The 68,109-nt window shown below is 33.9% G+C and overlaps 5 protein-coding genes across 6 annotated transcripts; 2 read left to right on the forward strand and 3 right to left on the reverse strand.

Annotated features, from left to right (window-relative positions):
• Positions 1-3,376: 3,376 nt before the first annotated feature.
• Positions 3,377-6,755, forward strand: LOC141684007 (ylmG homolog protein 2, chloroplastic). Its single transcript, XM_074488839.1, has 3 exons — positions 3,377-3,832; positions 4,845-5,044; positions 6,253-6,755. Exons 1-3 carry the CDS (start codon positions 3,482-3,484, stop codon positions 6,518-6,520), a joined length of 819 nt encoding a protein of 272 aa, XP_074344940.1. The 5' UTR covers positions 3,377-3,481; the 3' UTR covers positions 6,521-6,755.
• A 222-nt stretch (positions 6,756-6,977) lies between these two features.
• Positions 6,978-7,743, forward strand: LOC141684008 (uncharacterized). Its single transcript, XM_074488840.1, has one exon. It carries the CDS (start codon positions 7,283-7,285, stop codon positions 7,634-7,636), a length of 354 nt encoding a protein of 117 aa, XP_074344941.1. The 5' UTR covers positions 6,978-7,282; the 3' UTR covers positions 7,637-7,743.
• Positions 7,744-8,362: 619 nt separating this feature from the next.
• On the reverse strand, positions 8,363-21,884 carry LOC141684205 (uncharacterized). Of its 2 annotated transcripts, XM_074489066.1 has the most exons (6): positions 19,336-21,881; positions 18,023-18,456; positions 17,780-17,941; positions 16,922-16,997; positions 9,640-9,795; positions 8,363-8,801 (listed from the first exon to the last, which is right to left on the reverse strand). In XM_074489066.1, exons 1-6 carry the CDS (start codon positions 21,376-21,378, stop codon positions 8,628-8,630), a joined length of 3,045 nt encoding a protein of 1,014 aa, XP_074345167.1. In that variant the 5' UTR covers positions 21,379-21,881; the 3' UTR covers positions 8,363-8,627. The 2 variants fall into 2 exon arrangements, with proteins under 2 accessions (XP_074345167.1, XP_074345168.1); XM_074489067.1 differs by lacking the exons at positions 8,363-8,801; positions 9,640-9,795 and adding an exon at positions 16,699-16,819 and having other exon boundaries at positions 19,336-21,884.
• A 1,310-nt stretch (positions 21,885-23,194) lies between these two features.
• Positions 23,195-25,851, reverse strand: LOC141687390 (uncharacterized). Its single transcript, XM_074492643.1, has 2 exons — positions 25,654-25,851; positions 23,195-23,951 (listed from the first exon to the last, which is right to left on the reverse strand). Exons 1-2 carry the CDS (start codon positions 25,727-25,729, stop codon positions 23,344-23,346), a joined length of 684 nt encoding a protein of 227 aa, XP_074348744.1. The 5' UTR covers positions 25,730-25,851; the 3' UTR covers positions 23,195-23,343.
• Positions 25,852-27,091: 1,240 nt separating this feature from the next.
• Positions 27,092-37,386, reverse strand: LOC141683978 (F-box/LRR-repeat protein 15-like). Its single transcript, XM_074488793.1, has 18 exons — positions 37,228-37,386; positions 36,552-36,876; positions 34,675-34,915; positions 34,420-34,552; positions 33,943-34,042; positions 33,662-33,859; positions 33,312-33,582; positions 33,105-33,203; positions 32,927-33,015; positions 32,729-32,828; positions 32,470-32,640; positions 31,786-31,938; positions 30,683-30,843; positions 30,358-30,556; positions 28,600-29,033; positions 28,457-28,520; positions 27,510-27,596; positions 27,092-27,376 (listed from the first exon to the last, which is right to left on the reverse strand). Exons 2-18 carry the CDS (start codon positions 36,839-36,841, stop codon positions 27,296-27,298), a joined length of 2,871 nt encoding a protein of 956 aa, XP_074344894.1. The 5' UTR covers positions 36,842-36,876; positions 37,228-37,386; the 3' UTR covers positions 27,092-27,295.
• Between the last annotated feature and the right edge of the window lie 30,723 nt (positions 37,387-68,109).

Genomic DNA, 68,109 nt, shown 5'->3' on the forward strand with positions numbered 1-68,109 from the left:
ATATTCAAATACTAAAAAAAATATTCATTATTCAAGTTCTCATGTTCGAATTCCGCCAATAACAAATATTTATATTATTATTTATACACTACCTAAGTTCTCGGGTTCGAATCCCGCTAATAACAGATTTTATGTTATTATTTATAAACAATACTACAACGTTAAATGATCCAAATCTAATCAATCATGTATTATTTAAGTTTAAATAGAAATTATACACATTCAAATTAAAATTCTCACTATAAGATCAAAATTATATATTAAATAATTTAAATATTGTATTACTTATATAAAAAAATTATTAAAATTATAATTAATAAAATATAAATTATAAAATATTAATGAAGACCGATGCATCGCACGGGTTGTAAAGCTAATATTTTTTAAAACACATTATTTAAAATGATTAAATTAGGATACATAAATTAGTATTGCATTCACATATTTTTTAAATTAAATTCATAATTTATATATTTTTTATGAATTAGTTTATTTTAATTTGAATGAACCTATTATTGCTTCAAAATAATATTGCTTCAAAATAATAGATAATCACCAAAATCTCCATTTTTAAGCTGATAGGCTCTAAATACTATATAAATATGTTTTTATACTCAATCAATACGTTAAATCGTCTACCTTGATTTATTTAAAAAATGATTGTTGCGCATTTTCATTTGACATAACAGCCCTAATACATAATATATAACTAATATAATAACCGTGCGAGTCGCAGGTCATTTTTTAGAATTTTTTTATGTATGTAATTATAATGTTTTTAGTATTTTTTTTTGAAACCATAATATTTTTAGTTATATTCTTATTTGTAAATGTTGTATAATGTCTAACGTATTTATCTGTGTATCATTTTCATACAAGATATTACTAAATTACACAACGTTTCGAATATAGTTTATTAAGAAAAATATATGTATTCTTTGTTTGTTTTGTATTCTTGTTTGTTTTGACCAAAAATTTTGAATTTCATTTAAATAAACAATATAGCTGGTCTATATTATTACTGAGTTCTCTACTAACTTACAGTTAACTTACTCAATTTAAAAAAAAAATAATGAATAACTGAATTCAGAATTACTTACAATCATTATATAAAATAATATAAAATTTACACTACTGTTAATATAAAAGTCGATTTTAATGAAAAATGTTAGTTTTTTTACATTATTTTTAACAAAATAAGATTAAGTTATATATGTCTATATTAGAATGTGAATTATCGTATTTTACATTTTTTAGAAAATTACGACGGTTTCAATTATTTATATGCTAAATATCTGATTTATGTACATGTATAATCATTATTAATATCTAGTGAGACAATTGATTACTTAAATAACATGTATATATAATTATTCAAAAATTAAAATTATATAATAAATAAATTGCAATAATTTATATATGGTATTCACATTATCACTCACAAACAATCCATATCTGTTTTTTACGCTACCGAGTATCAATCATGTAACATAAAAATAAATTATATATTGTAAGACTTATCATTGAAGTTCATGATTTTTTTCAAGAATTTGAAGGAAAAAATTGTAATTATATTGTTATTTAAACTATTTTTAAGTTTCTTTCATTACAAATCTAATATTTCTTCATATAATAATTTGATAATATTGTATACTATTTTCCTAAAATTAAATATTTTTCAATTCGATAAAATTTTATAAATATTAGTTGAACTTGTTAATTCCTTCAAATTATTGAACAATATATATTTTTTAAATAGTATAAAATGTATTGAATCAAATGATACAATATAGTATAAATATAAATTTTATTTCAATAATTCAAAATATTAAAATAATTCAAAATATATGTACAATATTATCTTGATCAATAAATATTGTTTATCTAAAAGAATACTTTTTAAAATGCTAGTTTTTTTAAAGTGAAAAATGAAAAATAAATCGATTTAATATATCATCGTAGTTTTAACAAATCTCGTGAGATCTCATATCAAATTTCAAATATTTTTAAAATCGGGATAAGTTCTTATTGCAAGTTAGTAATTTTAATACAAATAATCAATTGACTTAATCTTATAAATACCTCAAATAAATTAATTTATATTAATATAAGATAACAAAAAAATTCACATTATTGGTAAGATATATTCTCTTCGAACTTGTAATTTAAATTTACTAAACGTAGAATGTGACAATGTTTTTCGGTTAGTCATGTAGTCAAATTTTGAGTATTTTTTGAACAATGGGCCAAATTTTGATTTCAAATTCAAAATAAACTAAAATTTATTAACTAATTATAATTCGAACTTAGCTAAATATTTAATACCAATCTAGATTATTTATATATAGGCGATTCTATTTTCAATATTTTCTTTAAAAATTATATATACGCATTTTAATTACTTTTTATAATTAAAAATTGTTAAAAATATATGAGATATATTTTCAAACTAAAAAATAATAAAAAATAAAAAATAATCCATTTATGTATTATGTCTAACTTTATATCTGGAATTCAGTTCTTTAAAATTAATTGTACAAATATTCAAGTAACTATCATTTTTTTTGCGAAATTCAAGCAGCTATCTTTAAAGTTAAATAAAATATTTCTTTATCACACTTACATATTATGTGTATGATAAAAAACACATGTGACAATATGGTGTGGTGGTACGAGGTTGTACAGAATAATGAAGCAACCCGAGTTTGATTCCCACAAAACACAACCCGAGTTCGATTCCCACAAAACACAACTTGTGGATCATATTGATCCAACAGATGAATTGACATTTTAAGTAAATATTTTGAAAATTATAGAATGCCTTCATTTTAATTGGTGGAGATTTTGTGATACGACATATGAAATGGCATTTTAAGTAAATATTTTGGTTCAAAATTAGTGAATACATTCATTTTAATTGGTAGAGTTTTGTGTATGCTGACATTCACCATTATTAAGTAATAGGAGTCAAATTGAGTTAAATTTATGAAATTTAGTATTTAGTGTGTGATTTTGGACACATTACAGAAATAGCTGTCACAAAAATTTATGAAATTTAGTATTTAGGACGTCCATTTCAATTGTTTACATTTCAAAATTTTTCAAAAATAGTAAATTTTTTATAATTTTTAAAATAACTACATCAACTATTTCTCTCCACTATACCAATTTATACATATAATATTAATCGGTCTCACCACTTTACTTACATTTTTAACTTTTCTCCATTACTTTATCATTTTTTTTAAACTCCGTGTCCAATCAAAATATAAATATTTGGGAGGAATAGAGGGAATAACAGTTATAAAAGAAATACATGAAAATTAATAAAATATTTAAATAGTTACATTTATTAAGAATTTATAATCTTATCCCCAAGCTAAAATAACTCCATCTCCTCCTTCCAAATTGGGAAAAGAGGGGGAGTACTATTACCATCATCTTCTTATCCTCCATTAAAATATCCATACAAACACACCCAATGGAGATTCCACCGAAAGATGAATCTTTACACAAAGAAACCCAAAAATGTATGTCAAATAACATGATTTCTAACTGTTTGGTAGTGTTACCACTCACTGTTCCACAGTTTATTCACAACCCAGTTGTGTCTCATTCATCAAGTGTGTCAAAACAGCCTAATATGACAATCAAGAACTTAAAGATTCAATCTTTAGTGGAAGAAACAACAACCCATGTGGTTGATTGTTTGCAGAGGTCTATTGTGTCTACTGCTGATAAATGTAGTAAGTTTTTTGAGGTTATTGCTTGTCAGAACCCCTTTTTTGGTAAAGTGGTGTCTCTCTCCAATGAGTTTCAAAATTTCTGCCAGGTACCCTCCAGCTAGTTTTTGTGTGCTAAATTGCTAATTGTGTGGGTGAGAGAGAGAGTGAGAGAAGGAGAGGGGGGAGAGAGTTAAAGAGGAGGGGAGGGAGGGAGGGGAGGGAGGGTGGGGGGAGGGAGGGAGAGGGAGGGAGGGAGGGAGGGAGGGAGGGAGGGGGGAGAGAGAGAGGGGGGGTGGGGTCTTTAATTGCCTTGTTTATGCATAAATATCAAGTTGACTTATTAAAATGTACTAAATTACTGATATTTATGTGCAATGGTACTGATCTTATTAAAGTTGGGATCTTATTACTTGTAGGGATAGCTGTTGTTACTCCCTAATTTGATTGGTGTGTTGTGACAATTATCCTAGAATAAGATACTTGGTTTACGTTTAACGGTTATGCTGTTGAAATGTGTAGTTATTGTTTCTGTTTGGCTCGAACATGTTAGAAAAACTGAAGTGTTTTGTATTCTAAGGCTAGCTTTGATCTAGTGGATAGAAACATTGATTAGTTAGAATAACAATAAGGGAGAATAATTCTTATCAACGCCTTGTATCCACCAAATTATGGTGCTTATTTTTTTTTCTTTGACCAGTCTATGGTTATAAATGTATTCTATTTGTGTATTTGTAGAATAGGAAATGAGGAACGACGACGAAGAGAGATGTTAGTTTAGTAAAACGTGTGCAGCATATGCATGTGGTTAGTGCTGAGATACGTTGCTGATGTTTAATTCAATTTTAAAAGATTGTTGATGGCAGTTTAAATCATCAGTTTAAAAACAAATACTTATAAAGGTAAATCTGTCTGGAGGGGGCTTCTAAGACTTTAAATTTAGCAACCTATCTATTACTAGTACATTGCATCTGTGGGTTGTGTTTAAAGTCTTGATGTTTGCTTACCTTTGTCGTCACATTATTTTTTCTTCCGAATGCATTTGAGTAGTTGAGCTTTGCAAGGAACTAACTTTCTATTCACAATTATGACATGAAATTTTGTTTTCAACGTATTTTTCAGATTCATCGCAGAAACTACAGTAGTTTGAAAACTCTGCCCAATCACAATTTTGCAGCCATTTTGCCTGGAGATTCAGTAGCTGGACTTGTGGCAGCTAATGGAATTCTTAATTTTTTGAACATTTATAATACTCTTCTAGTTTGCAGGCTCGTTCTTACCTGGTTCCCAAATTCTCCTCCTGTCATAGTAAATCCTCTCAGGTATTCCTATGAAAAGTTAATTTTACATGACTCCTCACCCTAAAGTATCTGTGTTTGACACTCAGACAATACTGTCAATGTTCGAATACTTAATTAAGGCTCTGTTTGGGATTGCTGTTAAAACTTGTTGTGCTGTTAGAAAAAGTGCTGCTGAAAAAAGTGTTGTTGTAAAAATCAGATGACTGTTTGGTAATTTTTTTGATACGTATATATTTTGATGCAAAAAATTAAAAATAATGATGTTTTTGGTAAGGTTTGATGGTGAAATCAACATTTGTTTCCCGTAACAGCTGAAAAACAGTTTTTTCTAAAAGCATGGCGGGACTAACTTTTTCTAACAGCAGCTTTTAGGCTAAAAACACTTTTCCGAAAAGCAGCTTTTATATTTTACCAAACAGTTTTTTAACTGTTTTTCAGCTTTTCGCTGCTGTTGCTGTCTGCAACAGCAATACCAAACACACCCTAAGTTATACATTTGTTTAAGTTGAGGACTATCTGCGCCAAGCTCTTCTATATTTATGGTCGTGTAGTTGTATACCTAGTTCTAACAATAGCCTCTAACTGGTCTTGTGATTGATAAGCTGTCATTGACTCATTTTACTAACTAATTTTTAATGATGAGAGCTAGGACAATCTGAACATAGGTTTGATACCCCGGAAAATCTGTTGTGAGAAATGAATAATGCTGGATGAGTTTGCAAGTTGTATTCAAAAGCTTTTGATTTGCTGTATTATTAGACCTTCAAATATATATCCTCTTCTAAAACTAGAATATAATATTTAATTTTAACTATTTTGACTCTGAAATGCACACTCCACAACAAAGCACTTACAAGGCTTTATCTCTAAAATCCATCTGGTTTTGTCATTTCAGATTTTTGATTCATCCTATAAATAAAAGAATGGCTAATGCCCCTGGTCATACATATATTTTTTAAAAGACTATTTATATAAAAAAATAATTTGCATGATCAGCTATCCGTTCCTGGTTCCACACAATGCCTACTTGCAAAAAATTATATATTTCTACAATATCTCCGCGATGATTTGGTTGACAAACTTATGGCCTATGGGCTTCATCAGCTATATCAGTCTTGGTTTTGCACAATGCCTACTTTCAAACGTGTCTATCTTTCAGCGCTTTTTGCGTGTTGATAGTAAATTATAGGAAATGTGCATGTTCTTAATGTCCAATACTTCTTATTCAGTACTTTATGCGACCCGTACCTGAACGTATTCCGAGGACTTATCCCACCACTAGGAGGGACTTTGGATCTTTCACCTATCCTTGCATTTCTTGTTTTAAATGCATTCACAAGTGCTGCTACTGCACTTCCTGCCGAACTCCCATCTGAAGGAGCATCCCGAGGACTTTCATCGTCTCGATCAGAATTGTTTCATCTTACAACATCCCAAAAGAAATGGATGAGAAGGTTTGCTGCAAAAAACACAAAGAGCTCCAGCAATGATCTCTAAGACACCTAACTATGGCAACTACATATTTTTCTCTCTCTTTTGTATTGCAGCTTAACCCTGCTATCCACTTTGTATACAACTATTTTGTAATTCTTTGAATTTCTGAGATATAGGTATGCATCAGGACCTAAACACCCCAAATATAGTAGCTTCTTTAATACCTTATGTTTTAGGTTCGGTTGATGTCTTTTGAACCTTTCTGAAGGCAGATTCTTATATTATAAGTATTTCTACACCTAGCAAAAAAAATATTATAAATCTCTCCTCTCAAGGATGGACTCAATATATACATATCTGCATGTCTTGCGAGAGTCTACTTTCGAGTGAGATATATATATTAAAAATAGAAATCAACTTCATGTTACTGCAGAGGAAAAGTAAATTCACTGGCCTAATGTGAACACACTTTTCTATGTGTAATCCAACAATGAATTGTCTCAGAAAATCAGGTAAATGCTACTGCTACCAGCATCAGATTCTGTATTAAAATGCATGGTTAACCGGCATCAACTACATAAAGTCTTGTCAAAAGAAAAATGATACATTATACTTCTCTCTTTTCTGCTCCCTTGCTCGAATCCACTCAATCTAGTGACAAAAACTTCAAAAACAAGCTGCTGTACTCACATTCCTCAGAATATAATCTTTGTTACTTTCTCTACGAACGACTTGTGGCACAACATCAGTTGATCAAAAGTAATACTAACTGGACTCAAGTTTCTAACACTCCGGAAAGTTCAAGTTTCGAAAATAATTGTCCTAATGGAGTATGAAGGAGGAGCTACACGTTGGAGGCACAGGCGTTCGTCGTCAGAGAAACTACTACTTCTAAGTCTGACATTTCTTGCCATAATTTCACCACTGATCATCGACAGAAGAGAGGAACCCGAGCCAGAGCCAGAGGAGGAACCTATCGACTTTTCTTCTTTTGGTCCTGTTTTGCTGGTGGTTCTGATCATTGCAGTGGCCATATCATGTTACTTGGACAAAAGCTTAACCAGGTTTGATCCTTACTGGATATACAGGGTTGGTGGTTCTTCCAGTGGGATCGTCATAGTCCTCGTATTTCTTGCTTTGGTCTTAAAATGTAAAGCTTCTCCTATGAACTTGCAGTGAGTTGGTGTCTGTCATGCAATATGTTTACCTTTTAGACTTGTCATACATCTCAGTCACATTATCATGTAAGCATGATCTTGAATGAAAACCTGCAGTTTTGCACAAAACTGACGCATGAAATGTTGTGAATTGCTAAACCATAAGAGGTTTAATTCTGTATAGGGTACACATTATATCTATTGCCCTCATACAACATACCTGAAGATCAGATACAAAAATCTTTCTATGACTTAACTTTCTTAGCTTACCTCTAACTCATAGGTAAAAAAATATGTAACAATACAGATCCTACTGTCTCATCAACTGAGGGTGCAAATTTGTAATTACATCCTCATTCAATCCGACGACTCATTTGCTAATTGAGTTCTCTTCGGCTTGGGACTCAATCGTCTGGCAAGATTGCTATTCCAACATATGGCAGAGGAAGTCTCTCGACATGACTTCAGGCCATTAATGGAGAAAGGGACTAGAGTCAGGAGGTGTAATTCCAGCCTCTTTGTTTCCCTTTCTATTCTTTTTTGTCAATCGAGTTCCTTTCGGTTTCAAAGCAAGGATGCTAAGAAGTTCGAACAGAGAATTAAAGTGTCCGAAAACCCCACAATATGAATTTTTGTTGGCAGCCAAGGAACTTCAACCAAAACAGTTCAAGGCACAGAAATTTTATTTGCCATATATAGTTATAGTATAATATGGCATTATCAGCCTATTAAAGTAAAAACATTAAAATAAAACAAAAATATAAACTATCAAGGGGATGTTCATTAAAGTTGGAACAGACAATTTATGTATCATATATATAGTTATAACTGAATATGGCATTATCAGCCTGTAAAAGTAAAATTTTCTAACTTCTAAGAGGTGTTTACTATGGTTAGCAAGATATGAAGATGCTAGAATCGAAAACAAAATATGTTTACTATTGATCTACTAAAGGTGTGAATGAGGCGATTCTGCATGCTATGTCGCTTTTGGATGAGCTATAAAAACCACTTCAAATATCTCCGTGGTCCAAGTTTTCAGATCTACAAGGAATTGGCAGAGGTGAGTATCGCAAATAGACTTCTTGGGTATTAAGCGTGCCCACATGTTCAAGTAAAGAAGTCATGTTCAGCCCAATAATTTTCACCAGCGAATTTGAGTGGCCATCCAGAAATACATTTGTAATCTGTTAAAACCAGAAAGTTATAAATTTGAGATGCATTTAATCTAATGTGATGATAGAAGTGTAAATTATGAAGAAAATTAAAAAAAAACAGCAAAACGGAATAATGCAGATATATGTTGACATAATTATTAGTTTTGGAAACATGGAACTTTAACATAGCGCAACTCTCTTCAGTCTCGATTCAGAAAGATGAAGGGCAAGATTACTTTTGAAGAGAAAAGCAGGGATGGGAATGACAAGTTTTACAATTCAGAGTTCATTCTCTTTGTCATCTGTAAAAGATAGTAAAAATGTAAAAAAATGGACAGAATAATAAGATTTCCGCTAAATTACTTTATTTTTATATCAAAATTACTATCCGAATGGATACTTAACTTATGCTTAAATCATTTTTTTCATCCACATCTTAAAAAACATTTTGTCAACATGGAAATGGAAGGTAAAATCTGACCTCGTAATAGGGAATCATAGCAATTATAAATTATATCATTTGCTACTAGAATTGTTGATGCATCTAAGTGATTCTCACATGAACCTACGAAATAAACTAAGATGGGAAGATCACACACAAAGATCTTAACTTATTTACTCTTAGTTGACATGTGTCACTATAATAAATTCCAACTTTAGTAAAAAAAAATAAGTTTTCTAATGCAGGATGCCTCGAAGTAGATGGAGGATGCACGATTACTTCTAAACATATGGTGCTATGCCAGAATTGGTTAATACAAACACTTATCAAGTACAAAGCTTCTCAACTTCATTTGAAATCTATATAACTTGAAGACAACTTAAAGTAGGTAAATCAATAAATAACATTGGTAGTAAATAAGGATACCTGTGTACATCCAAATACTTTGAGCAGTTTCAGTGACCAGCAGCTATCCACAATCAATCCCAGTGCCTCGTCTGTTACTTTCCGACACCATGAGAGATCCAAACTCAACAGATTTTGTGAGAATTTGGCAAGTGACAGAGCAGTTAAGGAGCCAACCTGACATGAAAGGCTAACACATGAGATCTAGCAGACGTTGTAAATAATCAGGTATTTCAGGTTGCATCACAGGAAACAGGATTAGTCAAAATTTTACAGTTAATATCTGGGACAACAATTCAAGAAATGTTCACATCTGTAGCTAATTAAGAAAGATGGAATTTTCGTATATTGCAGAGCCATATTTTCCTGACCCGTTAAATATCTTGATTAAAGTTGCATAGTCCGCACCGCATAATATATTCCTTCCTTGCTGATGTTTGTAAGCTTTTATTCTATTGAGGGTCACTATGAACCTATTAACGTACTTCTGGATTATGATAAATATGGAAACCAGAGGTCAGGGACTTTTTCCTCCATGTGGATTCAAGAAATATGGACTCCACAACTAATTTACACTTGTGCCAGTAAACCAAATCCTTGCTTTGTAACTATCTACAGTCAACAAGAAGCTTCGCAAAATAAGTTGATTTCAGATTCTCATCATGATGGGCAACCCGAGAGGCGAGCATTCATATATTTGGATACCAATCCAAAAATTTTAGTGTTTGTATTTACATTTTGAGTACACAAACACAAAATTACACTTCCAAATTTAGTTTAGTGTTTGTATTTAAATGATATGAAAATATACGACACAAATAGTTATTAAAATAAATAAATAATTTATTATGTATATATATACACCACACAGGCACAAACACACAAATTAGTATATTATAAGAACGTATTTTATATACTATTTAATGTTAATAATAAAACACTAATAGAAAGAAAAATAATGTCATTAACAGATAAATGTAAGTTAATTAATTGTTAATAACTTAATATGAAAATTAATAAAATATCAATTAATGTTTTATCTTTCATGTACTTTGCATTTCACTTTGTTATGTGAACACAAAAAGTTCGTGTACATTCCTTTTCATTTTTTCGTGTCATGTTCGTGTTTTAGTTTTTAATACACGAACAAAATGTCGAGTTCGTGCATGGGTTCAAATAAACGAAACATGAAAGTACAAGACGAAAGTTATAGGTCTATGAATATCCAAATATGTGAAACTGAATTTCTAAACACCTAACGGAATTATATTTGGTTGGAATCCAAACCACATTATTTATTTTAGTTTGGATAAAGAAAATCCGACTAACCCAACTTTGATACATAAATAAATTTAAATAAAGGGAGAAGCATATAACTCAAATTTCAAAGGCTAAATTAGATATCCTAATTAAAACCCAAACTTGAAATCTAGTGAAATCTAGTGAAGAAGTTGAAGTTCTTATAATCGCACATGATAATTATTTGAAGGTAGGATGCAAGGAGGGAACAACTATTGTGCAAATTTAGTAACGACCAATGAAACAGAAGATATGCATGACATAAGGGTTACATACTAATCCAAATTAAAAACATAAAATATACATTTAACGAGTATGCAATCTGGGTAAACAAATACTTCTAAATATGAAATATCTTAAACTTGTTAAAACCATATATCCTGGAGTTTGTGTGTATATATATATATGAGTTGGGTTCAGTGAAGACCAATATTATTTGGAGACCCTAGAGACCTGTATAACTGCCCTTAGATTTTGTAAAATTGTGCGGTTAGAGATGAATGCAAAGTGAGAGACAGATTAATACTAATAAACCTAAATATAATGTAACATGTATATAAATATTATATGAAAAATATATTAAAAAAATTGAGTGCTGAAGTTTATAAATAGAGTGTAGTAGTTTAAATTATAAAGTGCAGTACATTTAAATCTAAATAAAAAAAATAATGTAACAAGATTACAAATAATTTTATAAAGAACTGTAGTACATGAAATTATAAAGTGTAGTAATTTTAAATCTAAATAAAAAATATAATGCAACTTGCAGAATCAAATATTATGTGAAAAATATATTAGAAAAAATAGAGTGCATACATATTGTAGATTTTTTATAAACAAAATGTGGTACTTTAAAATCTAAATAAAAAATATAATTTAACATGCAAAACACATATTATCTAAAAAATATATTCAAAAATAAAGTTGTAGTGCATAACTTAGCCTAATAAAAATTAGAGCGTAATATATTTGATGTGGAGTAAATGACAAAAAAAGTATTTATGAATAAATAAATATTTAGTACTTTTAAACCTAAATAAAAAATATAATGCAACTTGCATAATAAGGATGTCCTGCACTTGGAAAAGATTGTCCTCCATTTAAATATCATGCATCCTCCTATGCATCCTCCCAAGCATTGGGTTGTATAATATATTTGCATAAACTCGAATACTTAAAGCAACTTGTACTAGCAACTACAAACTACAGATTATAAGTTTTCATTTGTTTAATGCTGAATAGAATAGAGTGCATCACACGTGTACTAAATGATCATTATAATTTTTTATTAATTTTTCAAAAACTAATAATATTTATTATACATATTTAAGTAGAGAATAAATTGAGTCACTAATATCTTAAAGAATTTTTTTATAAAAAAATTGCACTTTAATTCTTAATTTTATTTTACATCAAACTTAGTTAGTGAATGAAAGTTATATTAACGTACTACAATATTATTAAAAAAAATTGTGAGCAATTTCGATTTTAATTTTCTAGTTTTTCATTTAATTAATGATATAATAATGTAAACTAAGTAATAAAAATAACAAAATTTATATTAGAAACATCAATAAATTTATATTAGAAAATAGAACACAACGAAAGAAAATTTCAATTATTTTTAAATTCAAATAAAATTTATTCATCCAAATTTCTATGTTATAGGAAATGTGATAAACTGATTAATACATGTGAACTATATTAACAACTTTATATCAGTTATGAATGGCCTGACGTATATAACTGATTTTATAATACTTATACTTATAATTAAGCAGGACTAAACTACCCCTCAACCCATGTGATAAATAAAAGAAAGCAAAACAATAACAACCATAACAACCATAGAATTAAAAAAAATAGATGGTCAGGATTAGGTCTCCAAGTCTCCAACTAAAATCAGGTCTCCACTGAACTTTTCTCATATATATATATATATCATGGGCTACTCCAATAGAAACCACTTTTAGAATAGAAACTAGAAACCAAATAATATATTTTTTTAAAATTACTTCGAAATATAACACATATGGTATGCAAATCGATCGTTGAGAGATGGAGAAAAATACATTGAAATCGGGTTTCAAAAAAAACTTACGGTTTGACGGGAAAAATCAAATTAAAAATGGAAGAGAAAAGCTGAAATTGTGTGGGGAAGGCAGTAAGGGTGCAGATTAGTTGGGTGTGGTGCCTTTAGGGGGACCATTAGATTAAATTGATCTAGTGGCTTAGACTGGTTTCTAGTTTTCATTTTAAATTTGGTTTGTATTTGATCATCTCCATATATATATATATATATATATATTATGTATATATATTGGTTAAGTTCTATGGAGTCCTTATATTTTGTGGAGTCCTGTAGTCCATGTACGTTCTGCAATTAAAATATTACTAGCCTATAACCCGTGCGATGCACGGGCTAATTATAACATAATATTATTATTTATTTAAAATATTTTTTGTAAAAAATAAAAAATTAAAATAGCTAATTAAATAAAATATAATAACTATGTATTATTGAAATTAATGATACTTATATTTTTTATATTATACTTTTGACGGATTCAAATTTGGATATTTAAAATATTAAAATTTAGAATATTGTTCATATTGAAAATAACAATTCTCATATATTTATTTTAAAATGTAATAATACCATCACATATCAATACTAAATTATTAAAATCGAAAGATATTAAAAATGTGATATTAATTATAAATATTAGTGTACAAACCATAAATTCAATTTTTTTTTACTTCGAAAACATCCATTTTTTAGTTATCGGTGTTTCTTAAACATAAAGAATTCTATTTCAACATAAGGAATCCTATTTCATGTTGGCCTATGTAAGACCGTAAGAGAATGCAAGTTTGTGTTTTTTTCAATTTCATGTATTTTTAATTTGATTTTTAAATATAGTATTTGTGTTCATCTAATGTGTATTAATTATTAAGAATTAATTGATTATGTCCGACTTGGAGAGAATTATAATTTGAATTAATTTTAGAAGAGTCAAAGATACATGTTTTTTTCTTATTCTTAATGTTAATAATGTTTTTGAAAGTTGTGTTAATTATTTTTTAGGAAGGTATTAACTAAACAACCAATCATAACCTATTACGCTTAAAATAGCCTATTACGCTTAAAATAGCATATAACCTATGCGATGGATGGTTTAATTTTAATATTTATTATATTATTATTATTATATTTACTTTTTATTATAAAAGGTAAATTATGAAAAAAAATAAATAAGTTTTTGAAATTTATGATATTAATTTTAATATAAATTATTTAATCTTATTTTTTTCAAATTTAATTATTAATTTTGCGATCCAAATATGTTTTTGATATAAATGGCCAATGGAGTAGGTTTTTAGTAGTGAGTCCTGTGACAATGCCGTGCAAGTGTGCTCATTTTTTAAATTTATTATATATATATTTTTAGTCCGCAGGATGAATGAAAAGTGTTTTTGTTGAGAGAGACATACATTGCGTCAGCCTACTCTGTAGCGTAGAATTTTATTTTTATTTTTTAATGAAAAATGATAAGTGTTAGCCTATTTTTTGGAAAGTGTTGACCAATCAACCAAAAAAATAGTGTTTTGCCTATAATAGTATAGTATGGATAGATAGATTAATATTATTATTTTTTAAAAAAAAATTTAAAAAAAAAATCTTGATTTATTAATTATATTATTATATTATAATTTGAATTACTAAAATTAATTTTGAAAGTGTTTGGTTTCCTACAAAAGAGGTAAGAAAGAAGTTGAGTGTAATTAGATATTAAGTTAGGATAAAATTCATGGATTTTATAATAATATTAGATACTTGATTTATTTTTTTAATAAAATTATATTTGTTTAAGCTTTATTTTGGAAGGTGGTAGCATTTTTTTTAGGAAGATGTTAACCAACCGACCAAACGAAACTATATTTCGCTTATAATAGTATAGTATAAAAGTAAAATATTGCAGAACATATTATTTTGCGAATTATCTTGCATAAACATCACTATTTTTATGAAAACTTTGCAAAACGTATACAGTTTACGAGTAGAAAATTGCAAAACATATTATTCCTCAAAACATGCTAAGTTTGCATAACATACATGTTTATAAGATTTTCATTTGAAAAACTGATGTTTGTATAACATGATTTATAAAATAATATTTTCTGCAATATTTTACGTAATATTTTCATTGCACAACGTATGTGGACTGCAGGACTCCAAAAAAACGACTCCATTAAACTTTATTCTATATATATATATCACCCTTTGATGCATACTTAATTAACAACTCATATTTATTCATTTTACTGCAATACATCAACACAATATTTTCTTTGTTTATTAAAGAATACACTGTTTTCAGCATAATATCGTATTTTTGTTTAAATTTACATTCCATTGTTTGTAATATAAATTACTTTTTAGTGATCATTCTAATAAAAACATTTATATAAAAAAATTGCAAATAATGTAATTAATACCAAAATATAATAATATACCATGTATAACGTATAAATTGCGCATTGCGCTTATCCTCTAGGAAGGCTTTGTGCTTTTTCACGCATTGCGTGTTTAATAACACTATCCCTACCAATAGGTTTCCATTTATACTACCAAATAATCATTCTTATATTTTGTTGTCTCCTTTTCCCGAAGACTTTACAATCTCTTAACTTCGGTTTTTTTTGAAAAGTTTTTCTTTTAATATTTGTAAGAGAAAAAATTGTTATTAATAAAGAATTTAAATTACTAATCCAATATATTTGATTCACGTAACATAAAGTCAAGTGGTTTCATGTAAAACAATGTTTCTTTATATGTACTAATCACACTTAGTATATACATTTATAGACCAAGAAGCATATTCTTATACTACTTCAATAATCTATATAAAAATCAATTTCCAAATCCATATGTACCTAGATTTTAAATATTTTCATTTACCTTCCATGACAAAAAATATAAAAAAAACTGCACCAACCATCCTTCACAAAATCTCAGTTTCAATCAAAACTAGAATACGTAATTAGTTCACTCTTTTATGTTTCTATAAAAGGGTATGTGTTTAACTCAACCGCTTATGTAGTTTCTTTGGCGTACATATAAACTAGTTGTAAATACTAGTCCTCCGTGGTATGTCAGTGTTGTTTTTAAAAGAATATGTGATTTTGAACATGCTAAACTCTTTTTGTAGCATTCATAAATTCTTACATTAGTTCCTAATTCTTTAGATTCTTACTGTGGTATTTATATAAGTAAATAATTAATGATTCAAATCTCCTCGACTTTATAGGTGTAACCAAATCAAGCTGTGTTTAAAGTTATGCCTGTTCAATAGAAATTGTTTCTTGTGATAGAGTTCCAGTGCTAAAGTGAGTATCAATAAGACTATATTCTGTTGAACATAACTAAATAAGTGAGTTTTGGTGGATAGAAATTGATAAACTGATAATGTATGCATTATTTACCATTCTTATATTCAATTAGTAGTTACTAAGAATATATGATACCCAATATATATTAACAATTATTTCTTTTAAATAAATTTCAACATAAAGATGACTTGAACAGAATGAGTTGTAACAAATCCGAAGTGCCGAATATTATGTATAACTTTTGTACCATTTCTTAGTGAATCAGAATTTGTATTACAGTTTATTTGCTGTTATCTTAATGCAATTAATATTTTAACATATCCAAGTATTTCAACAAATTTCGGAGGAGATAATTGCATAGAAGAAAGGTCAACGAGTTTAAGAATTTTAATATACACAAGCATTTGACAAACATTAGTTTAAATATATCCCGAAACTAGTAAAATAGAAACTCGTGTTCATAGCAGCGAAGAAAGCACTGAAGTAGTAGTACCATTTCGAGCCACCTCTGTATATGATGCAGTAGCAAACACAAAACATATTTCACACATCTTTTTCAACAATTCAGAAAAATATATATAGTAATTCTTAGTTTTGTACTAAAACATACCTGTCTAACATGATTCAGAGAGAGTTCCTCTAAAGACCTTCCTGCTATCTCAATGAAATCAGCAATAGCTTCATCACTGTCATGCATTAATGAATCATCAGATTGCAGATATATAAAGAGAAGCGACATTGTATTATTATGGAGATGCATCATATAATCTTTCAATCATATATATAAACTTGCAAAATTATTGATTTTTCAAATTTTGCATCGTACAAAACCTCTATATATGAGCACTTTAATAATTGTTGCAATTTTATAAGTTTTGTAACTACAAGCCACCTATAATTTACTAAGATAGAACAGGATTTTGTGATATAAATATTAATGGTACCATTTGTATTAAAGCAGATTTTTTATCAGGTCCAACAGACATAATGATGAAGGACAATAGTTAAGAAGTTACACAGTGTTTCCCAACCAAGAAGAATAAAAAAAATACTCTGTAATGGATAGTAGCAAACCATAAAAAGAGAGAAATTTTCAGTAGACAATAAATGATTCCATTAAGATCAGCTTACGCTACTTGTGGGAAGGGGGTGTTACCATACTTAAATGGAGAATAAACTTACCTAGCTTGGAAAACAATACAACTAAAGAATAACGTGAAATACCTATACAATCGTAATACTAATTATAATCTAAAATTACTTTACTGAATCACCACAATTCCTAAAAATTAAATCTGTTCTTATCAGTTCAAATATAAAACCTAATAACAGATATGATAAATGACCTTGTCTCATTTTGTTTGCTTTTACCATCATAAAGAGCTTATCATTGTATACTTTAATCAACTTATTCGAACATAAAAAATATGTGAAAAAACAAGAAACCGTGAGTAATAAGAATATAAACCTGAATTTATTGCGACCAAGTTTGAGGATTCGAATTGATTTACAACCATCGGCAAGATAAGATAATCCTACATCAGTTAAGTTGTGCAGGTTAACAATGTTAAGGGTACGTAAGTCTGAACAATTTTGACCAATGATCTTGAAAGAAGAGTCAGTCAACCTCCTGCATCACAGTGAGATACAAAAATTACAGTGCTGAAGGAAGCATATTGTAGCTCCTTTAAAATGAAGTCAATAAACTTACTCGCAATCTGCCAGATCAAGATCCTTTATATTTCTTCCACATGCAGTGAGTATATCACTTATAACTCTGTCACATAAATTTGGAATCCCTGCTACTGATAAAACTTCCAAATGTTTAAACTTCTTGACTGCTGATGCCATATCTCTAGCATCTATTCTGCAGCAATTATCTATGAAGAGCTCCCTCAAACTGTTTCCTAGAGCATCAGCTATATAATTGATGCCAACGTGGGTGAGGAGGGAACACTCGCCCAAATTTATTGAACAAAGTGCAGGTGCCAACTTAACAATGACTTTTAAGGCCTCGTCTGATAAACGACATGCACCCCTCAGGGATATGATACCTAAACCAGGCAAGCTACTTCTAGACCGCATTAAAATTTCAGCTATTGTGTCATCACAGACGCATTGCCCGCCAAGGTCAAACTGGAAAACCTACAAAACAAAAGGCCAGTCAAATCTTATTACTAACAATAAAAACTAATTAAGACAAAAATTAGGTACTATAGCTTTTACATGCAATTAGTAAAACAAGGCGGTACAGAAAACAATTTTTTTTTTTTGAAAATTATAGCAGAACCTAGAACTATGTCATGTCAGTAGAAAAACTTGATTACCAAATACTGTAATCTACCCTGATTGATAGAATAAGATTTAGTTCAATAGCTATAGGCAAACCAAAAATTCTATGACACGCGAACCGCACAAGTTGCAGGCAACTAGGCACATGTTACCAAGAAAACTTGTTTGACATTGTTTTTGCAGAAAGCTGTGGTAGAAAATGTCAACTTTGTAGTTAGGGCATCTCCAATGGTGCCTTAAAAATCAGCTTTATCTTCATATATGAAGTTAAAGTGTATAAATTTCTCTCCAACGAGACTTATCTCTATCTTCGTTTATAAAGCATTACACTGTTTGCCTTCAAATTTGAAGTCATACTGTACAGATAAAGATATTAGTTTTTTAACCAACTCCCTCACAGCTTATCTCTCTGTACCTCTGTCTAATTTTATATCAGTGTGTATGTATTGTTTTGTAGGAGGAATATTAATGATTGAAGTAAAAGTTAGAGACATGGTTGGAGACGAAACTGTAATATAAAGTGAAAATGATGAAAAATGAAGATAAATCAACTTTAAAATAGAGAAACAATTGGAGATGGCCTTAAGTGATTAATTAATTAGACATACAATGCATCTTATAGGTCATACACGAAAATAAAAGTTGTTAATTTAAAGCTGCACATGTAACTCTAGAATTAGACTTCATTTTCTTCTGGCTAAAATACCAAAATAATTAAACAGTTGTTCATACCTTCAAATTTTTTGGGCCAAAGCTCCTAAAAGACATTTTAAATTGATGTTCTGTAATCCAGGAAGCATCTTTTATGCGTATCTCTTCTGGAGAATCTTTTATGAAGAGATCCAAAACCCTAATATTAATTTTCCTGGAATCACAAAGCAAATTACTTAGTCTTTGCTTCAGTAAGCAAGGCACTCCTTCAAGTGACACAATCATATCAGCATTATTAGCAAGGACATTCAAAGAAAGATCCAGCAGTGAAGGGACAAAACGCTTTGCAACATTATTTTCACGATTTTCAGAAGGTTTCCATTTTATCAAAGGTTGATCACTCCGCCTTGATTTTTGCTCTCTGTGCATGTTCTCATTCTCTGAAGACCCTCTCTGCCCGTCCTCTTCTAAAGGACGTGCAAATCGACGATGAACACGTTTCCTATCTTCAATTTCTCTCTGCCTTAGCTCCTCGGCAATCCTTGTCAACTCTTCCCCCCTTTGTTTTATCTCTCTTAGATTTTGTTCTATTATCAAATCCAATTCTCTGGATTGCTGTTCCAATTCAATATGTTGCTGCGAATTGAAACGGTCTAAATCTCCAAGACCAACTTCATTCTGCTGAAAAATTTCAGGTAGCTGCATATCAAATTCTGGAAAAGGATCCATCAGATGCTCCAAAGAATAAAACAAATCGAAATCCGTTGAATCTCCACCAAGTGGCATCCAAGGCTGTACATCAATCTCCTTCCCCTTCTCCTCTCTAGTGCATCTGCCAATACCATCCATACTTCCACTGGCAGCTTGATTGAACTCATTATTTTTCTTAAAATAAAGATCAAGACCTTCAATACTATTAAAACTGGACTCAGTCTCAATTAATTTCCCCTTTCCTTTATAATCTCTCCCTACAACTTGCTCTTCCTCTTCATCTGACGAAATGTTAAAAACTTCTACACATTCCCTGTCAATGACTCTGACACTCTCTCCGCCACCTACAGAACTTCCTACTAATTTTGCCCCACCAGAAACCGAAAGATTAAGATCAAAACTCATCTCTTTCTTCCCTTCGATATCACAAAATCTCTCCCCCGCCTTCTCCAATCCCATCACACCATCAACCTTAATCCTTCCCATCTCGAAATCACCAGAAAACAGATTCTCAACCTCATTCCCCTCTTCAACCACTCCTTTACCAGCTCTCAATCCCCCATCATTTATATCAACCACTCCAACTCTCCTCTTCCCACAAACCCCACCATCAAAATCACCCCCAATTTCATCAATACCCCTCTTCCTCCCACTCAAATCACACAAATTCGGAGTCTCAAAATCCAGTTTTCCACAAACCCCTTCATTAAAATCCAAACCTTCACAAATCCCACTGAAATCACCTCCAATTTCATCAACCCCCTTCTTTTTTCCACTCAAACTATCCAAATTTGAAGCATTAAAATCCGATATAGAATCCATAAATTTACGAAATTTGCCATCTATAGCACCCCAAATTTCATCAATCCCCTTCTCTATTCTTCCACAAACCCCACCATCCAAATCACCCTCAGTTTCATTAACCCCCTTCTCTTTCCCACGCAAACTACCTGAACCCGAAGCATCAAAATCCAATCTTCCACAAACCCCACCATCCAAATCACCCCCAGTTTCATCAACCCCCCTCTTTTCCCCACTCACACTACCCAAATTCAAAGCATCAAAATCCAATCTTTCACAAACCCCACCATCAAAACCACCCCCAGTTTCATCAACGTCCCTCTTCTCCCCACTCACACTACCAAAATTCAAAGCATCAAAATCCAATCTTTCCCGAACCCCGCCTTCAAAATCTAATCTTTCCCCCACCCCACCATCAAAATCCAATCTTTCTAGAAACCCACCATCAAAATCCAATCTTTCTCGAAACCCACCATCAAAATCCAATCTTTCACCAAACCCACCATCAAAACCCGATCTTTCTCCACCCCCACCATCAAAATCCAATTTTTTCCTCACCCCACCATCCAAATCACCCCCCTTCTTTCCCCCACCCAAATTAAAATCATCCATTTTCCCCAATTCACAAACCCTAAAAGACTAAATCTTTAACAAGAAAACCCCAATTGCTCCCTCTCACAATTCCAAAAAAAATCAAATCTTGATAAATTTTTGTATTTTCTCACACTCACAGACCCAAAAAGATGAAATCTTGATATAAATTCTTGAACTTGCTCACACACATAATACCCAAAAGCCCAAATCGTCAAGAAAGTAATAGAAGATTCAAGAAATATTAAAAATATAAAGAGCAAGTAATATTCAAGAAAGTACAAAATAAAGATTTTGTAAGTATATAAGAGTAGTAGTAGTAAGAGTAGAAGTATAAATGTAGAATAGAGACAAAGACGATATGAATATGAAACCGTCATTGACGTCGTCGAGATGAGTTGGATATGATATATCGTGAAAGTAGCAAAGAAACTTACCAACTGTTGTGTTGTGTGTGTATTTTATATTTTAGAGAGAGAGAGAGAGAGAGAGATTTGTTAGTAAAGAGAGTTTTTGGATGGAAGAAAGGAAAGCTTGTCTTTCTTCCCGCGAAAATGTTGAAAGTATTGATTTTTGTGTTAATATTAAACTAAATTAACTCAATATTAATTTAATTTAATTTAATTTCTTAATCAATTAATAAAATATTTTGGGAAAAATGAATGAACGATAAGATTTCGTTATGGTTGTAAAAATCGGAAAGCGAATTAATCCGTTTGTTCAGTTTTCGGTGCATTAGGAATTAATAAAAATTATCGGAACTGAGATAATTTTTTTAATATTTAATAATATTAAATATATTGATTTTATCTATAATAAATCAAAAATTACTAATTACATTAAATTGGATTTTAAGGATTAAATTGATCAAATATTTTTCAGAATTAATTGAAATTTTTTAAAAATTATATTGAAATATTGGGAGGGGATTAATAAATGGTTTTAAATATAGTATGAGTAGTTGGAATGTGAATGTCCCATTGTTTATGGGTACTAATTAAGCACATAAGATGCATGAAGAGCATGGAGCACATCAAGAGTGATAGACCAAAACCGAACTCTTGCTTTTTTGCATGAGTGGGGTCTATTTTATGATGGATAAAATTTTAATATTGTATTAACAAGTTTGATTTAGATGTATACATATGGCATACTATCAAATTTCTAAATTCGCTTATTCCTTAAATTTTCGGTTCTTGATTCGATACTCTTCCAATAACTATTATAAAAGATATTATTAAAAAGATGAATGCAGAGCATGTACCAAATAAAAATTACAGCACTGTAAAAAATTGTAGTAAATAAATTTGAGCCTTTAGCTACTTGAATCCCACACTGGTAGCAAATTCAAACACGGTATGAATTACAGAAAAGGATGAGGAAAGCTTGATGATGTTTTTGCCATAACGGAGTAATAAAAAAGCATATTTTTTATGGGCATCTTTGATTTGTTGGAGTAGAATAACTAATTATTATATTAAAAAGGTGAGAAAAGTTCTTGAGTAACAAAGTCTCTGTAAAGACTAAAAAGGCATTGATATATATATGAAGAAGCTGGCATTGCAACTTGGCAGTGCTTTTGGTTCTTTTTTGTTAGTATTTTGGCATCCATTTAGAGCTCCGGATTCTTGGTACACGATTGTTGTAACATATTTTTTTACGTTTATTATCCGCGGAAATAAATAAAAAAAAACATATTTTAGGTACAATTTCTGAATCTGAACAAGGAGCACTTTATAGTATTGATTCCCAATTTCCAGCAAATTCAAGTTCTATGTTTTCTACTTCAAATGTATGCAACCTTTTGTTTGCTAAGTGAAATGTTTGCAACATCTGGTTGAATAGCTGCAACTTTTCTGTAGACTACATGATTCCAACAAACCAATGAACATAACAAAATACATAAGGAAATTTTACAAGTACAACATTGCCAAGGAGCCCTAAAATTAAGCAGGGAGAATCCAACTTTGCAAGGAAAGGTCACACCTAAAAAGCACAACTCATAGCAACTAAAGCTCCGATAAATATTGGCCAGAAACGAGGACGTTGAAACATGCTATTGCCTCCACCGCAATCATCCTTGGTACCGCTATAACATCCTGGTCTAGTTGACTTAGCCACACCTCCTTCAAAAGTGAAGCTGCTGTTGGATTTGCCATTGCTGAACAAGACACACCAAAAATATGGACCTCCACCATCTGCCCCACTAACACCTGCACCCACCTCAGTGTGGTTACTGTTGTGGACTATTTCCAAGGCCTTGTCATTTGTCACTAGGATGTCTGAGAATGCTTGCTTAGGCTGGATATATTTTGATTGGCATCCGAGTAAACGTCCGGTGAAAGGGGCCAGTGATGAGGCCTCAACACCACAGTTGGGCGCAAACTCTTCAGGAATTTCAGAGTCAGGAGGCTTCTTGGCGTTTTTCCCTCCCACAGCACCACAATCTCCTTCGTATGCTTTTATGAACTGCAGGGCTATGCATGCCAGGCCAGGATTGTTGAAGAGTGCTGATGATCCTTTCTGGGAAGTTCTATTGCTGTTAATCTCTGCGACTAGCTCATCAGCGGGGTTATCTGTTACTCTTGCTGTGACTTCATAATAGAGGAAAACTTCAAATTAGATGTGAGCATTTGTATAAGGAGTGAACGAGTAGTCAGTTTTGGCCTTTACAAAATTGACAAAAGAGCACATAGGTTGTAGAGGCATCAACATATCTTAAATTAGTAGATGAAAATGTTTGATGCAGAGATAGAGGCATGATCTTGCAACTCACCATAGGTACAAGACTAAAATGCCACCAATGTCACAACTCTCTAACATAGTAAGAGAAGACTTAAACATAATATCTAAATATCACAATGAACCTTAATGGTCATAAGAGGGTTCCAGTAGCAGCAGAAATCGGCTAGCACTAAAATCCTAATTGAATTTCAGGTTCTTCCCGAACATACAGAATAGGAAAATCCAACTGCCTAATTTCAGTCCTGGCGATCTTCAGAATGATTATAAACCTCAAAAGAACAATTACCAAAAGATTTAGGAGTAAAAGAAAAGGGCATAATATGTAGTGACACCACTAGTTTGGTTAGAATTATATATTTAGTCGTTTTGGTTAAAAATATATATATATATATATTTAGTCGTTTCTTTGAAATGCTTCTTGGGCATCTTATTACTGTGCTCGTTGGTGTTCTTGAGTTAGGTGAAGTTGGTTTAAAAGGGGAGGAACGACAAATTTTGTTTAGTTGGGGCCAAGGAGGAAACGATTACACGAGAAAAAAGAAAGTAAAGTTGAATTATATCAAGAATTCAGTAAAAAAAACTTTAGCAAGATTTGAATCTTGATTAACACTATATACATATATTCTTAACGATTGAGCTTTAGCTAAAAGTCTAAAACATAACACATGAACAGGCTCGATATTTATTCATAACCACTAAATTTTAGATATTTAAGAGAAAAAATAGCAAGATTTGAAGCTCATCACCATTCATCACTATCTTACAAGTTTTTCCTATCAATTGAATAATGACATAACATCTGATCAAGTTAGATATATAGATTAATTAGTACTGAGTTACGATGTTTCAAAGGGGGATGTGAGCAACTAGGCATACCCTGGATCTGGCCTATTAGAGATGCGAGGAAGGACATTAATGTGCATTTAATTTGTTCGAACTTAAAGCTTATTAATTGACATCCCGTAAATTACATAAATGAGATTATGTTCTTGTTTCTTAGGTCTTTCCTAGAGCTTTTACTTCTACAGTCTACAGACTAATCTGGTAGCTTAAAATGTTGATTGATGTACTGTTTTTTCTACTTATTGGCTTCTTTAAGTTGATAATCATTTTCTTCGATAATTCCATTAAGGTATTTTAATGTATGTTTAGATGCATTAGATTTTCAAGTAAGCGGAGAGAACGAGTGTGTGAACTCATGACCTTTAGTCACAAGCCGATACCAGGAGTGACGAACGAGTCTTGTCACTACGCTATCAATGACTCCATCGATAACTCCGTGAACTACCTTACATTTACTAGTTCACAACTTACAGATCATTCAATTACAATATTTTCTTCGTCGAATTTCAATGAGATTAGATTCAATAAAATCAGCAAAACTTAATGAATGACCATATAATCTAGGATACAGAAGCTCAAAAACAGATCAACAAGCAACTAAACATAAGTGATATCTTATAGTATGTTTCAAGATCTGCATTCTAAATCTGCAACAAGTTAATGTAAAAACTGTAAAATCAATGAAAGATATAAGAAAAGAAGACTCACATTGAACATGATCAGCAGACACAGATACGTAGAACAGAATGATGCAGACAAGAACACACCACCTTATCCTAGACATTGTACATGTATAAATGCAAGTATGTGTGTGTAAGAAAATGGAGATGCAAGAAAAGAAAATGTGCAAGTTGGAAAGTATATATGTGTGGTTCGATCTTGTGTCAGACAAAATGTGGGCTACTTACCAAACTGTGTTTATCTTCTGGTAAGTTAAATAATCAAACCTATATCATAGTTATCATGAATAGCACAATTTTTACAAGAGTGTCCAACGCATATTCAAGATCAAATTCAAATTTAAGGTATAAGAATCTAAATCATAATTCAAAATTGTGTATATTGTAAATGATTATAGATTTCGGAAACCGAAACTAGTCGGTTGAAATACCGAATTATAATTTTTTCAGGCAATTTTTGAAAAATCGGATGATTTATTGGCGATTAAACAAATCTGACAAATATTTTATTGATGTATCGGCAATTTTTGAAAAATCGATCGATTTCTATAACCAAAATATTTGTAAAAAGGAATGCTAAAGATACCAAAAAAACATGTCCCAGCCTGTCATTTGAAAAAAAATTGGAGCATTTAACATTACTTAATAATAGTGATGTATATGCTATCGTTAAAATTTTCGAGCGATTGAACCTCCAAAAGCTCCAACAGATGTTGGGTGCAGTTAAAAATAAGCCTACATTTCTTGACCAAAAGCATGGGTATAGCACAATCTTGTCCACTTTATTCCTTGTGTAGAAAATAATGGGCGTTTGTTTGAATGCACCGTGAAAATGAGAATCAAGAATGAGAATAAAAAGTATGGGAATGAGAGTTAATGGAAATGTGAATGAAATGGAAACCCGAGAGGCATGGTGAATTTAATTTACCCATCAAGAGGGAATGAGGTTCTCATTCTTCGCCACTAAATTGATAATGCAAACACTATCACTTGGGTTTAAGGTTCGGATTCCCGTTAACCAGGCACAATAACCACCAACGAACCACCCCCTAGGTTTTACTTGTAATTTATATAAACATATCCTCAATCCCCAACTAGCTATCTATCTGGCAATCAACCCTTGAGAAAAATAGCTATAGCAAACCGGAATGGATTGCCATACATAATTATCGCTTTAGCAAACTGTATACAAGGACTGCTGGGAGAAGATGGAGGCTACAAGTACAAATGGGAAGGACAAATATTCTTAATGAGAAGAAGTTGAAGATACTGTCCAAGGAAGAGGGTAAAAATTGGGGCAAGCTAACTCAGGAATCATAAACAATGTACACTTGATAATATGAAAGAGGGGATACGCTTTATATTGGATGGATATTACACAAAAAGGGGCGAAAACCGGGTGAAGCTGACTCATTCAAGAAACATAATCTACTCAGCAATCCATTCATCATACTTGGATATTTGACTAATGCAACAAACAAAACAATTATCCTACAAAAAAAAAGTTCTATTGTTTAACATACATCTGTTACATTTTATAATTTGAACATCTCACTCGCAAAGTTAGAGCAACTTTAACATAACACACATGTACAACACTACGGAATGTAGATGAAACACCAGCTAACTGTAATCTAAGCAAACAAGTACACAAGAAATTTTTCAATGGTTTACATAGAAGCCAAGCTACTGAAGATACGTTTTAGGTTGGGGCATGCTGCACGCAACCTACCCATACTCGCTGGATGTATCTGTCAATCAGCATAAAACATCTAGACGTTAAATACTTTACGCCATTTGGTAATTAGAAAAAAAAACGATATATAGATAGAAAGTGTGTGCATTTAGTAATATTTAATCTGGGATCATGAAGAACATCCTAACCTTCGGACAAAAGCGGACATCAAGTGTCTCTAGCATGTTACACTGTGATATGGCAACGTCAACAGCATCTTCATTGATGTTGCAGGACTGCAGAAACGCCACAAAATTCCAATATAATTTAGTTCATATTAAGTACACTCAAAAGCAAAAAGACACAGGTCATCTACAAACTTCATTTTTCTTATAATGACATCCATGGAGCAAAATATTAAAATGCTTGTAGTGATGATGTCTTAACATGGTTTTATTCTATTGGAAAGCAATACTACAGAGAGCGAAATAAAACAAAGTTCGGCAATTTTTTCCCTGAAAAAATAATAAACAATAAATAGGAAGAAAACATAGCATAGAGTAGCGTTCTCTATAACGGTAACCCTTTATAATGTTTGAATTACCAAGCAAGCAATAGTAGTGAAGATGAAGGTGGTCAATTCGATGATACTAATTTAACAATAAAATATTGGAGGATGTAATCTCAATTGCAGTGTTTGTCTCAACGTATAATTCTTGTTCTTGTGACTGGATAGGAAAAAAATATAAGTGGAGGTGGTAGTGCATTTCAGTAGTGTTTGTGGTGTCAAATAGTAGCAGAACAAACACACCACATAGTCAAACTCTTCAAATGTTTTACATCTTGACATACAATTAGAATTGGTAACATCTTCAGTTCAAACAATTAATCATTTCACATATAATAAGAAGCAAAACATTAAATTATACAGTGATCAGGAAGTAGATTGGTCTACGACTACGTACAAGCGAAAAGGAAACATTTATGCGTCTTCAAAATCCCATGCATCAATGCAAAATAATTTGCTACTTTGTAATATGGTATTTCCACATTTATAAGCAATTACATTTTTCCCCAAAATAATAAAATCTAAGTGCAGCTCCGTATATCCTTGGGATGTAGATTGTCCCTAAAAAAGTTGAAATATAATCCATACCTGAAGGAAAAGGCTAGACAATTTGGGGCATTCAAGCTTCAGAATTTCCAAAGAGCAGCAGTTGCTGATAAAAATGTATATAAGTAAACAACACATAAAAAAGTAAATTAAAGAATTAAAAAAACAAATGAAACAAACAATACCTTAGATTGAGGAAACATAAGTTGTAACATGCAAGGTCAACTTCCTTCAAATTTGCAGACAGCGAAAGGTTCAAAGATGACAGATGTACACATCTTGCTACTGGCGGAATAATAACTTTTTTGATATTTAGACAACCAACACAGTTCAGGTTTTGCAGCAAACGATTAGGCCGCTCAGCTGACAACTCCAGGTCAATGGTCGGTTCAGGTAGCTGAAAAGCATCAGATCCCCAATCGAGATCATGCACGTTTACACAACCATTCAAGCTCACATGAGTTAAATGTGTACAACAAGCAAGAAGATCCTCGATGGCAGACTGGCACAGTGTTCCATATGACAAGTCCAAATCACATAGCGAGGGAAGAGCATCATTCTTGTAAAGAGGCTCCAGTGACGAGTCAGTTAAATACTTGCATGCTTGCAACTTTAGAACCTACAATCAAATAATGAACAATATATTGTAAAAAAGGGATTCAAAAATTATTGAGTTAAATTTAGTGGAATACTACTTCAAATGAGAACCCGGGAAGTTCGAATTTCAAACCATCTTACAAAAAAAGCAAGAAGAGGAAGGTTTAGATCAGTTTATGGCAAGTCAGTTTAGATTTAAAAAACAATGAATTAAGCTTTTTAAGGGACATTTCCATGTCTCTATGAAGGGTTCCCATATGAACCAAGCCATAATGATATAAACCCAGTTAAATGAAAGGAATTCGTTGTATTAACAATAAAATCCTATTCTTATACTGCAAATTTAATTTTCTGAATTGCAGATTTATCATTTAACTTCTTGTGGTAATTAAAATACAGGGTCCATAGGCATCACCAAACCTCCTGATACTATACCAATCAGATTTCTGCAATCAGAGGTGAATATGTGGACAATTTACTGAAAGTCATATGGTTCACAAGCATCTCAATTCTGAATTTCTAATAATCACCAAAAGTACTCTTTATCATACGATTCAAAATATTTTCCCTTATGTTGTGTTAGATGGGACGAAATAGGAGGGAAAAGAATAAAAATATGTGAAGAAGATTAGAAATGGAGAAGAAGGATGAAGTAGGTGAGAATCAACTATGAGCAATGTGTAGTAGGTAGGATTGGGGATTCTTTGCAAATTAGTGGGATTAAAATGTCTCAAATCTGTAAAAATAATGGACTGGAGCGGTGAATAATTATCATACACAGTAACACAAGTCTTCATCTATGTAAATAACTCAATTCCCTTGAGACGATGGTCGCAAATGCAATGCAACAAATCCACACATGACACAACACAACGCACAAAGCCGTTCTAGAAGTCCAAGAAATATTTATTAGCAATTTGATTCCATAAAATACCCAATGAATATAAACAACATTACATGATTTCCCCGGACCCTATAGATGTCCCCTTTGACAAATCCTCGTTCAAATTGATCATGTTTAGACCTAAAAATTGTAAGTATTTAATAAATATATAAATATTTAAACTATAATATTATAATTTTATTCGATACAATTCTTAGCACTTTTATAATATCAAACTATAGATTAAGGATCTAAAATTCGAGAATTGGCCAAGTCAACCAGAAATATATAAATGTCTAAAAGGTCGTTTAAATAGGAAAAGAAGAATCATGTGGTAAAATTTCGTTGATTCATGGATTAATGTGTGTGGATGTGTGTGTATCTTAGCCCTCGCATGTGCACAAAAGAAGTGTCAAAATTTAATGACATCAATTAAGTCAGATGAAAGCGCTAAACAATATACCTTCAACTGCAAACAGGAATGAAAAACTGGCTGCAAATTCGTCAAAAAAGTGTATGACAGATCAAGTGAGATCAAATGTCGAAGCCAGCGCAAAGATGAGAGTCCATCAGGCCCAATAGAAGCGCAGGACATTAAGATCAACGATTCAATCAGCGGACAAGATGTTGTGGTTGCAGACAAGCAGTCATCTGTCAGTTGACTGCACAAGAAACATAGAAATTATCAGCTTTCTTATGACGGAGAAACCAAATTTGTTGTCTGCTATATAAGGGAAACTAAGTGAATAAGAAATGCCCATACATAAAGAACCAACATGACAACTTACCTGCAAAATGAAGCATCCAGAGATGTTAATAGAGGGCAATTAATGGAAGCTTCGGATAATACCCCACACCCTTTCAATTCAAGCAACACCATACGTTCTGCTTCTATATGGAGAGAATTCAGTTTGGGACATATTCCAAGATTTAGAGACTGAAGACCAACCTGAAATAATTGTAAACATATGGTTACAAATTTTAAGTTTACTGCAAATTGTTTCACTAACATGTAATGTTGTCTTAATAGAACATGCTTGCAACGTATATTAATATAAAGCACCAAATCAATATAAAAAGATGCTTTGTGTGCAATAAGGCGGTCAAGTCGTCAAATGAGCGTAAAACACTAACAAGTGTATTTATTTATTGTTATTCAGATACTATCTAGTATCTACAGTTTTCCACTCTGTTAATTCAACCAAATCTTTCAGATGTTTCATTTGGAAAAAATGAGCTGCATGAATTATCAGACAAGTTCAGAAAGTTACTTATCAGTGCAAATATCATTTCTATTGCAGCACTATCAGGAATGTAGCTAAAGTATTAAGCAAACAATTGCATTATATTTACCTCAGGGCTTGAGTAAACGGGCTTGAGATCATGTAACAGAGGGCATGATGGAAACTTCTTAAAGGAATAAACCGAAAAAACACTTATTGCAGTATGTTTCCTAATCTTCATCATGTATGTCAAAGTTGCTGGACTTTAAATTCCAGACTACATTTAAAAGTTGTTTTCTTATATAACAGAAAAGCAAGGAGACCCTTGATGAGTATGCTTAGAGAAATGTGTGTAATCGCCGTGTCAATTGCATTTTTTCAAGTCAGCTTAAATAGGGAATATATTATGCCTTAATGTTGCACTAAATGAGGTGCAAGTGCGCTTTATCTGTTCTTTTGCAATTAGATCTTAACAGATGTTTTGCCAACTGTTTACCACAGGCTGTGTAATCATCTCAAGTGGAAGTTATTTGCAGATGCAAGAAACAATTACTACATAACACAAGTAAGAATGCTGAAAGAGTATAACTTCATATATTCAGAATCTTGTAATAAAAAGATAAACAAATGAGTACTATATATTAGGCATAATAAAAATAAACTCATACTGGGAAAAACGATGCTCTTTCAAGATGATCACACCCATCCAGTGAGACGTGCTCAAGAAAAGGGCAATTGAGTTCAAGAGAGCTTATAGCACGGCAACCAGCTAGAGACAGATTGACTATGGTTGTGCTGCGGAAGCTCACAACTGTCAGGCTCTGTAAAAAATAAGCAAATGAGACACAGTTGCAATATATAGAACCGATAACCATTTTACTACAATATATATCGACATTAGGAGAATGATCAACCTTAAGCACTAGCTAAATAAAGACTGTAGCCATCCCTAAATATATGGCCGAGTTAAACCATGTCAGTTGTGAGCATTGCTTTTCTAAATAAAAAAGAAACATGAGCCAGTCCAGATGCCGAGAATACATATAGGTGGTTTTTACTTATCAAAATTGAGTTACAAAAAACTTAACTACTTAAAGGCGGAGGTCATGGATCATACAGCAGTAGCTACTAGCTACTGCCTCTAATCTTTTATACAGTAAAAATTTGCAATATATGTCAGGAGCAGCATTGATTATGATAGGTATTAGAGCATCGCTAACTATCATATTTACATGAAAAAAGATTATAAGCCAATAAAAAAAGCAACTTACCTACTGATTTCTAATCTCTTAATATTTTTTCAAAAAGACCAGAATTATCATCAAAGCTTTGTAAATTCTACTATTACAAACCTCACAATTATCAAGGGTTAATGATCTCAGCAATGGGCATCCACCACCATCACTGAATACTTCACAGATAGAATCTGTCAATGATTCGCAGTCTGTAAGGTCCACCTCACACAAAGATTGGCATTGAAGTGCTAATGTAGTTAAACTTTCTTGTTTTTGCAAGACTAATTTCTGTAACAAAGCAACACCACTTATTTCAATTCATTAGGTAAGATAAATTATTAAGAATAATAGGAACCAGTGAATCCATAAAACATACTTGCAATGAATTGGATGTAATTCTTATTCGCTGGAGTGAAGGGCAATTAGAAACTTTGATGGATGATAGCCCTACACTTCGCAAGTTTAACTCGATCAATCTGGCATAAAAAAATCATTCAACAAACATTTTTGAACAACATGCTAACAACACAGAGTAACTAATTTATATAACAAAAAATAGTATGGTATATAATACTTTCGACAGTGTACAAGTCGTATGTTCTGCAGGCGAGGAAGGTCCAGTGAAACAGAAGTCAATAAGCTACAATTATCAAGCTCCAAAACCTGTTATAAATCCAAATTAAATTTTATAAAAGAGCTGAAACAGATGCAATATATAAAGCCGACTCCAAAAATAGAATGCAGTCCCTAACCTCCAACATAGAGCTATAAGCTATTGCAGTCATCGATGCGGAAGTGATGCCCTCACAACTGTGAAGCTTAAGAACTGTCAACATTGGAAGTCTTACAGACTTTCAAGATAAACCAGAAACCATGTTAACAATAAGAGAATTATTTTAAGTGAATAAAAAAAGCTCCAGAAAATAATAGATGAAAAGGTTCAAGTATGTGTAAATGACCTCCAGTGAGACGTTTTGGCAGTATGAAGCATTGAGAACATGGAGATTGGCACATGTGAGAGCTATCTCACGTAACGTCTCATCACTAACACATGAGCAATTCGACATATCCAAGGACTCCAAAAGAGGGCATGATGTCGCTGCTGAACGAATTGCAGCATCTGAAAGCTTGTGGCAGGAGGCTATATCAAGATCATGCAAAAGAGGGCAGTTCAGTGCTGCATGTGCCATAGTACTCCTCTTCAAAGACAGAGTTCGAAGTTGAGAACATCTGCAAACAAAAAATTATTACTGAAAAGTTGAAGGCAACTTCAAGAAAAATTATGCCTGATCTCTGACTAAATTGTCACCTGACAGAAATTCGAAGCACCCTACATTTCACAATCTGAAGATGACGTAATTGATCATGATAGATAGGTATCTCTTGAATACCATTACCAAGAGTAGCATCATTAACAATCAAACTTCTCAACTTAGGGCAACCTGTCAAATCTTGAAAAAAGGTCTCTCCTAGTTGTCCTCTACCCACAATTAGAACCTCCAGATTTCTGAAATGAATCAATCACATTAGCATTTAGACTTTTAGACGTGATTAACATTCAGTAGTGTTGCATTATAGTAGAATACCCACCTTAGAGAAGACATAGCATTCATTGCTAGCAAGTGATTAGCCGGTGCGCCATTAATATTTAGTTCTGTTGCTTTCGGATAACGATGACACATATCCTCGACTAGAAATAGAAATATTAGGAGTCAACATTCTTCATAAAAGTAATCATTAGCATTAACATGATGCAAGAGGTACAATATTCACAGCTTTTTGTTGTTAAACATACTTTTGCAGCATACTTGTATAACACATCAGAAACAAGTTACTCTCAATGATCAAATAACAGAATAAAATAAGACTCCAACAAATTGATAGAAAACTTTAGTCAATCAATATACTTAACCTGCAACAGATAAAGGGCAATACTGTAGCTTCATAGAAAGGATGCATTCAATCAGAATACTAGTAAAACATCAGTAGAAACTAAATCCTATCAGACAATGAACAGATAATAATTGAGAGTACGTAGATTTAATAAATAATATAAACATTTCTCACATTGCTCCAAAGATATGTTCCGGTTCTCAAAGTTCAATTTTTTCCAGAAATCCTCATGAGCACTGGCAGTTCGCCATTGCCTGCAAACTTTGGCTGCTCGACAAAGATTGATAGGGTCCAAAAAGGAGAAGACCTTTCACCATGAAAGACAGTACAAGAAAACAACGTATTGGTGAATAAGGGGAACGGGAGACAACAAGAACAAAACAATCATGAACTAAATAAATAAAAAACATAAAAAGTTAAAATCTGTACCATGTGCAATAAGTCGTCAGTAAGATCCATCCGCATTTCTCCATCTCTAATGTCCCTCCCATTACTAGAATCAATTACAATTTCAGACTTTCCATCATTGAGAACTGACGAGAGATAATGAAATTCATTTTTGAAGGAACCCTGATTGATATTATAACCCCTTCCGAGAAAATCATAATTGTCATTATCCGAAGACGCAGATGCCAACTTGCAATCCCAATCATTGCCAAAGCTTTGAAATCTAGAACCACATAAAACAGTACAATATCAATACATTACATCGGTTTTGTTATCAAATCCTACAACTGCGTACTTTAGACAACACACAGAAAGTGGAGAACCACAAAAATATGGATATTCAAGTGGAGGGGGGGATTCCGCCAACATTAAAATACTTAATATATATTCAAGAGTTAAGAGTTAAGTTCTATGGAGACCATATTTTTATTGGAGGAGACGGGAGACCACATATGTTCTGTAAGTAAAATATTGCATAAAAACATAGCAAAACATATTCTTTTGGGTATCATGGTCTACAAAAATCAATGTATTATTAAAAATCTTGAAAGTTCTATATGTTATGCAAGTAGAACATTGCAAAACGTATTTTTTACAAAACATGTTCAGTTTGCAGAACATATATTAAGTTTGCAGAACATCTATGTTTTGCTTGTTGAACATAAATGATCTTCAACATTTTCAATGAAATAGTGATATTTATGGAACATCCTTTACAAAACATTAAGCTTTGTAATGTTTTGACTGCAAAACATATATCGTCTCCAAGGTCTCTGATGAATAGTGGTCTCCATAGAACTCTTCTCTCAAATTTATATATTTATAAATTCAAAAGTTAAATTTATATTAAACAAAATAATCAAATAAATAAGTTCATAATCCTTGATATTTTTTTATAAAAAATTTACTCAAATGCATTATAAAGAAGCCAAGTGATTAGGTAATTATGTAACTACTTCACTAATTTATTAATAGGAATCCTCGCACCCCAAGGAAATCCCATGCACAATGCGGCGGGTGAGATAAGAATCCATGCTTCCTAATCTTCCAACTATCAACGTCACCCTCTTTTCAAAGTTCATACAAAAAGTTACTACGTAAAAACTGCCATATCATCATTTGTCAACGAGCAAAAAAACAATTAACTGCTATTACTTTTCGAAGAAAGTATGTCGAGATATTAAAGAACATATTCATATAATAACTTTCTACCTACATATTCTCTTACTTCCCAAATAAATATGTTGAAACATGATACGTAAATAGGACAGCAATAAGATTCCAATCATAACGTCATAGTCGGTTTTACACCTGTCATTCTTTTATAATATGTTCATTGTTCACTTCTTTTGGCTACATAAAATGATATTTAGATTATATGGGACCGACAATCACTTATCAACGGAGACATGTCTAGCTACCTTATCTAAATGACTCTAGGTACTGACCATCTAAAATATGCTTTGTCATACTTGTTCAGATTGCATGCAAGTGTAATAAAATGAAATATGAAAATACATTTTACCAAAAACAGCATTTAATACCTAGAATTAAGGTTGTGTTCACTTGGAAAGAATCATATGGGGAAGGAATGGAATGAAAAATTATGAACAGGATGAGGAAAAAGGGGAATAAAACATAACTTCCATAACTGGTGGGTTGAATTTCTATTTTAAACTGATAAGAATAAATGGAAGAACAAATAAAAAAATAAACATTATCCTCGTAAAAGGGTAAAAATCTCATTCCATTCTTCCCGATTTCATTCCATCCATTTAAACACTACCTCAGTTTTAGATGTAAACAATAGCAGTTACATAACATATTCAGTTACAACAGAGAGAAGAGGAGAGACTCACAGCGAAAGGGAATTAACTTTAGGCCGTTTCTTATGAGAATCATGATCAGGAACGTCTCTTTCAGGTACATGTGCTGACGATGACGAAGAAGGCCCGTCTCCCAGTGTCAAATTCAAGTTAACTCCTGTTCCACCATGACCACTACTTGAAGACTCAGCAATATTGTCATACCTCATCATATCACGACCACCAAGAAAATTATCTAAATCAAATCCCCCGTCCAACGCTTCCAGCGCTTCCGTATGTTCCACTTCATCTTCGATTTCCATACCATCATATTCATCATCCATTATTACTTTACTACCTTCCTTACAACCTTCTAAACCTACAACAAACCAACACGAAAATCCTCAATCACCGCAACAAATTACCAAAATTCAACCTCAAAAACAACATATTTCAATCAAGATCTCACACATTTCACCCTAAATTCATCAAATTCAAGAAATGAAACCCTAAAAATCACCAAATTTCCACAAGCAAAACCCTAAAACCAAAAGGGTCAGTCCAAATCACACACAAGAATGCAAGAGATTCAATTTTGAGCTTACCCTTTAAGCAGAATTGCAAAAATCAATCAAACAAAGATTCATACATACAAGAAAATACAAAAAAAACAAGAAAAATACATGGAGAGAGAGAAAGAAAAGCAAGAATTGTAGAGAGAGAAACATACAGAAAGAAGACTAGATCTGATCTGATGGTTGAATGTTGATAAACATCATTTCTGTGTGTTCATCTATGAAAAAGATCGGCGGTAATGACGATATAAATGTGTGTATTGTATGTATATATTGCAGTTGTAATAAAACTCGGGGCAGCTGTTTCTTGTACTAGGAAAACTAAAAGCCCATTTTTTAAAAAATAAATAGATAGAAAATGAAAAGGCCCAATATATTTTTTAAGTGATTTTACTCTTTTTTCCTGAAAAAAATGTAGTGAGAAATAAATATCGGCATGACTTTTTATAGAAAATAAATAATTTTGATATCCTTGTTAATTTGATTGATTTGTATTAATACTAGCGTTAGATGTACACTATTTTGGGTAATATATTTTGAAGTTGATAAATATGACATGAATGTTTATTTTAAGAAATTTTTAATATTTCTGGGAGTAAGAAGTATCGAAATCAGGATCTGAAATGACAGAAAATAAATTTTTAACCACTCGATATATCCTATATATCCGATTGTACTCTTTATAACTTACTAAGAAGTACAAGTTAAGTTTACAAAACAAGATTACAAAATAATTTTTTTACCGAGAACAAGATTGGAAACTTAATCCGTTAGGGTTTTATATTAAATTATCCACCGAACTCGTTAAAATATATCAAGTAGCTACTCAATCTCCACGACGACTCATTTAGACCACTAAAATACTAGTATATATCACTCCGTTAGTTTTTTTAAAAAAAAATTAACGGAAAATGTTGACTTTTAAAAATTTGTAATCGTATATTTTTGTTAAATTGTCAGACACATACAATTGAGATAAATAACGAGAGTTCTAATTGAAAAGACATATTCTTTTCATTTCTCTGCTGAATTTTAGTCAAATTAATATTGCAATTGCAGATCACCCGGCTTTTATTTTACTCGTGAAGATAACGATTATTTTAAGACCAATTAAACAGATATACAGATTAGAAAGAGGCACTCGAGTTTGTTAATAAACGATAATAATAAAAGAAATACACGGCAAACACAGCACTTCTGTTAAAAAAATTAAAAATTTAACAAAATGATATATACTAGTATTTTAGTGGTTTAAATGAGTCGCCGTGGAGATTGAGTAGTTACTTGATATATTTTAACGAGTTCGGTGGGCAATTTAATATAAAACCCTAATTCGTTATCCGTAAGATCGGAAAGTAAATAGTAGACTTAGTCTGAAGAGAAAATTAGAAACATGTCATGAAATTATATACAATATGATAATAAAAAGGAAAAAAGATTCCTAAAGTTAAATTTTTTTTAAAATATATATATATAATTATTAGGATTTTTTATATGAAAATTGAATGATATTTTTGTAATAATATAATTAATCTCATGTATTTATAAAAATATTATTATCTTTATACTTGAAACTCACTTAACTTTAGGATCGTTAAGCCCATAATAAAATTATAAAATTTTCATTGTAAAGAAAGATAAATAAAAAACAATCGATAATTGAAAAATTATTGTCTTCAAATAGTGAGTAAAACATCTTAATAAAAAAATATTTAAACATAATTTAATGTTAAGTTAAACATAGATTAAAAATAATTAAACACAGATTTTAATGATAAGTACGCATCACTTCTAAAATAAGCTAAACATATATAACTTTGCATTTAATTTTTTCAGGATAGTTTTAAAAAAATAAAATCATACAAACTTTATAAAATTATAAATTGTTATTGAACTTGATTACTCGGAATTCGGATCGGATGATGAATTAAAAATAAGTATACGAACCGAGTACTCGGCCAACTCCATATCTTTTAGAACATTGAAGTTGAGTCGAAGGTTGAATATGATTTATAAAGTTTAATAGAAGAAAAAACATAAGATGGAAAATATCCTACATTTTATAAATAAAATTAATTTTAAAATCAATGAAAAGCAAGTGTATTGTATTAATATCATATGTTACACATTCAATGTTTACTGCCCGGACATGATCAAAATCTGATGATAAATTCTGATTAAAAATTTGATGTAAAAAAAATATGATATCATGCTATCTTTTCAATAGAGAAAATTAGGGATGGGATGATGTCACGTAACTACTTCGTGAGGTTATAAACTCCTTTCACAAAAATTTTATGATATTTTTGTAAATACTACTTCCTCCGTCTCGGTCAATTCTTTACATTTGTTTTGGGCACGGAGGTGAAGAAATATGTATAAAGAAATATGTATAAAGTAGTGAAAGAAAGAAAGAAAAATATGTGAAATGGTAGGACCAATGATTTTTAATGTATAAAAATGAGATAGTAGAGTAAAAATAGTGTGAAAATGGAGGAAAAGTGGGAAAGTAATGGGACGACTATTTTTGATAAGTTTTGAAATTTAAATAATTGGATGGGACATTTCAAAAAAAATGTAAAAAAATGATTGTGACAGCGAAGTAGTAACTTATTCTTAAATTACAAATGTACATTCTTATATTTATATGCGAAAATATTATAAACTCCGATAATATCATGAAATCATCTTGAGGTGCATGATTTTTTTTTTAATATTATTTTTCATATTTAAGACCATTTTAAACATGACTTTGTCTAGTGTATACTATAATTACTTAAATTTTATGTATTGATAATTTGATTAATTATGATTAATAAATATTCGGATATATGCAAGAATCTATTATTATTTATTATTATTAATGAGAGAGAGCTATTTGCCATGAACCCATATAAGAAAATCGGTTTAAAGTTTAAACGATTTAGTATCTTGCCAGTTGAGATTAAGACCATAAAACGGCTACCTAGTTTCCCATTTAGTCAAGTACTCCCTCCGTCCCATAAAACAATTCATATTTTGACTTTTAACACTATTTATGATAAGCGATTGACCACTAATTTAAGTCTAATTTATAACATCAAACATAGTCATGAGTGATTTTGTTGGATTCGTATTTATGAGTAATTTAATACAATAAAATTTTTATATTTAATACTTATACAAAATTAAAGATATTAACGATCAAAAGTGTGCATTGACAAACGTGTTTAACACAAAGAGGAAACGTTTTTAGGGACGGAGAGAGTACTGCTATAAAACTGTTCGATGCCATTGGTCCAAAACCTGTCTATGTACGAGGATTCAAGATCTAAACCTTACAGTCTCGTACTTTGACTCCGCATAGTGTGTGCTTAGATTTGATTTGATTTGATTTAATTGCCTTTTCTTAGTCAAGTGAAGGCGGAGATATTTGTTTGTGACCGTAGACCATAGCTGTAACAATCTATGCGATCTGGGGACTGCGGACCATTGTCGAACTAGATTAGTTTCTGGATATATACTCGGTTATATTATAATTTTTTTTAAATATATTTTGAAAAATTTAATTTCAAAATGTATTATGATTACATCATATTATGATGTTGAGAAATAAAATAAAATTATATTTATAAACGTTTAAAAAAGAGTATGACAAAAATTATAATATTTTTATAATAATTTTTTATTAATTATAAAAATATATAATAAATTGGTGAATATTTAAATTAGTGGAGGAGATAATTAGTGGAGACTTTAAAAATGAGGAAGGGAAAATGAGAAATGAGGAAAAGAGAGAATGCTTGGAGGTTACAAATGAAAGAGATATATTAAAAATATAATTAATTAAAAGTATATATTTAATTAGGGGAACATGTTAATGAAAGATGACATCATTCAAATTCAAATTAATGTGAGTTTAACACGTAAGATTTGATGATGTCAGTTATTTAATAAGAGTTCGACACATCAGCAACGATGACATCATTTGTACTCTCTTTTAGTATAATGTAGATACAAGAGAAAATTGGAGAATTAGTGGAGACTTTAAAAATAAGGAAGGAGAAATGAGAAATGAGGAAGAAGGAGAACGAGTGAGATTATAAATGAAAAAGATACATTGAAAGTATAAATAATCTACATTATACTAAAATAAAATACATTTAACATCATCATATTTTACGTGTCAAACTCTCTCTTAAGAACTTACATCATCAAATTATATTTGTCAAACTCTCATTAATTTTGTTGATGTCATCTTTAACTAACAATCTCCTCCTCATTTAATTTACTTTTAACCTCTCTCTTTCATTTATTACCTCCACTAACTAATTGTCGAAAAAATGACAAAAATAGCCGATTTTTGAATATTTTTAACCCAAATAGCCATTCTGAAAAAAGTTGTCAATTTTAGCCGATAGAATACTTCATTGTCAGTTGGGTATCCCAATTTATATAAGATATTCCACGGGTAGTTGAGTATTTCATATATGGGATACTCCACTGACAGTTGGGTATCTCATATAGAGTGAATACCCCACTGACAGTTGCATATCTCATCGGCTAAAATTTGTCAACTTTTCAAAAATTGGTCATTTTTGTTAATTTTTTGTAAAAATAGTCTAAATTTGTCTTTCACCCCTAATTCTCTCTCCTACCCATTTTTCACTTCTCTCATGCCCATTTGTCATTCTCTTTCTTCCTCATTTTTTATTCTTAAATTAATAATTTTCAATAGTTTCATTTTCGTCACTAATTTTATCTTATTCAAAATGAATTTTATTTACACAAATATTCGTTATTATATTTTTATATTTAATAAAAAATTGATAATCAATATTTGTAGTTAAGGTAATATTATTTTTATAAATTTTTTATTTATAATTTTATTCTACTCTCATTATTATGTAATAAAAAATATTATATTAATATATATAATTCAAATTAAGCTATTTCAAAATATTTTTTTGGAAAATAATTATAATATAACTGGGTATCGGCCCGGAAACTAATCTAGTTAGGGGAACATATTAATGAAAGATGATATCATCAAAAAAAATGTGAGTTTGACGCATAAGATTCGACGATGTCAGTTATTTAATGAAAATTTGACAATCAGCAAGGATGACATCATCTGTACTCTCTTTTAGTATAGTGTAGATTGAGTCGTTTAAACTCCTCACTCCATTTATTTTTAAATGTCATTTTTTGACCGTACAGTTATTATAAAATTTAATTACTCTACTATTTTTTGTTTTTCAACTTTATACTTTGTATGTTATCATTAACACTAATATTTGGGAATACTATTAATCTAATATTAAATATGGATATTTAGGTAAAAAAAAATAATTTTTTTGAAAAAATAAAAACGACGCTTATTGAAATTCAAACCAATTATAAAAGGATATTTAAAATGAAATTGAGGAAGTATTATATTAATGTCAACGATTTTAGAACTAAATTATAATGTTATATGATTATATTAAATTATCTAAACGACAAGTTTTATTATTTGTATTTGTAATGCTTTGAATCCTAATCTCTTTATTAATAATATTAATGAAATATGTTTCACGAGTCATAACTCTTTTTTTTATTTTCATAATAAAATTAAAATGAAGACAAAATTGCCCCGATGGATAAACATACCTACAAAATCAATGAAATGTTGATTTGATATTTCTACAAAAATTAAAAATGAGTTATCGATATAACATTTTCCAATAACATTAATGTTAGATATATTAACTATTACATCAACATAGAGATAATTATAAATAATATTTAACAAGTCAAGGTCAGGACAACAAATAACGAAATAAAATATGTAGGTAAGAAGCATGCATATCAGTAACCGTAAGAACAAAGAAAGTCCAGAAATTGTACCAGTAACCATAGCTTTAATACAATGATAAAGACACATAAAAGTTGAGGCCATCAACACGTACAATCAAACAAAATAACTAAACCGCTGAGTCGTCAGGCCTTGCTCGAAGTCCTGACTACTCTTGAAGAGATAATTGCCCCCACATGATGTGTTGTGATGCTTGCAATGCCTCCTCCAGGTTAAAACAACTCCGAACTTGGTGTTAACAGTAACAACAAACTAAACTTCGACTAGCACCTCACTCACCGGAAAAACCAGTAGCTGTGTTTGTGTTTGGGAGAGAAGAAAAAGTAGAGAGGAGAAGATAATGTAAAGCGTGGTGTGTATAATTCAGCAACTTAGGCCTCTATTTGAACTAGAGACTAAGTGTAACTGACTATCTAGAGCCATCAACACATACAATCAAACAAAATAACTAAATCGCTGAGTCGTCAGGCCTTGCTCGAAGCCCTGACTATCCGTGAAGAGATAATTGCCCCCACATGATGTGTTGTGATGATTGCAATGCCTCCTCCAGGTTAAAACAACTCCGAACTTGGTGTTCACAGTAACAACAAACTAAACTTCGACTAGCACCTCACTCACCGGAAATACCAGTAACTGTGTTTGTGTTTGGGAGAGAAGAGAAAGTAAAGAGGAGAAGATAATGTAAAGCGTGGTGTGTATAATTCAGCAACTTAGGCCTCTATTTAAACTAGAGACTAAGTGTAACTGACTATCCTGAATTAATATCAGAATTAAAACTGCTCATTTAATAAATAAATCAAAACTATTGATTTTAAATTTAAATAAAATGTAACAGCTTATATATATATATTTAATTCACACATTAAATCAGTTTTAATGTTTTTGATTTTTGAATTCAATGAATCTGATTCAGCCCACTTATAAAGTGACTCAACCTAATTATGAAACTGAACCAAGTAATTGACCCCGACATAAACAATAATTCAGCTCAACTAATAAATTAATTCTAATTAAAAATAAATCACAAATAAATAAAATTCTCGCCCAGGTCGCCTCGCGTACGCGAGACGCCGAGAGATTCGCTTAAATCGTCATTCGAACCGACCCGACCCGACCCGGTGCGTGGCGTGGCGGCGGCAGCGGCGCGCGCGTGAAGCACACAAGAAAACTATGCACCATCACACATCTTAGTAGTTGTACACTACCCATGTGTGTGATGAAATATAAAGCCAACACCCCCTTTATTTATTTTCAATGTGGGCAAATAATACATTATCAATTCAAGCTCTTTCAAACCACTAACTTCAACTCTAATTCTCTATGGATTTCCTTAAGAATTTTTTTTAAACCCATACATGAAAGTTTAAGTTCCCATATCAAGAAACAACTTCCAATCATTAGATTTTGGAATTAACATCAAGAACATAATAAAACTTATGATCTAAAACTCCATTTTTCTAACAATTAATCTCGTCAAATTGGCTACGCAAGTGTAAGTTGTATATAATACGACTCTCTACGTTTTTATTATTAAATATTTGCACAGATTTCAATATTTGTTGAGTGGATAGCTTAGAAGTGTTGAAAATACCTGAATCTCGAAATTCGATCTAATCTGATCCGGAAAAATTTGAAAAGTCCAATTCGGAAAAAAGCCCGGCCTAATTCGGCCCGATCCGAGTGCCTTTAGGTTATCAAACGGATAGTTCGGATATGGATATGCCTATATTCGTTTCCGCATCCACAATTGTTGTATTCGAATACAGATAATATTCCTTTTATTTCAAATACGGATAATATCCGTTTTTTCTCGGATACAAATGCGGATATTTTGGACGAATATCGGATATTTTATTTTTTTTATGGTCCCACCGTATTGACGATGATTTTAGAACATTTTTTACGACTAAACACATATGATATATTTATATATGTATAAAGTACGTGTACAATTATATGAAATCGGTATAAATATATTAATTTAATGCATTTATACACGCTATAAACTAAAAAAAATAAATTTTAAATTATATATAATTATATGTTTATATAATTTAAATATCATATATGTATTTAGTTTCAAATTCAAATATCCTGAATTTGAATACGAATAATATTCTCTTTATTTCGAAGTACCACAACTTGTCGGGCCACCCCCAAAAAACAACGGATAATATATGTTTTTTCTCGGATACGAATGCGAATTTTTTGAACGAATATCGAATTTTTTGAATTTTTTTATAACCGTAGATTGCCTTATACGGGCCTCTTTTTTTCTTAAAAATTCGGCCCAACCTGAAGTCTGAAAAGCCAGGATTTTAAAAAGTCCAAATAATAGCCCGATTTGGCCCACATAAAAGTCTGGTCTTTTAAAAAACCGAGATAAAAAACTGAATTTTTTATATAAAAATTAAATGATATACAACATTTTTAATATATTGTTAAAAATTATATTATATTATTACAACTAATTAAGTTATATTTAAATTTAGAAATTTTGGTTAAGTAATTATAGCACAAAAGTTATAAATCGGGCGGGCAGTCTTGACAATATTTTAAGTAACAAACCGTCAAGTTTCTGGTTTTTTAACCGGACTCCAAACTTCACTTTATTATTGTATATTACATGATCATGCTAAATTTTGGTTAAGTAATCTTTTACAGAACTATATTAAACTAGCATGAGAACCCATGCAAGGCACGGGTCATATTCTAGTTTAACTTGTAACTTCCGGGATGTTACATTGTTTGCGATGTTAATAATTTTTGCCGATTTTATTTGTAATTTGTGTCGATTTTGATATGTATTTGCTTGGTTATCGATGTGAACAATTCATAATTGAAAACATTTTCAGCAAAGTTACCTCAAAATATCAAGTGTATGTTAAATATGTCCCAATTATTTTACATTTAACTTTATTGTTGCACGATGTTAGTGTGACTGCATATAATGTTTATTAAAAGTGTATACCGACTTCTTCCTGTTTTTTATCAATATGCAGGTTTAACTTCACTGCCTTTGTAGTATATTTTATATGAAGATAAAATAAAATTTAAGATGTATTCATAATATTATCCACACAAACATATATGAGTATATGTTACTGAAACACTTATCCAGTTAATATGGTATAACTATTAGCTAAGAAAAATAATTCAGCTCACCATTAAAGTACCTTAGCAGGATAAATGCGCAACATGTGACAATGACATCATTGGTAAATCTGTGTGGTTAATTTCATGAAATCTTTGTTGTAAGAGAATGCATTGAACATCGAGTGAACCCCGGAGGAGCTTATCTTTGTTAGCAGAATTTTCAATTCCGATTGCAAGCCTCTGCCTAAAATTTAACCAATTTTGCATTTATAATTCCATATACGGACCTCTTGAATATCCATTCCAGAAGACTCTTGTTCAAAGTGTGAAACTATATGAATTTGTATAATATAGTACAAAGTTAGTTGTAGCCGGTAGAGTGGGTTTGTGACATGGTTTAGCTTCACCTAGATAAAACAAAGCTAATACATATGTGAGGCTATAAATTTTAGTTTATATGGACGTACTTCTCTGATTTGGATATAGTTTTTGTCTTATACCAAGGTTCGCATGAATAACCAAAAGTGAAGAAGTCATTTTTGTGAAGTAGAATATTGGCCATTTATCAAGTTATTATTAAAATCTATTGAAATCGGAAAAAGGAATTCAAAATCAATATATACCTTCAAAACTGCATAAGTTCCCAAGCAATGTGTATAAGTTGAAGATGCCAATTATGGACAACAACTCTTATTGATCAAAGCAGAAGTAATGATTGGTCATATGAAATTATGTAGACATGACTTATGCGTACTACTATAGAAATATCTTCACTGCACTACCCTAGGTTCCTTGTGTATGAGCATTAACAATCTCACAGTATGTAGTGATGTCCTGCAAACATGTATCATGTATGGGCATAAGCTCTTTGTAATCACATAATAAGTTTGAGATAGAATACTAACACTCAATTAAATCAAATAGCAGATTTAATTTGAAAAGCACAGCAAGGTGTGCACTCCAATATGCCAAACTCTCAGTCTTACAAGGATTTATAACAAACTATAATGAACGAAGGATAGTAACAGATAACATGAGCGTTCGAGAGGCTCAGACTCTCCCAATAACTAAATTAAGTCAAACATTCGATAACCCTAAATTGCCAGCCTCCTGTCCCTTTTGTTCCTCTTCTTCTGTTCTGTTTTTACTCCTTTACCCTTACTCACTGCTTTGACCCATTTATCCTTCTTTATTAGTTGTTCTTCCTCTTTTGCCCCTGCTGTTACGTCTTGTATACACGTGGACAGTTGGGTGTGTTACATTACCCCTCTCCCAGAGATTCACCTAGTCCTTAAGGTGAAATTCTGGGAACCTCTATGTAATTAACTCGTTATTCTCCCATGTTGCTTCAACTGCAGGAAGTCCGTGCCACTGAATCATCACTTCTTTCTTCACATCAGTCCCTTGTCCTTGACCCTCTCTAATCCCAAAGAGCAATTATGGTTCCATTATAAACTCCAAATCAGCTGATAATTGTGGGGGAATCCTTGTCGTCACAGCAGCACCGCCAACGTGCCTTTTGAGCCGTGACACGTGAAAAACAGGATGAAGTCTGCTAGTAGAGGGAAAATGTAGTTCATAAGCCACCTTGCCAATTTTCTTAATAATCGAATACGGCCCAAAGAATCTGGGCAATAATTTCTCATTTGGACGTGTGGCCAAAGTACATTGACGGTATGGCTGGAGCTTTAAATAAAAATTATCCCCACCTCAAAGGTCTCCTCTCTTCGATGAATATCAGCCATTTGTTTCATCCGTTAATGTGCTTTAATCAAATTATAGCAGAGTTCATCCAAGGTTGCATCACTTTTCTGGAGTCATTCATCCAAGCTATCCACCTGTGTTTGTCCACGACTGCCTCTAGTTATATGCGGGGGTTCCCTCCCATATAAGACTTGGAATGTACTCATTTTTATGGATGTATGTGGTGCAGTATTATAAGAAAATTCTGTCCAGTGAAGCCAGTGTACCCATGTCTTCGGTTTCCCAGCTACAAAATAACGCAAGAAGGTCTCGACCCACTTATTAACAATTTCTGATTGCCCATCAGTTTGCGAGTGATACGCCGTACTTCGTTTTAGCTTCGTTCCTTGTAACCTGAATAACTCACGCCAAAAATGGCTCAAGAAAATTTTATCCCTATCAGACACAATCGAACTTGGGAACCCATGGAGTTTAACTACCTGTTGTATATATATTTCAGCTACTGACGTGGCAGTGAACGGGTGACGAAGCCCAATAAAGTGCCCATACTTGGATAGTCTATCTACTACAACATGGATTACGTTAAATCCCTTCGAAACTGGAAAGCCCTCTATAAAGTCCATTATTACATCCTGCCACACCTGTTCTGGTAGAGGTAAGGGTTGCAATAATCCAGAAGGTGAACGTCGGGACTGTTTGTTTTGTTGGCAGACTTGACAACGTTGCACGTGCTGCTGCACATCTTTCCGCATTCCTCCCCAAAACCAATCATTGGCTATGCGTAAATATGTTTTTAACTCTCCGTCATGCCCCCAACCACTGAATCATGGTATTGCCTCAGTAGTATGCCCACAAACTTAGACCGGCGAGGAATTACTAACCTGTCATTGTACATCAGCCTGTCTTCCTGCACTCGGAACTTGGACTTTTCCTGAGTAACATTTTCCACATGGCTCCGAATTTTTTGTAACTCTTTACTAGAAACAATTTCCTTATACAATTCACCTCAATCAATGAGATTTATGGAGATCAAAGCCCGTAACTCTCTTTCACCATCTTGTTTTCTGGAAAGAGCGTCTACTACCCGATTTGCCACCCCAGGCTTAAATTGGACCTCAAAGTTAAAACCCAATAATTTTTGCACCCACTTCTGATAATCTGGGTTAATCTCTCTCTGCTGTAACAAGTATTTTAGGCTCTGTTGGTCGGTTCTAACCACAAATTTCCTGCCCAACAGGTAATGCTTCCACTTCACTATTGCGAGGCATATTGCCATCAATTCTTTCTCGTATATGGATTTTTGATTTGCCAAGATGCCCAACAATTTACTAAAGAATGCTATAGGCCTATTTGATTGCATCAGGACGACCCCCAACCCATAGCCTGAAGCATTTGCCTCCACAATAAAATCTTGCGTAAAATCTAAAAGAATGAGCACAGGTGGGGTTATCATAGCATTTTTGAGATGCTAGAACGCCTCTGTAGCTTGTCGTGTCCATCCAAAATTATCTTTTTTCAGCTGGTCTGTTAAGTGTTGTCCGATTTGTGCATAATTCGCAATAAATTTCCGGTAATAGCCGGTCAACCACAGAAATCCACGGAGTTCTTTCAGGTTTGATGGTTGCTGCCAATTTACCATGGCCTGTACTTTTGACATGTCCACTGCTACTCCCTCCCGGGATATCATATGCCCCAAATAAGTTAATTTTATGATACTTTTCCTAACCATAGTACAAATACATGTAAACAAGAAATTTTAATTATTTATAATTAAATATTTACTTACCAAATATTTTGCATATCTTTAAATTAGAAAAGTAAGTAATTTGATAACAAATATACCACACTCAAATCAACCATTATCTTATGAAATTTTCTTAAAGTTATCCTTAGAAAGGTTATTCTCTATTTATAATTATGTATATATTATCAAATAAAAAAATAATTATTTATATCAGTTTTTGTTAGGGATTAAAAGCTAAGGTATATTAATTATCGTATTTATTACTAAGGTTCAGGAGCTCAAGGCCTTTAATGGCCGCTCTCGTGTTTCGTAGCTTAATTCTGCCTTTACGAGATGCCTATGTATCTTTGTGAATTAGAGAATCAATCCAAAAAACGTAGTTCTAATCTGAGGGGTAGATCCCTTTATATAGATGTTGAGAATCCTTGAATTGTACTAGGGATAAGAGACTTGTTGATCAAGTTCTCAGACTTTGGATAGACTTTGAAGTCTTAGAATAGAGGAACCAGATTCCTAATTGGTATAGGTGCCCTTTAAGGCTATCTTTTATAGAATTACATCATCGTTAGGACTTATTTAATGAGCTGATAATCCCCCCTATTTATTAATTACGAAATTAATAAATAATCAGGGCTTTGGGCCTCATTAATTGGTCTACGTTATTGGATCGTATCAGGTCTAATTAATTCAATATTTATTATATTTCTAGGCTAATTTTAGGCCCATATCATTTGCCCCCCAACTTCTGGGAAACCGTAAAAGATTTCGCAGAAGTTAAGTTCATTCGTTCCCTTACAGGGTATCGTTTCTGCGCAAAGTGTGGAGCGACCTACACATTTACAACGATTCGCCTTGCACACGACTTCAAGTTCATTTTAGAACCTCCCTCTTATTTTCCTTACCTTATTCCTTTTTAGGAATTTTGTGGTATTTTTCAGGAATTTTCCCATAATTTCTGAGATTTTTCCTTAATTTACAAGAATTTTCCCTTAATTTCTGGGATTTTTTCCTTAATTTACTGGTACTCACAGGTATTTTTCCCTAATTTTTCAAGAATATTTAAAAATTATTTTTGAAAATTATTTTTTAATTTTCCTGATTTTCTGGGATTTTTTGCTTTATTTTTCCCTATTTTTTGGAATTTTTCAGCAATTCTCTTATTTTTAGCCCATTTTCTGATTAATTAAATAATCAGAAAATTGGCTTTTATTGCATAATACATTCTGGGCGTTGTTGACCCCCGCCTAGGAGACGTCCTTCCAACAGCGCCTAAGAATATTGTCTCCTGGGCGTTGTTGGAGGCTCCATACTTCCTAGGCGTTGTTGAACCCCGCCTAGGAGACGTCCTTCCAACAACGCCTAGGAATATTGTCTCATGGGCGTTGTTGGAGGGTCCATACTTCCTAGGCGTTATTGACCCCCGCCTAGGAGACGTCCTTCTAACAGCGCCTAGGAATATTGTCTCCTGGGCGTTGTTGGAGGGTCCATATTTCCTAGGCGTTGTTGACCCCCGCCTAGGACACGTCCTTCAAACAGCGCCTAGGAATATTGTCTCCTGGGCGTTGTTGGAGGGTCCATACTTCCTAGGCGTTTTTGACACCCGCCTAGGAGACGTCCTTCCAACGACACCTAGGAATATTGTCTCTTAGGCGTTGTTGGAGGGTCAATCCATCCTAGGCGAGGGTAACCCCCGCCTAGGAGACATGTTTGGTACTACGCCCAGGAATCATGTCCTCTAGGCGTGGTTAGGGCTTTCATGCCTTGATATATCCTAGGCGTGGGTAACCCCGCCTAGGACACATGTTTGGTACCATGCCTAGGAATCATGTCCTCTAGGCGTGGTTTTGTCCCTTAATATGTTCGGTGAATTTTGGTTTTTTGGTTTAGAATGTTCTAGATCTTTTCAAAATTCAAACTTTATGGGTTTCCCGCCTTTATTAGGCCCATTTCCTTTGGCCCGGATACGTTTGAGCTTCCACACGCTCGTCTATATAAGGAGTGGAGTGTAAGTTCATTTCTCACACTTCACTTCCATAAAATTTATTCACCTCTACCTTTTTCTACTCTGCAATTATTCTCTCAAGAATCGACACCACAAAGCGATTTACGTCTTTCTACACCACCGCTTTCTGGGCTTATTTTGAAGATTCCATTTGAATCTCCATCTTCTTTGCTTATCTTCAAGAGCTTTCTGGGTTTCAGTTTTCATCTACGGCGGATTTCGACTCATCCCACTCCCAGGTTCCCCAAGCTGTTCCCCGTCCATCCAGGGCCAGCTGAGGTAAAAAATCTCTCGTTCATTCCTCATTTATTTCTCTTAGGGATCTTTTAACCAAATTTGGGCAAGCCTTCCCTAATATGTTACACTTAGATGCATATTTGATTCTGAAAAAGTAGGCACCATTGCTCGTCTTTTTGGTATTTCACACCCTTATAGGGCCGTGGCTCCAGGCCCAAATGATAGGGCTTGTTACCCAAAGCCTGGGGTCATTCGGATCTATAAGGAAACCTTTTATGCTGGTTTTCGTCTTCCTCCTCATTGCTTTGTTTTTCGCCTTTTGGCTGAAGCTCGAGTCTTTCCGACCCAACTCACACCCAATTCTTGGCATTTTATTCATTGTTATATGGCCCAATCACGTAAACACAGTTTTGAGCCCAATGTTTGCGTCTTTCGCTATTTATTTAAGTTTATAAATGCTTCTGAGGACTAAGGATGGGTCAAAATAGTTCATATATCCTTGGCCCGCTCCTGCTTTGTTTCTGGCACCAATCCTGACTCGTATCCAACTTGGAAGAGCGAGTGGTTCTATGTGTTTCTGGATTCCGAGGAGGGTTGGGACCATTTTTTCAGGCCCAACTTCTCAAAAAGTATAGACGACTCTTTAAGAGACCTAAAATTGGGAATAGATGAAGATGCGGACATCAAGGCCATCACAGCTGATAACTTGCATCATTGCGCTCTCATCCTTTTAGAGGGCAGTTTGCAAAATTTAGGTCTAAGTGAACTAGGTCCCGAGGGTATTTCTTTCCCCTTTACTTCACTATTTAACTCCTTAGTTTTGTCCTTCTTTCTTACGTGCCTATATCTTTTTACAGCTAGGGAAAATCTAGATACGATTTTCAAGAAGAGGGAGGCCCGTGCTGCTAAGGGCTCCGCTGTTGAGACTCACCGCGACAAGCGGGTTAGGATTGGTGACGACCCTTCAGTCATGGTTAAGGAGGTCGTCCTTACTTTTATATCCGAGAGGCCCCTTAGCCTCAATAAGGATACTTCTCCTTTTACTGTCACTTGGGGCCTTTAGAGGAGGGACACTGTAGTAGGGAGCTCTGAGGCTGCTGCTGTTTGGTCCGAGAGCGTGGTTACGCCTCGTGACAGGGCCGAGATAGTAGAGCCTTCTGACGACGTACAGATCGAGCGTCTGGTGCTCAGGCCGTAGCTTCTATAAGCCTCTCACTTGTCTCCTTTTTGACTATTTTTCAACCCTTTCACACTTACTTATTGTATTTGGATATGTTTGTGCAGATGAATACCTATCTCCAGGCTACCCTTTACAACCTGAAGGATGTGAGGACTCGCATGACCATTGCTGAGAGAGATAGGGATATGTACTTCAAGGCTTCGGAGGCTAACTTTAATCGCTTCCGTGAAGTGGAGAAGGAGTTGGAGGAGGAAAAGGAGAAGGTTCGCAAGCTGGAGCTGGATGCTCAGAGGGCCCGGGATGAGGTGATAGCTGAGTATAAGGCATCTCAGGACTTTCAGGATAACTTGAATGCTGAGTATGCTGCTAACTTTCCGGAGACCTTTTCTAGTTGCTGGGAGCAGATAGTGGAGGAGATTGGGAAGAAGATCCCGGAGGTGACTCTCACAGCCTATCCAGTCCCTGCTATTCATGGGCAAGGGCCTCTTCTTGAGGATATTCCTCTCTCTCCTACTCTCACTACTTTCGCTGAAGCTACAACTGCTCCTCCTCGAGATGCTGATCATATGGGAGATGAGCTCGTTCCCCCTTCTACTGCTGCTGATGGGGGAAACGATAATGATGACTTTTTCAAGGATCTTGAGTAGTTTGCTTTTCTTATTTGGCCCATCGTGGATTTTTATGTATTAACTTATTCATATTTGGAACTTATTACCTTTCGGGGTTTATTATGTTATTTTAAGTTGTTTGTTTGCTTTTCTACTATTTCTTTCAAGTACTTGTACTATTAGTTTGCTAGCCTTTTCATAGCTTTTCTTTATTTTTCCTCGTACTTGTACTAAAATAGATAAGCAAACTCAACCATATATGGTATGAACCAAACAGTTCTAGGATAAGATGAACCAAACAGTTCTAGGATAAGATGAACCAAACAGTTCTAAAACAAGTTTATGGAAACTCTTGAGATTCATCCCTTACACAAGTCTTAATAATCCTCAAACTAAAACATGTAAATCCTAAGCAAGCGAAGCTTCAAGGTGCTTTTCAACCTACTTGTCATCTTGACAAGTGAGAATCGTACTCGATCATTTTACACGTAGTAAACCTTCAGGTTTTATGCATGCCAAGTTCTCGGGACTTCAAAACCATCCATAGTCTCCAGCTTGTAGGTTCCTTTTCCCTGAACACTTTTGACCTTGTATGGTCCTTCCCAATTTGGGGCAAGCTTCCCTTTATGCCCAACGCCAGAGGCTTCCACCTTCCTCAGGACTAAGTTACCTTGCTTGAAGAACCTTTCCTTAACCCTTAGGTTGTAGTAGAACGAAGCCTTTTTCTGATATTCCACTATTTTCGCATGTTCCTCATCTCGTACTTCATCAATTAGATCCAGGGCTAACCTTTGCCCTTCTTCATTTTCCTCAGGATTGAAAGCATGAATCCTGGGAGAGGAATGTGATATCTCTACAGGAACAACCGCTTCTGCCCTATATGCTAACATTAAGGGAGTTGCTCCAGTTGTGACTCTACAGGTAGTCCTATAGGCTCATAGTATCAGTATTTCATCCACCCAGTTATTCCTCGACTTCTCGATCCTCTTCTTTAGTCCATCCAGGATTATTCGATTCGCCACTTCCGCTTGCCCATTGGCTTGCGGGTGAGCCACATAGGTGAATCGTAATTCAATTTCATTCTCCTCACAATACTTATTGAATTCCTCATTGTTGAACTATGTTCCATTATCGGTAACTAGGATACGGGGAATTCCATAACGGCACATGATGTTTTCCCACAGGAATTGTGCAACCTGCTTAGTTGTGATTTTGGCCAATGGCTTGGCTTCAATCCACTTAGTAAAATAATCAATGGCTACAATTAAGAACTTCCTTTGTGTCGTGGTCATGGGGAAATGCCCAAGTATATCCATTCCCCATATATCAAAGGGCATGGGAGAGGTGAGTGAAGTCAACATCTCGGGGGGTTGTCGAACAACAGGTGCATATTTCTGACAACGATCACACTTCTTCACATACTCTTTGGCATCGACCATCATTTCTGGCCAATAGAAGCCTAAACGGGATATCTTATGAGCCAGTGCTCTGCCCCCCAAGTGTTGCCCACAGATACCTTCATGTACTTCTTCAAAAGCCAAGCGTGCCTCATCGGGCCTGAGACACCTTAAGTAAGGAACTACATAAGATCTTTTATACAAAATCCCTTCTATCAAGGAGTCTCTTAGTGCTCGAATAGCCAACTTCCGTGCTTCAATCACGTCATTTGGAAGCCAACCAGTTTGAATATGAGCCTTAATGGGATCTATCTATGATGTCCCCAGCCCTATAGGAGCCCGAGCTTAACATCAGTGTTTCGTGTTTTCAAAATACGGAAGTATACGCTTCCTGAACTTTCCTCTATCTCAGATGAAACAAACTTCGACAATGCATCCGCCTTAGCATTTTCCTCCCTTGGGATGTGCTCAACATGGCACTCACCGAATCGAGTCATCACAACTCTTACTAGGCGGAAATACTTAGCCATCGTATCATCCCTTGCCTCAAACTCTCCCTTCACCTGGGATATGACCAACTTTGAGTCTCCACAGACCTTTAAGTTCTTGACTCTCAGTGTCCCTACTAGGCCAAGGCCAGCTATCAGAGCTTCATATTCTGCCTCATTGTTTTTGGTTGGAAAGTCTAACTTCATAGCATATTCAATCAAGAACCCATCGGGGCTTTGTAAAACTAACCTTGCTCCACTTGAATTTGTTTTTGATGCTCCATCAAAATAGAGAACCCAATATTCCTTCTCCTTATCATTCTTTTCTTTGTCCCCCTTATCAACTTCCTTGTCTTGAGGTATGGTATCTTCCTGCTGTTAGTGTATACTGAAAATATTTATTTGAAGTATGTACATTTATTTCTGGCCAGTTTATTTGAGAATCATTTGAATGTTTACATGTTGTCTAATATTATATATTGTGAACAATCTAGTATCAAATGGGATACATAATATTAGATTGTTAAATACGGTTATATAATATAATAAGGTTCACAGCACAGGTGGTGTTGGACAATCCACTGGTATGGCTGTAGTATTATTAGATTAGTTTATATTGACTACTAAATAATACTAGTATACTTTGTGTATATTGAACAGGATCAAATTTAGAATTGTTCCCTAAATACTGATTAAGAAGGAGAACTAAGATTCTATGTTATTATTAATGCTTAGGTTCTTAATCCGGAAATAGTAATTGACACGTGTATATTATTTACATGCTTTGATTTATATATGAAATAATTCTTTTGAATTATATCATTATATTTTGGGTGATGGAATTATATACATGGTGGATATTATTTATTGAAGGAATCCATGTCCTGATAATATTCGGGTTAATGATGTCCCCTTGAAAGCTCAAAAAGATTTAATTATGTGAAACCCTGCAGGTGGAATTTATTCTGGCATAATTAAATAAAGGTTGAGTGGATGATCAAGGATAAAAGATATTAATTAAATAAATTATCAGTAATTTATTTAATTAATGGACATATGATATTTTAAACATGGGGAATTTAATAAGCAAATAATATTGGAACCGAATTAATTAAATTACGGTATTAGGAAAGGTAGTGCAAATATTAATTCTTTAGTGGATTGAATTAATATTTAATTACATTGGGCTAGGCTCAAGATGTAATTAGAAGGCCCAACATAATTATCCATGGTCCCTATTGTAGCCTATATATATTCTTATTCTCTTCTTGCTTGGCAATTGTGTGAAAACATATTGTAGCCACCAAGGAGCAAGAAAAGAGGATAACTTGAGAAGACGGAGGTCACACTTCGCTCAAGGGAATTTGGGAATACAATAGAAGAGCGTGGAATCAACCATTAACAAGGTAATCCTCTTTTCGTAATCTTTATCGTAAAACGTAGTAACACCCTAAGTCCGTGGTTCCCAACAATTGGTATCAGAGCCTGGTAATGGGTTCTAGGTTTTATGATATAATGTCCATGTCGTAATTATATATGCATGTATATAGTGTTTTGCTTGTATATGTTTTGATGCAGGTTGTTAATCCACTATTATGGCCATGTATATTTTAATTATGTGTTTGGATCCCACGTGGTTTAATCGTGGTTAATTTTTGTTTTGGTTTCCATGTGGTTTAATCGTGGTTGTAATTTACACGAGGGTTGATCATGTTAGAATAGATTTTACAAAATTAGTTTTGTATTAGATCTATATTTTTTGTAATTGTTCCGGGTATTTTGTTAACAAGTTATGTGCGATCGGAAATCAATTTCGGTAGTTTTTTGTTCCGCTGTGCGATTACAAGGGGCTGTTGTTGATGTTTGGATCGAACAAAATTAAAACAAAACTCACAGAAAAGCAACAGGCGCGCGCGCTGCGGCCGCTGGGACTGCTGGGGCAGCTGGGGCTGCTGGGGGCGTCGGGGCGCGTTTGGGGCAGATTTTTTTTTAGAGCTGGATTTTTTTTTCAAGGGCCATAATAGTGGAAAATTTATTTTAATTTTTTCCATTAAATTTTAATTATTGCTTTAATTTATTGATTATGTGTGTCGTTAATTATGTGTGTAATTCTTTTAAAATTGCATGTTTAACTTAATTAGGACGACATGGACATAAATTTTATTTATTGCTTTAATTAAATGTTATATGTTGCTAAAATTATGTGTGTATTTTGAATGCAAGATTAGACATAATTATAACAACATAGAGCCCCATTTAATTTTAAAATTCCTCAATTTTAATAAAAAAAAATTCTAAGTGGGAGAGGGAATTAATATGAAATTAAATCTCATGGTCTCCATTATTGGTTGTAGGTAATTTAACATAATGACGAATATAAATTATATATACGTTTATGGTGTCTAGAATGTTATAGAAATTACTAGAACAAACTTCTTAAATTAATAAATTTTGAAAGGAATAAATACGGATTTTCTTTATTTCTGATTTGGGGCGATTTTGTCAAAAACGGGTTCATCGAACTTGTAAGGCTGTGGGTTTTAAGCGAGACCGATGTGACTCCTCCACTACCTGGAAATCAAACCATTGATGAATATTGAATTGAAGTATTCTATTCAAGGCAAAATTACGAATATTGGAAGGTATACACGCCACCCATTGTGGCGTACCAAGTTCCATAGATTTCAAATAATTTAAGATTTGATGATGGTATACACTTAGCTATGAAAAATAATATAGTCCACCCCAACGTGGCATATTGTTTAGTAATAGGACCGAAGTACAATTTAAACAAAATTAGGTGGTATACATGTCACACATCGTGGCGTACCAGAAGCTTATGGTGTTTATATGTTAGTGCATTAAATTTAATAATTGTTAGAGGAATCAATAGATCTTAATAATTAATGCACCCTTATTTATGTGATATTTTTATGCATGATTCTCAGGATAAAATGGGTTTTAATCCACTATTCATCATACTTAAGGATAACAAACTTACCAGACCTAACTATATTGAATGGAAACGAAATTTGGACATTGTGTTGACTGCTGAGGAGTACAAGTTTTGCACTTATGAACCCAAGCCTGAACAGCCTGCTGTTGATGCTCCTGAAGATGAGAAAGAGTATTATAAACGGTGGATTAAGGCTGATGAAATGTCGCGATGTTACATTCTGGCAGCAATGTTGGGTGTTTTGCAGCATCAACATCAGTCTATGGCCACTGCTTCGGATATGCTCTTTAATCTCAAGGAACTTTTTGGAGATCAGAATAGGGCTACTAGGCAAGTAGCCATGAAGGCTTTAATGAACACTCAGATGGCTGAAGGCACACCTGTAAGGGATCATGTTCTCAAGATGATGTCTCATCTGAATGAGATAGAGATCCTTGGTGCTGAACTTGACGGGGAAACCCAGATTGACATTATCCTTATGAGCTTGTCCAAGAGTTTTGAGCAGTTCCGCTTGAATTACAACATGAACAAGAGGCAGTATAGTCTCGCGGAACTGCTGACAGAACTTCAGACAGCTGAAGGATTATATCGGCAGAGTGTTCAAGTGAATGTGGCTAAGAAAGGTTCTTCCTCTAAGCCGAAAGGTATTAAGAAGAAGAAAAAGGCTCAGACACAGAAAGCTGTGAAGGCAGTGGGAGTTCAGGGTGGTGTGAAAAAGCCTAAGGGAAAGTGCTTCAGATGCAAACAGTCAGGTCACTGGAAACAGGATTGTCCTCTTCCTAAGAAGACAAACAATACTGGTATGTCTCTTTCTCTACTTACAGAAACATTTATAGCGGCTATATCTACGAGCACTTGGTGTGTAGATACAGGAGCCACTGATAATGTTTGTAATTCTATGCAGGGGTTCCAACTATCCAGAATGCTTAGAGATGGTGAGATATACGTGTTCATGGGAGATGCTACGAAAGTAGCAGTAGTTACAGTAGGAGTTATTCATTTATCTTTTGGTTTTGATAGAATTTTGGTTTTGAACAATTGTCTTTATGTACCTTCTTTTAGAAGGAATTTAATTTCGGTTTTTAAACTTGCTTTGGATGGTTATAACGTTTGTTTGGATCGTAATATTTCTATTATGATGAATAAACGAATTATATGTCCTGGTACATTGCAAGACAATTTGTATATAATTAATCCTAGTCAACCTGCACTGCAACTGCAATTTTGGGAATTGAACAACACATCTTCTAACTCTACTAAAAGAAAGGAACCTTCTAGTTTGAACCAAACATATCTTTGGCACTTGAGATTAGGTCATATTAACTTGAGGAGGATTCAAAGACTGGTAGTAGACGGGCCTTTAAGCTCATTGACAGTGGAGCCATTTCCAGTTTGTGAATCCTGCTTGGAAGGTAAAATGACTAATAGGCCTTTCAAGGCAAAGGAGAATAGAGCCAAACAAGTATTAGAATTGGTTCACTCTGATTTATGTGGACCCATGAATATCCAAGCAAGAGGTGTTTATGAATATTTCGTCACTTTTATTGATGATTATTCTAGATATGTGTACGTTTATTTGTTGCGCCGTAAGTCTGAGTGCTTTGATAAGTTCAAAGAGTACAAAGCTAAAACGGAGAAGCGACTTAATAAAAGTATCAAGTCACTACGATCAGATCATGGTGGCGAATACTTGCTTGGAGAATTTAGGGAATATTTATCAAAAAATGGGATAGAATCCCATTAACTGCACCAGGCACACCCCAACAGAACGGTGTAGCAGAGAGAAGGAACCAGACTCTTTTAGAGAGTGTTAGATCGATGATGAGTTATTCGGATTTACCCAAGCCGTTTTGGGGACATGCCTTAGAGACAACAGCTTATCTTCTGAACTTAGTACCTTCTAAGTCGGTTCCTAAAACCCCCTTAGAATTGTGGACCAGGGATAAACTGAGTCTAAGACATATTCGAATATGGGGTTGTCCAGCACATATGCTGAACAAGAACGCGACTAAGTTAGAATCTCGTACAGAAGTAAAGTTGTTTGTAGGCTACCCCATTGGAACGAAAGGATATTTATTTTATAGTCCGAAGAATCGGGATGTCATTGTTAGCACTAATGCAAGATTCTTGGAGGAGGACTATATAATGAATCACAAACCCATGAGTAGTGTCGTTTTAGAGGAACTAGTGGGAGGGACAAATAATACCCATAAAGCTGTAGTACAAGTAGAACAACCACAACATAATGTACAACCTGTCACTAATACCGCACCAGTGCCTCGTCGTAGTGGGAGGGTTGTTCAACAGCCTGATAGATTCATGTTTTTGGTAGAGTCTTCAGACTTGGTCCCTGGTGAACATGATAATGATCCCCGTACATACGAAGAGGCAGTACAAGACAAAGATGCAGATCTTTGGCAAAAGGCGATGGAATCTGAGATAGAATCAATGTATTCTAATCAGGTCTGGGAGCTCGTGGAACCACCCAAAGCTATAAAACCTATTGGATGTAAGTGGATCTACAAGAAAAAGAGGGGATTAGATAAAAAGGTGAAAGCCTGGAAAGCAAGACTTGTTGCGAAAGGGTATACTCAGAAAGAAGGTATCGATTATGAGGAAACCTTTTCACCGGTAGTCATGCTTAAGTCAATCCGTATTATTTTATCTATAGCAGCTCATCTCGATTATGAGATTTGGCAAATGGATGTCAAGACAGCTTTTCTTAATGGAAGTCTTCAAGAAACCATCTATATGCAGCAACCAAAAGGATTCATTAAGGAAGGCCAAGAGCATCTGGTATGTAAGCTTAAGAGGTCTATTTATGGACTTAAACAAGCTTCTAGAGACTGGAATATTCATTTTGATCAGGCAGTCCAGTCATATAGATTTGATCAAAGTCCAAGCGAATCATGCGTGTATAAGAGAAGTGAAGGTAATGCAGTGGTTTTTTTAGTACTATATGTAGATGACATTTTACTCATTGGAAACAATGTTGAGATGTTGTCATCAGTAAAGGCATGGTTGTTCAAATAATTTGACATGAAGGACTTAGGTGAAGCGGCATACATCCTTGGGATCAAAGTTATAAGGGATCGCAAGAAAAGGATGTTGGCTTTATCTCAAGAGCCCTACATTGATGAAGTATTAGCTCGTTTTAACATGCAGAACTCCAAGAAAGGTTTTTTACCCTTTAAGCATGGAGTTGCTCTATCTAAGAAGCAGTGTCTTTCGATACCTAAGGATATAGAGAGCATGAAAGCAGTTCCTTATGCTTCAGCATGTGGAAGCTTAATGTATGTTATGTTATGTACGAGGCCTGACATCTGCTTTGTTGTAGGCATGGTTAGTAGATATCAGTCGAACCCAGGTCAGGAATATTGGAGTGCAGTAAAAACTATACTCAAGTACCTGAGAAGGACTAAGGAGTATATGTTAATTTACAAGGCCTCAGATCTATTTCCTTTGGGATATACTGATTCAGATTTCCAATCAGATAGGGATAAGAGGAAATCAACCTCGGGATATGTTTTTACTTTGGGAGGTGGAGCCGTAATATGGAGGAGTGTAAAGCAGAAATGCATTGCATACTCCACCATGGAGGCCGAGTACGTGGCGGCCTCTGAGGCTGCCAAGGAGGCTGTATGGTTCAGGAACTTCCTTTTGGACTTAGATGTGGTACCTAATTTGCCTAGGAGTTTGACGGTGTATTGTGATAACACTGGTGCTGTGGCAAATTCAAAGGAACCGCGAGACCACAAAGCAGCTAAACATATTGAACGCAAGTATCATCTCATACGAGGAATCGTAAAGCGAGGGGATATAGTTGTGGCTCACATATCATCAGAAGACAACCGAGCAGATCCTTTCACAAAAAGCTTGCCAACCAAGGTTTTTGACAAGCATGTGGAAGCGATAGGAGTCAGATGGATGGACACATAGTTTTTATGTAATAATGGATTAAATAAACACTGAGGTACACATAGAATATTTTGAGTATAAGTGGGAGATTGTTAGTGTATACTGAAAATATTTATTTGAAGTATGTACATTTATTTCTGGCCAGTTTATTTGAGAATCATTTGAATGTTTACATGTTGTCTAATATTATATATTGTGAACAATCTAGTATCAAATGGGATACAGAATATTAGATTGTTAAATACGGTTATATAATATAATAAGGTTCACAACACATGTGGTGTTGGACAATCCACTGGTATGGCTGTAGTATTATTTAGATTAGTTTATATTGACTAATAAATAATACTAGTATACTTTGTGTATATTGAACATGATCAAATTTAGAATTGTTCCCTTAATATTGATTAAGAAGGAGAACTAAGATTCTATGTTATTATTAATGCTTAGGTTCTTAATCCGGAAATAGTAATTGACACGTGTATATTATTTACATGCTTTGATTTATATATGAAATAATTCTTTTGAATTATATCATTATATTTTGGGTGATGAAATTATATATATGGTGGATATTATTTATTGAAGGAATTCATGTCCTGATAATATTCGGGTTAATGATGTCCCCTTGAAAGCTCAAAAAGATTTAATTATGTGAAACCCTGCAGGTGGAATTTATTCTGGCATAATTAAATAAAGGTTGAGTGGATGATCAAGGATAAAAGATATTAATTAAATAAATTATCAGTAATTTATTTAATTAATGGACATATGATATTTTAAACATGGGGAATTTAATAAGCAAATAATATTGGAACCGAATTAATTAAATTACGGTATTAGGAAAGGTAGTGCAAATATTAATTCTTTAGTGGATTGAATTAATATTTAATTACATTGGGCTAGGCTCAAGATGTAATTAGAAGGCCCAACCTAATTATCCATGGTCCCTATTGTAGCCTATATATATTCTTATTCTCTTCTTGCTTGGCAATTGTGTGAAAACATATTGTAGCCACCAAGGAGCAAGAAGAGAGGATAACTTGAGAAGACGGAGGCCACACTTCGCTCAAGGGAATTTGGGAATACAATAGAAGAGCGTGGAATCAACCATTAACAAGGTAATCCTCTTTTCGTAATCTTTATCGTAAAACGTAGTAACACCCTAAGTCCGTGGTTCCCAACACCTGCCCCCCCCCCCCGACTTCTTGGTTGGGTATGGTACATTCGACCACAAAGTCCACCAATGCCTGGGCTTTTATTGTCGTTCGTGGCTTATACTTGATGTCAAATTCTCTCAGCTCTATTGCCCACTTAATCAGCCTCCCACTAGCCTTGGGACTATGAATAATATTTCTCAAGGGCTGATTTGTTAGCACTTCAATCTTATGAGCCTGAAAGTAAGGACGCAACTTTCTCGAAGCCATTACCAAGGCTAAGGCAAACTTTTGAATAGTTGAATAATTCAACTCAGCTCCATGCAAAATTTTGCTGACATAGTATACGGGTTTCTGTATTTTCAGTTCCTCCTTAACCAATACAGCGCTCAAGGCATTCTCTGAAACGTCCAAGTACAAGTATAAAACTTTATTCAAAGTTGGCTTGGCCAACAACGGGGCTTGAGCCATATATTTCTTTAATTCCTCAAATGCCTTCTGGCTTTCCTCACTCCATACAAAATCCTTAACCTTCTTTAAGGACTTGAAGAACGACAAGTACTTGTCCCCAGACTTGGAGATGAATTGGCCCAACGCAGCAACCCTTCCAGTGAGCTTTTGAACATCTTTGATAGTTTTTGGTGGCTCCATGTCTAGGATTGCCTTTATTTTATTGGGATTGGCTTCGATTCCTCTCTTGGAGACCATTAATCCCAAAAACTTTCCAGATCCTACTCCGAAACACACTTTGTAGGATTTAACATCATCTTGTGGTATCTTAGTACCTCAAAAGCTTCCCTCAAATGGGTTATATGGTCGGTCTTTACTAGACTCTTGACTAATATGTCATCGACATAAACTTCCATGGTCTTGCCAATAAGATCCTTACAAAATTTATTTACTAACCTTTGATAGGTGGTTCTTGCATTCTTAAGACCAAATGCCATAACAAGATAACAATAAACACCAAAGTCGGTGATGAATGATACATTTGGGATGTCGTCCTTGTGCATCTTGATCTGATTGTATCCACTGAATTCATCCACGAAGCTCAGCATTTCATGTCCAGCGGTAGCATCTATCAATGTATCTATCCTTGGCAATGGGAAACAGTCCTTAGAGCATGTATCATTCAGATCAGTACACACACATCCTCCATTTTCCACTGGCCTTCTTTACCATCACAGGGTTTGCTAACCATTCTGGAAATTATATCTCCTCAATGAAATCGGCCTCTAAGAGCTTCTCTACTTCTTGTTTTATAGCTTCTTGTCTTTCTGGGGCAAAACTTCTTTTCTTTTGCTTCACCGTCTTCCGACTTGGATCCACATTCAGCTTGTGAGTGATCAGTTTTGGGTCTATACCTGGCATATCAGCTTCTGACCATACAAACACATCACTATTTTCTTGCAAAAATTTCACCAACTTGCCTCTAAGGGGCTCTTCTAGTGTTGCTCCAACGAAAGTCACTTTCTCGGGATCCTCGGGAGCCAAAGGAATCGCCACCAAGTCTTCTGCTAGCTTCCCTCTTTTCTCATCATTCTCTCGGATATCCAGATCTTCAATAGGCAGAACTTGCCCCCCAACTCCATCTGCCTTTAGAGAGGCTACGTGACAACTCCTTGCCATTTTTTGATCTCTTCTCTCTTCTCTAATCCCATTCCAGTGGGAAACTTCTTAACTGAATGGTAGGAAGAAGGGACTGCCTTGAAGGCATGTATCCCTTTCCTTCCCATGATAGCGTTATAAGTTAAACTAGCCTTCACCACCACAAAGTCCAACATTTGTGTTGCTTGCCTTGGTTTCTGACCTATTGTTGTTGGCAACTTGATTATTCCTTCCACGGGGCACTCTACTCCCGCAAATCCATATATCGGCATGTCGGTTGGGATCAATTGGGAATCATTGTAACCCATCGTTAAAAAGGTATCATGGAGTAAGATGTCCACCGAGGCACCGTTATCTACGAGGACCCTCTTCACCAGGCAGTTCCCTATTATCGGTATTATGACCAGCGGGTCCTCATGAGGAAATTTCACACCTTCCAAGTCAGAATCATCGAATGTCATTGTCACTCCTGTCATGGCCCTCTTCAGGGCTTCCCCAACAATATGCATAACCTCTCTAATATACGCTTTTTTTGAGTTTTTGGATAAGACAACAGCAGTTGGTCCTCCAAAAATTGTATTAATCACAGGTCCTCGAGGTCGCGATCCTCTGAAGATTGTATTTATCACCGGTCCCCTAAGCCGAGGATTTCGTCCCTGATCATCTTGGTCCCTCCTACGATCATCAAAGTTCATTCTCCCATGGTTATTCCTATCTCCTCCATCTCTAGTGTACTTGTTCAACCTTCCTTTTCGAATGAGGAATTCAATTTCATCTTTCAGTTGTCTACACTCATCGCTGTCATGACCAACATCCTTGTGAAATCTACAATACTTGCTTTTATCTAGCTTGGCATGATCATCCTTCAAGGGTTTAGGCCAACGAATATCTCGATCTTTCTCGATTTCCATCAAGATCTGGCTTCTAGGAGCATTTAGCTTAGCATACTCAGTGAACTTTTGTCCAGGTCCTCCATTCTTCGGGGTTGAGTCATTGATTTGCTCAGTTCTAGGATACTTGTCCTTTGCAATATATTCCAGTTCGGTTTTTCGCTTCTTGCCTCCAACAGGCTTGTTACTTACTATTGTCTTCCTCATGCTCTCTTCCACTTTTATGTACTTCCCAGCCCTATCTTGGAGCCGTAACATACTTTTAGGGGGCGCTTGGCCAAGGATATCTTGAAGAACTCGTCCCTAGTTCCCTGTTGCAATGCTATCATAACTACCTTATCATCAAGATCCGGGACCTTCAAGGCTTCCTTGGTGAAACGATTCAGATAGTATCTCAAGGACTCTTTTGCTCCCTACATAATGCTCATGAGGGATGCTGAACTTTTCTCATGCACTCTCCCGCTAATGAATTGCTTAATAAAAGTCTGACTTAATTCTCTGAAGGACCCAATAGAGTTCGGGGGCAAACGACTATACCATCTTTGAGCCATTCCCAACAGGGTTTGAGGAAAGGCCCGACACTTAATAGCGTCATTCACGGGCTGCAACAACAGTGCATTAGAGAATGTTCTGACATGATTAGCGAGATCTCTAGTGCCATCATAAGCTTTGATGGTGGGCATCTTGAACTTCCTTGAGATATGGGCGCTCATTATCTTTTCAGTGAATGGCGGAGTAGGATCATCAGGATCTCCAAGGGGAAGGAGATTGCTGGGATCAACCCTTGGGACAACAACCCTTCTCTGTATTGGACCATCCAGGTCTATGATTGGAGGATGATTTCTCCCCCTTGGAGGTAGTGGGGGTCTGGTGGTCTGGTGCGCCTCCAAGTCGCGCTTCAGCCTTTAAATCTCAGCCTCGTGAGCCCTGATCCTCTCCTGCACTTCTTGGGGATTCGTCCCTTGGGTGCTCCTAGGACGTTGGTTACCATCATGCATCGGTTCCTTGCCAGCACGTCTTCTTCTTGGGGCCACCTCATCATCTGAGGATTCAGAGTCTCTCTCAGTGTAAGGAACAGAAAATTTCTGATCCTCTGGGATAGGAGCCAAACCTTGTATGTAGGGGGTGTTCGCTATCGTGCTTCACTCCGTCCAGCATGTCCACTTCCTCCAACCTCGGGGTAAAGGGGCATCCCATAAGGGGGTTAGTAGTCACAATAGTTGAATACTCATATTCAACGGGTCGAGAATTCACAGGTGTATGTAGTTGCTGAAATTGGGAATTCGTCCCTTGAGTAGCCGAGGGAATCGTCCCTTGTGGACGAGGTTCAGTTGCCCCTACCTGGGCTTCTCCTTCGGTGGCGGCATAGGTTAAATGCGGAGGTACCTCCACGGTTGACGAAATCGTTTGGATTGTCCCTGCGGGTATTCCTCCTTCAAGGGCAATGCTTGGTCTCCGTGTTCTCGCCATGGTTGTTGTTGTGTTTTCCCACAGACGGCGCCAAATGTTATGGATTAAAAGCTCAGGTATATTAATTGTTGTATTTATTACTAAGGTTCGGTGGCTCAAGGCCTTTAATGGCTGCTCTCGTGTTTCGTAGCTTAATTCTGCCTTTACGAGATGTCTATGTATCTCTGTGAATTAGAGAATCAAGCCCAAAAACGTAGTTCTGATCTGAAGGGTAGATCCCTTTATAGTTGAGAGTCCTTGAATTGGACTATGGATAGAAGACTTGTTGATCAAGTTCTCAGACTTTGGATAGACTTTGAAGTCTTAGAATAGAGGAATCAGATTCCTAGTTGGTATAGGTGCCCTTTAAGGCTATCTTTTATAGAATTACATCATCGTTAGGACTTATTTAATGAACTGATAATCCCCCCTATTTATTAATTACGAAATTAATAAATAATCAGGGCTTTGGGCCTCATTAATTGGGTTTCGTTATTGAACCGTATCAGGTCTAATTAATTCAACATTTATTATATTTCTAGGCTAATTTTAGGCCCATATCAGTATTTAAATTACTCTACTATAGTTCGCGATATTATATTTTTAGACACCTAAACTACTCATAGGTCGAGACTGTTGGATCTCTCGAATCTTGGCCTGCGTTTTATGATATTACTTAAAAGAGTACGAATAGAACATTAACCCTAATCGCTACGGCGCAAGCGATTCAAATCCACGTCTTCTACTGTATTCCCTGATTCTCCTTG

The sequence above is a fragment of the Apium graveolens genome, chromosome 9 (assembly GCF_009905375.1).
Source record: "Apium graveolens cultivar Ventura chromosome 9, ASM990537v1, whole genome shotgun sequence".
Taxonomy (NCBI): domain Eukaryota; kingdom Viridiplantae; phylum Streptophyta; class Magnoliopsida; order Apiales; family Apiaceae; genus Apium; species Apium graveolens.

Bases quoted from the DNA above. Each gene is read 5' to 3' on its own strand.
- LOC141687390 (XM_074492643.1), bottom strand. From the start codon at position 25,729: ATGTCTAGGATAAGGTGGTGTGTTCTTGTCTGCATCATTCTGTTCTAC. The intron at 23,952-25,653 runs GTGAGTCTTCTT...TCTATTATGAAG, and splicing joins GTCTGCTGATCATGTTCAAT to TCACAGCAAGAGTAACAGAT.
- LOC141684007 (XM_074488839.1), top strand. From the start codon at position 3,482: ATGGAGATTCCACCGAAAGATGAATCTTTACACAAAGAAACCCAAAAA. The intron at 3,833-4,844 runs GTACCCTCCAGC...CGTATTTTTCAG, and splicing joins AGTTTCAAAATTTCTGCCAG to ATTCATCGCAGAAACTACAG. The intron at 5,045-6,252 runs GTATTCCTATGA...CTTCTTATTCAG, and splicing joins GTCATAGTAAATCCTCTCAG to TACTTTATGCGACCCGTACC.
- LOC141684008 (XM_074488840.1), top strand. From the start codon at position 7,283: ATGGAGTATGAAGGAGGAGCTACACGTTGGAGGCACAGGCGTTCGTCG.
- LOC141684205 (XM_074489066.1), bottom strand. From the start codon at position 21,378: ATGGATGATTTTAATTTGGGTGGGGGAAAGAAGGGGGGTGATTTGGAT. The intron at 9,796-16,921 runs GTATGTTTTAGT...CTTTCATGTCAG, and splicing joins CTCTGAATCATGTTAGACAG to GTTGGCTCCTTAACTGCTCT. The intron at 8,802-9,639 runs GTATCCTTATTT...TGGTTTTAACAG, and splicing joins AAGTATTTGGATGTACACAG to ATTACAAATGTATTTCTGGA.
- LOC141683978 (XM_074488793.1), bottom strand. From the start codon at position 36,841: ATGGATGATGAATATGATGGTATGGAAATCGAAGATGAAGTGGAACAT. The intron at 33,016-33,104 runs GTTAGGGACTGC...GATTTATAACAG, and splicing joins CTTATAGCTCTATGTTGGAG to GTTTTGGAGCTTGATAATTG. The intron at 32,641-32,728 runs GTATGTTTTATG...GCTTTGTTACAG, and splicing joins TTACATCCAATTCATTGCAA to AAATTAGTCTTGCAAAAACA.